The 52350-nt window shown below is 43.5% G+C and overlaps 1 long non-coding RNA gene across 1 annotated transcript; it reads left to right on the top strand.

Moving 5' to 3' along the window:
* The first annotated feature begins 34296 nt into the window (after window positions 1-34296).
* On the top strand, window positions 34297-43435 carry LOC103102817 (uncharacterized). Its single transcript, XR_470311.3, has 3 exons — window positions 34297-34509; window positions 36666-36780; window positions 42093-43435. It is a non-coding gene; the product is annotated as an uncharacterized LOC103102817 (long non-coding RNA).
* Window positions 43436-52350: the final 8915 nt, after the last annotated feature.

Genomic DNA, 52350 nt, shown 5'->3' with positions numbered 1-52350 from the left:
TAAGATGAACCAAAGATTCTAATACAAGAAAGAAAATCTGACTTTAGAAGTATCACTGAGACTTGGCAGGAAGGAACTAATAACTCAAATTTGGCTCAGAAAAGGGAGAACTAATCCAAAAGGAATATGAAGCAATTAGGTGGTGAGGGGGTAAAAGCCCTGGGCTTGAGAGTCAAGAAGACATGATTTCAGATCTTTCCTCAAATACTAGACAAGTCAATCTCTTTTAGCCTCAGTTTCCTCAGCTGTAAAATCCGATCACGGATCATGAGAGTTACATGTATTCATGATGAAAAATGCCATCCACAGCCATAGAAGATTCTGTCAGAGTCTGGATGCAGATGGAAGCAGACTATTTTTCACTCTATTTTTTTATTTTTTTTTATTAAAAGATTTTATATTTTTTCTTGTATATGTGATATATGTCATCTTTCATGGTATGGGGAACATGGAAATATGTACTGCATGGCAACACTGATATCAACTCTATCAGATTATTTACCACCTTGGGGAGGAGGGAAGGGAGAGACGGGGAGAATTGGGATTGCAGAATGTCAGAAAACAATCGTTAACAATTGTTTCTACTGCAACTGAAAAAAATTAAACTTAGTGAAAAAGTAAATTTTGAAAAAAGATGCTCTATATAAGGCATTAGCTACTAAAAGGAATAGAATATATAAAGGGATGGGGTGGCATTGTATACCAAGAACACACATACACACTCACACACACACACACACACAAATTTAGGTGACTAAAGTTTCCATACACTTTGATTCAGAAAACCCACTGCTAGGCATCTACCACAAGAGAGTTGAAGGCTCAAATATACATCAAAATATTCATGGTGGCACTTTTATAGTAATAATGACTGAGGGACAAAAATCAATGCCCCTTGCCCAGAGGCCAATTGTGGCATGTGAATATACTGGAACGGAACTGTGCCATAAGAAATTCTGAATGTGAAAAGTTCAGAGAAGTGTGGGAAAATTATATGAACTGGTAAAGGGCAAAGTAAGGACCAGGAAAACAATATACACAGTAACTAAAACAATGTAAACATAAAGAACAAAAAAGGAAATTGGAATCTGCCTAATGGACTTCTTGCCCTTCACTGCTGAGGCAAGAAGCATGAATGTTGACATGACATGACAGTTGATGTGTTCATTTTGCTGAATGCCTTTTTTCACTTTTTTCCTTCCTTCCTTCTTTCTTTCCTTGATAGATGGACAAATGGAAGATGGATGAATGGATGGAAGGATAGATAGATAGATAGGTGGATAGATAGACATATAGACATATAGATAGATAGATAGATAGATAGATAGATAGATAGATAGATAGATAGATAGATAGATAGATAGATAGATAGATGGAGGGATAGATAGATAGATAGATGGATAGATGGATAGATAGATAGATAGATAGATAGATAGATAGATAGATAGATAGAGATGGATGGATAGATAGATAGATAGATAGATAGATAGATAGATAGATAGAGATGGATGGATAGATAGATAGACAGATAGACAGATAGATAGACAGATGGATAGATAGATAGATAGATAGATAGATAGATAGATAGATAGATAGATAGACAGACAGATAGACAGACAGATAGACAGATATATAGAGAAATGAAATGAAAGAGACCAAAGGTTTTTTGCATCATCAGAAGCTATAGTCTTACTATGTCAGAAATACTTTTTTCAAAAAGAGAGTCAAAAGGCATTATGCTGACCACTGAATAGCATTCAAAAGAACAAATTTTATTATACTTTGACCAGAAGGTGACTGGTTACTGTTTCTGAATGAGCTGTCTATGTAGTCTGAGCTCATTAGAGGAAAAATCAAAGTAAATACCCAATTAGAAGACAGAATTAAATGAGATCATACAGGGAAAGGCAATTCCAATCTGTCCTTTTTAAACAATGATAATACTGAAAATGGGAAATGGACAAAAGAGAAGTCACCAATAAAGACTATCACCATTTCCTATGGAAGTTTAACCAATGTAAACCAATCAATACTATAAAAATACCCAAGGAGTCTAGAAACTGTCTTACACAGCAAAAGTTGGGTTTCTTTGTCAAATGGAGAGAGATGGCAACCAAGTGCAATACCCAGTTAGGCTATAAACTTGTCTATAAAGCCTTATGGAGTAGGAGAGTGGAAAATTATCAAAAACAAATTTGCAGGAAAAGACCCAATTAAATCGGATCATCTTGAAAGCATTTAAGGATGAAGGTGGAGGAAGGACAACAAGCAGGTAGAAAATAGAAACAATCTGTCAAGATTATTATAACAAACTATTCTCTCCCCCAGTGACAGCAGAACCATCCTATTTGGACTCTTCACAACTCTGTCCCTAGTGGACTGCATGAGGGAGTTGAGATGACACTAATGAAAACAAAGATAAAAAGTCAGCCAGTCAACAAGCTTTGGTTAATAAGCACTTACTCTGTGCCAGGCGCTATCCCAAGGTCTGAGACTAACAAAGAAAAGCAAGAACAGTCATTGCTCTCTAGGACAAGAGACATGTAAGTGATTTGGTAAATGCAAGAAATAGGCAAGAGGGGGCAGCTGGGTAGCTCAGTGGATTGAGAGCCACGCCTAGAGATGGGAGGTCCTGGGTTCAAATCCGGCCTCAGCCACTTCCTAGCTGTGTGACCCAGGGCAAGTCACATGACCCCTATTGCCTAGCCCTTATCACTCTTCTGCCTTGGAACCAATACATAGTATTGATTCTAAGGTGGATGGAAGGTTCATCCAGAGGCATGTGGGTGGTTCAGTGAATAGAGTCCCAGGACTGAAGATGGGAAGTGATGAGTTCAAATCTGGCCTCATATACTTCCTAGCTGTATGACCCTGAATAAGTCACTTAACTCCAACTACCTAGCCCTTGCCACTCTTCTGCCTTAAAACCAATACTTAGCAGCAATGCTAGGATAGATGGAAAGGGTTTAAAAACAAAAAAGAGTGGATGGAAGGTCATCTGAGAGGGGAAGGCACTAGTAATTGGGGTGACCAGAGAAGACCTTCTGCAGAAGGGGAGATTTGAGCTGGGTCTTGAAGGAAGCCACAGAAACCAAGAAGCCTAAGTGAGGGGAGCAGAGCTTTCCAGGCATGGGCAACAGCCAAAGGAACAGCCAGACCAGACTGGATCAGCGAGGCTAGACTAGACTCCTGGAGGAGATGTGCCGAAGAGGCAAGCTTTTTGAGGCTCCCAAGAGACTGTGTCAAACTCTCTTAAAGAGGAGAGTAGAGCAAAGGCTTGAGAAAGCAATCAAAGGCTATCGTTAGCAGAAAAAGGGCGATCAAGAAAACGTCAGCGAGTCACGACCTCGAGGTCCACCTTTCCATCTCTGTAAAAAATTCTTGTGAGAATGGCCCACGCATATAGCAAGGTATCCCTGATGAAAGTCTGGGAAAGGAACAGGCAGGCTTTAAACAATACCCAATAATAAATCACATCTTTTCTTGTTATCCAGTTGTTCTTTCAGTCACTCTTCATGACCCCATTGAGGGTTTTCTTGTTTGCCATTTCCTTCTTTATTTTATTTTATTATTTATATATTTATTTATATTTTATATATTTCTATATTATATAATTATGTGTAATAATTTATATATGATTTATATATTTCATATATTTATATATTTTCTAGATCAAGAACGGAGGCAGACAGGGTTAAGTGACTTGTCCAGGTTCACATAGCTAATAAGTGTCTGAGGCCAGATTTGAACTCAGGAAGAAAAGCTTTTTTTAATACAATTTTCTGACGTTTTCTCTCTCCCTCCTTTCTACCCTTCTTCCCTCCCCAAGATGGTAGGTCACATGGTATAGGCTGTACCTGAGTTATCATGCAATACATGAAGACCAATATCATTTATTTAAGAGGAACCGACTCTAGGCCTGGCACGCTATCCACTGCACCATCTAAAGCCACATCTTTACACGTAAATCTTTCTTGTCAGGAAAGTGCCGAGAATGCCAGATCCCTCCGTGTTTGTTGTTTGTTAACTGCAAAGAGGCTTTTGACTCCATCGGACCAAGGCCATCTTCAAGTTCTCATCCAACAAAGCCACAAAGATGTACGCATACAACTAGAAACCTAAAAGTTACCACAACCGAGCTTATAGACCCACCAACGACAAGTGTATCGAGCCAGGCAATCTTTAGAAGGCAATAGCAGCTGGGGGACCAGGAAAGGCTTCCTGTAAGAGGACATGTTTGAACTGCATCTTGAAAGAAACCAAGGATTCCAACAGGCAGAGGTAAGGAGGAGAACATCCCAGGTGTGAGGGACGGCCAGGACAAAGTCATGGAGGTGGGAGACAGAACAATGTCTCCGAGGTAGGCTAGTCGGGTCAAACTGTAGAGTGCATGGAGGGAAAGTTAGGGGAGAGAAGACCAGAAATAATGGAAGGGTCCGGTCTTAAATGCCAAACAGAAGAGTTTCTATTTTATATGAGAGGTAGTAGAGAGCCATTGGGCAGCTAGGTGGCACAGGGGATAGAGCACCAGGACTGAAGTCAGGAAAATTCATCTTCCTGAGTTCAAAGCTAGTTGTGTGACCCTGGACAGGTCACTTCACCCTGTTGGCCTCAGTTTCCTCACCTGTCAAATGAGTTGGAGAAGGAAATGGCAAACCACTCCAGTATTTTTGCCAAGAAAACCCCAAATGAGGTCATGAAGAATCGGACATGACTGACCAACAGCAGTAATGGAAGGCCATTGGACTTTACTGAGGCAGTGGGTGATGTGGTCAGACCTGTGCTTCAGGAAAGTCACTGGTGGCTGTACAGAGAATGGTTTGGAGAACTCAAAGCAAGGAAAACAATTAGAGGGCCATGGCAATAGTTCAAACAAGAGATGATGAGGATCTGATCTAGGATGATGGCTATGTGAGTGGAGAAGGGGGAATGTGTGAAGATGAAGCTAAGAATGACAAGAATATGTGGGGTGAGAGGGTGGAGTCAAGGAGGACCCCAAGGTTGCAAACCCTGGTGGCTGGAAGGATAGGGGTACCCTTGAGAGAAATGGGGAGATTTGGAAGAGGAGTGGATTTGGGGGAAAAGATAATATCTGTTTTGGACATATTAAATTTGAGATGCCCAGGAGATACCGAGTTTGAAATGTCCAAAAGAAGTCAATCAATAAACATCTATTAAACACCTACTGTGTGCCAGGCTCTGTGCTAAGTGCTGGAGATACAAAGAAAGGTAAAAAAAAACAAAAAAAACATTTTTAATTAAATTAAAAAAGAGAGAAAAGCAAAAGACAGTCCCTGCCCTCAAGGACCTCACAGTCTAATGGGAGAACTTTATGTGTATAAAACAAACTCCATATAGGATAAGTAGAAATGAACCAAGGGAAGACACTAGAAATAAGGGAGGTTGGAGGAGAGGGGGCACAGTTAGGTGGCTCTAGACCTGGAGACACGAGGTCCAGAGTTCAAAAAAATCTGACTTCAGACTCTTTTCCCTGACCCTTGCTCTGTGCTTTAGGAAAATAAATCTAGCAGCTGAATGGAGGATGGACCGGAGCGGGGAGACTTGGGGCAGGCCAGCCAACTAGCAGACGATTGTAGTAGTCCAGGAATGAGGCGATGCGGACCTGTACCAGGGTGGTGGAAGTATCAGAGGAGAGAAGGGTGCATACTTAAGAGATATTTCAAAGGTGAAATCAATAAATGAACTGTGACAACAGTTGAATATGGGGAGTGAGAGTGGATGGCACCTAGGTTGAGAGCCTGGAGGACTTGAGTGTAGAGGTGCCCTCATCAGTGAAGGGAAAGTTTAGGAGAGAGGGGCTTTGTGGGGGAAGATTCTGAGTTTGGCTTTGGACATGTCCAGTTTAAGACGTCTACTGGGAACACTGAATAGTTTCCCTGGTGGATTTTTGGAGGAGGGAAGAATTTGTGACCAAATAAGAAACAGAGTATTATAATATGTAAAATGAATAATTGTGATTCTATTACATTAAAACACTTTTGTAGGAACAAAACTAATGAAGCCACCTAGAAGGGAAACAACAAACTGGGGAAAAAAATTTTTTTTTCAATTAGCATACTGGAGGCTTTTAATGGAAAGAAAAGAAGATTTAGTACTAAAGCCCTTTTCCATCCTTCCCTTCCCCAACCCCCTTCCTCCAGTCCACTTTGTTAGAGTATGTGTTTTTGTTTTTTATAGTTTTTGATTTTTTTTTATTACAATACTCACTTTATTTTCCTCCCTCCCCTTTACCCACCCTTCTGGCAGTCGATGCACAATTTCATTGGGTATTACTTGTGTCCTTGATCAGAACCTATTTCCATGTTGTTGTTGCAGTAGGATGTTCATTTAGAGTCTACATCCTCAACCATATCCCTTCGATCCATGTATTCAGGCAGTTGTTTTTCTTCTGTGTTTCTACTCCCACAGTGTTTCCTCTAAATGTGGATAGTGTTCTTTCTCATAGATCCCTCTGGGTTGTCCTGGATCACTGCATTGCCACTAATGGAGAAGTCCATTACATTTGATTGTACCACAGTGTATCAGTCTCTGTGTACAATGTTTTCCTGGTTCTGTTCCTTTCATTCTGAGTCACTTCCTAGAGGTTGTTCCAGTTCCCATGGAATTCCTCCACTTTATTATTCTATTGAGCACAATAGTATTCCATCACCAACATATGCCACAATTTGTTCAGCCATTCCCCAATTGAAGGGCATTGGGGGAAAATTTTATAACAAATTTCTCTGATAAAGATCTCATTTCTCAAATTTGTAGAGAATTAAGTCAAATTTATAAGAATATAAGCCATTCCTCTATTGAAAAATGGTCAAAAGAAATGAGCAAGCAGTTTTCAGCTGACGTAATCCAAGCCATCAATAATCATAAGAAAAATGATCTAGATTACTCATGATTAGAGAAATGCAAATTAAAACAACCCTGAGGTAATACATCACATCTATCAGACTGGCCAATATGGCAGTAAAGAAAAGTGGCAAATGTTGGAGAGGATGTAACAAAATTAGTACACTAATACATTGTTGGTGGAGTTATGAATTGATCCAACCATTCTGGAAGGTAATTTAGAACAATGTCAAAAGGGCTATAAAACTATGCATATTCTTTGATCTGGTAATACCACTACTAGGTCTTTATCCCAAAGTGATAATAAAAAAGGGAAAGGCAAAAAATTGGAAATTGAGGGAATGCCCATCATTTGGGGAATGACAGAACACATTGGTGGTACACATTGGTAATGGAATACTGTTGAGCTATAAGAAATGATAAGCAGGATGATTTCAGAAAAAAACTGGAAAGATCTTTATGAACTGATGCAGAGTGAAATAAGCAGAACTGGGAGAACTTTGTAAGCAATAACAGCAATGTTAGACAATGATTATCTGTGAAAACTTGGCTACTCTCAGAAATGCAATGATCTGGGACAGTTCTGAAAGACATGATGGGGAATGCTACTTTCAGAGAGAGAACTATTGGGGTCATCTTTCACATTAGATATTTGTAGGTTTTTTGGAGGGATTCTGGTTATGTATGAGTCTGCTCTTACAACAATGACCAATATAGAAGTATATTTCACATGATCATAAAAATAAAATTAAAAAAAAAAGATGTCTATTGGTTATCCAGGTTGATGTGTTTAATAGGCAGTTGGAGATGTAAAACAGGGGGTCAGTGGAGAAGTTATGACTGGATAATTAGATCTGAGAACCATCAGCATAGTGATGTGGGAGTAAAGCTGAGGAGGGAAACTAAGGATGGATATGTAGATCTGGAAACCATCAACATAGAGATGATAATTGAACCCAAGGGAACTGATTAGATCACTTAGTGAGATGGTAGGGAGAAAAAAAGAAGGCCTGGGTCAGAGCCTTGGAGGAACCCCATGATTAGTGGAAGAAATTTATCAAAAAATATTGAGGGAGCAGCTAGATGACTCAGTGGATAGAGTGCAGGACTTGGTAGCAGGAAGACCTGATTTCAACTCCAACCTCAACACCTTATTAGCTGTCTAAGTTGCTTAACCCTGTTTGCCTAAAAAGGGGGGAAACTACTGAGGAGTCGTCAGAAAGGGAGGAGGAGACAGAGAGAGAAACAGAGACAAAGACAGACAGACAGACAGACAGACAGACAGAGACAGAGAGAGACAGAGAGACAGAGAGAGAGACAGAGAGAGAGGAGAGAGAAACAGAGACAGAGAGAGAGAGAGACAGAGAGAGAGAGACAGACAGAGAGATGATGATGATGATGATGATGATGATGATGATAGCTAGTGGATATGCTGGACTCCAGTGCAGGTTTATTTTTTTTAAGGATGATGAAGACTTGGACATGTCTGTAGGCAGCAAGGATGGAACAGATGTAGGCTGAAGATTACAGAGAAAATGGGGGTGAAAGAGGGGCAATTCTTCTGGAGAAGAGATAGCAATGAGACCACGGATCCAATGGCACTCCAATAGATCAGAGGGATGTGATAGATATAGCTTATATGCTTTGATTTCAACACTGCATTTGTGCTGGGCTCAAGAATAAGATGGGGCTGGGGGCTAGATAATGGCATAGTTTAGCTGCCTTTGGAAAATGGCCAAACCCAAAGAATTGTCCCTAATAGGTCCTTGTCAACTTAGTCTCGAGCACAATTTCTTGGGAATCAATCTTTGGCATGTTTTTCAAGAATAAATTTTTATGGATGATGTTTATTTTCCAATGGTGTACACTCTCCTGTTCCTTCCAGAGCGCCATCCTTTGGAACAAAGAAGAAAAAAGAGGGAAAAGCAGTTCCACAAAACTAACCAATGTATTAAAACCATCTAGTGTTATTTCTAATATTCTATACCCCCAGTCTCTCACCCGAGGCACAATGGTTACAGCCCCAGGCCTGGAGTCAGGAAGGCTGCTCTTCCTAAGTTCGAATCTGACCTCAGACACTTACTGGCTATGTGCTCTTGAGAAAATTACTTATCCCTGTTTGCCTCAGTGTCCTCATCTTTAAAATGAGATGGAGAAGGAAATGGCGCACTACACCAGTATCTTTGCCAAGAAAACTCCAAATGGGATCCCAAAGAAACTGATGCACTGAAAAACGACTAGCCAACAATCTCCTAGGTCTAGAAAGAAGCATGAGAGATACCCCATGTACGGCATCTCTTTTTTGGAGTCAAGCTTAGTCATTGTAATGTCATGTTCAGCTTTGATCATTTTGTTGTTCATATGACTTCCCATTCTTCTTTGTATTCATCATACTTGTTTCTTACCACACAATAATACTCCATTACATTCATGTCCAACAAATTGTTTAGCCATTTCCCCAACTGACAGGCATCTCCTTTGTTTCTTTTTCTTTGATATTACAAAGAGTAAGACTATAAATATTTTGGTGAATATGGAGCCTTTCCTTTTTGTCATTGACCTTGGAGTATATGCCTTGTAGTGAATATCTGGGACAAACAATGTGAACATTCCAATCAATTCCTCTGCATAATTCTAGATTACTTCATAAAATGGTTGAACCATTCGTAGCTCCACCAACAGTACATTAATTTGTCTCTGTTCCTGCAACCCCTCCAACATTGACTATTTCTGTCTTTTGCCATCTTTGCTGGGAAATTTTTTGATTTGCAATTTGCTAATTATGTGTCCTTTGGAACAGAGGTGTCAAACTCAGATGGAAGGCCAACAAAACTCCTTAGTTGGGGGTGGGAGGAGGGTCAGCTACTCAGTAGAGAACCAGGCATAGAGAAGGTCCTGGGTTCAAATCTAACCGTAGATACTTCCTAGCTGTGTGACCTTTGGCAAGTTATTTGATCCTCATTGCCTAGCCCTTACCACTCTTCTGCCTTGGAACCAATACACAGTAATGATTCTAAGATGGAAGGTAAAGGTTTAACAAATAATAGCAACTTTCTAGTGGGGCCAGAACCAGATCAGATGAAACTGGAAGGTGTTTAATAAAATAAGTAAAATATATTACAACACAGTTAATGTCTATTTGTGGTTTTCAAAGTCAAATGGAAGAGGGAGAGCGTGGATCCACTTCTACCTGAATTTGATACCACTGTTTTAGAACACTCTTTCATATTGTTATTGATGGTTTGTAGTTCTTTTGAGAACTATTTGTTCATATCCCTTATCCTCTGACCACTTATCTTTTTAATGGCTTTTTTCCTAGATGAAGATTCACTCCTCCCTCTTATCTCCTTCCCTTATTCCTACTGAGAAAGCAAGAAAAACAAATCATCTGCTACAAATGTGTGTAAACAAAGCAAAAAAAAATTCTCATATTGGTTGTATAAAAAAAAAAAGATTATGTCTCAATCTGCATCCTATGCCTGAACTTAAAAGAAACTGCTCAAGGACTTTTTGGAAGAAGTAGAATATTAGCTGGGCCCAGATACTTACTAGCTGTATGACCTTGGACAAGTCACTTAATCCTCTTTGCCTCAGTTTCCTCATCTGTAAAATGGAAGGAGAGGAATTATTTGAGGTCAAGGATTGATAATTGAGAACCAAAGAGAATTTCCAATCCTCTTAAAGCTATCCTACTTATCCTGTGGGACAAAGAAGGAACCCAAATCTGGAGGAACAGCCCAACCCACCAAATAATTCTGATTTTGCTCATGCCATCTGACTGACAATTCTTACTTTCTGTGTCAAATCAACAAGCATTTATTAAATGCTTACTATGTACAGGACACTGGGATACAGAGAAAGACAAAAACCATTCCTGACCTCGAAGAGCTCCCAATCCAGTGGAGGAGGTGAAATACTAACAATTACGTGCAAGCAATATATGTATGAGCAAAGTTGGGGGATCATCACAGAGGGAAGGTGCCAGCATCGAGGAGAAGTGGGACAGGCTTTTTGAAGAAGGTGAGATATTAGCTAAGACAGGAAAGAAGCCAGAGGGGAGAGACGAAGAGGGGGAGAAGTCCAAACATGGGGGACAGCTGGTGAAAATGCGTGGAATTAGGAAATGGAGTGTTTCATAAAATGAGGTCACTGGATCAGAGAGTATGTGGAGGGAACTGAAGTGCAGGAAGACTGGAAAGGGAGGAAGTAGGCTGGGTTATTATAACATAGGATTTTCCACTTAATCCCAGAGGTTACAGGGAGCCACCAGAGTTAACTGCAATAATCAGGGTCATGGAGGTAGCAGAGAAGAGGGTGTAGACATGGACTAGTGCAAAACAGAAATAACAGAATTTGGCGATAGATTGACTATAAGGCATTAAAGATAGTAATGACTGAAGATGACAACTAGGTCTCAAGCCTGGGTGACTTGGCGGTGCTCTCCATGGCACCCAGGAAGTAGGATGTGGGCATGGGTGGGTGGGTGGGTGGGTATGAATCATGAGTCCAGTTTTGGACATTTGATTTAAAACATCTTTGGGTTCAAGATGTCCAACAGGCAATTGGAGATACAAGACTGAAAGTCAGTATCAGGAGAGAGGTTAGGGCTGGATAACCAGATCTGAGAATTATCTGCATAGAGGTGATGATTGGATTGATGAAATCAGCAAGTAAAGCAGTGGCAGGTAAGAAGAAAAGAGGGTTCAAGAGAGCCTTAGGAAATAGCCATGGTTAGTGGCCTTGATTGGGATGAAGATCTGTAGCTCTTTTTGTCTGTCAAAGAGGTCTGCAACCTTTGGGGTCCCCATGGGGGGATGTAGGGCAGAGGAGGAGGGAGCAGAGATAGAAGAGGGGGGGGAAGTGAGGGAGATGGGGTGAAAGCCAAGCTTCCCTGGGGGACCACCATCACGCCATTACCTCATCTCTTATCTTGTACTGGTAACAGGGATAATAATAGCTCACATAGGTTTGTCCATTGAAATTGATTTGGCAGTGGGGATAATAATAACTGGCGTAGGGATATATGTATGGGGAGGAGGGTTGGCAGAGGCAGTTAATGAATAGAGAGCCAAGCCTGGAGTCAGGAAAACTCATCTTCCTGAGTTCAAATCTGGCCTCAGACACTTCCTAGCTGAGTGACCCTGGGCAAGTCACTTAACCCCATTTGCCTCAGTTTCCTCAGCAGGAAAAAAGAGCTGGAAAAGGAAATGGAAAATTATTCCAGGATCCAAATGGGGTCACAAGTCAGATGTGACTGAAAAACGACTGAAAAAACAAAATATGTATGTGTGTGTCTGTATATGTTGTCTTCTAAGGTTTACAAAGTGATTTACAAACACCATCTCATTTGGTCTCATGACAATTTTAAACATTAATAATAATGATGATAATAGCTAACCTTTATCTATCACTTTAAGATTTGCAAAGCACTTTACATATGTTATTTCATTTATCCTCACAACCACCAGGTGTTGTTATTATCCCTGTTTTACAGATGAGGAACTTGAGGCTGAGGAGATAAGTGACTTGCCCAGGATCACACAGTAGCTGAGTAGCTGAGGCAGGATTTAAACTCAAGTTGGAACCATCTAGCTGCCACTATGCTCACCATGTGCCAGGCACTGGGCTGAGAGGTAGGGATACAAAAATTAAAATGAAATCATTTCTGCCTCCAAGGAGCTAACAACATCCTAGCAATCTTGTGGTGTAAGGATGGTCACTCTGATTGGGGAGAGATCCCTCTCGCTGTACTGTCCCTTTGAGGCAGCTAGATGACACTGTAAAAAGATAGCCCTGGTCCTAGAGTCAGGAAGATCTGAATTCAAATCCAGTCTCATGCACTTACTACTAGCTGTGCTGCCCTGGGCAAGTAACTACACCTCCATCTGCCTCACTTGCCTCAACTATAAAAAGAGGGGGGGGGTGGATAATAGCACCTACCTCTAGGGGTTATTAAGAAGATCAAATAAGAAAATATTTGTAAAGTCTGGCATATAGTAGGCACTTAATAAATGCTTATTCCTCTTCCCAGTCCCCTATCTCACTCCCTTCTTCCCCTCAAGCCAAGCCTAGCTAGAAAATGTATTTTGGGACTGCTAGGTGGATCAGCCAGGCTTGAAAAAAGAGGGTCCTGGGTTCTGATTTGGCCTCAGATAGTCCTAGCTGTGTGACCTTGGACAAGGAAGGCACTTAACCCCAACTGCCTAACCTTTATAGCTCTTCTGCCTTGGAAAAGATACTTAGTATTGCTTCTAAGAAAGAAGGTAAGAGTTTTGAGAAAGAAAGAAAGGAAGGAAGGAAGGAAGGAAGGAAGGAAGGAAGGAAGGAAGGAAGGAAGGAAGGAAGGAAGGAAGGAAGGAAGGAAGAAAGAAAGAAAGAAAGAAAGAAAGAAAGAAAGAAAGAAAGAAAGAAAGAAAGAAAGAAAGAAAGAAAGAAAGAAAGAAAGAAAGAAAGAAAGAAAGAAAGAAAGAAAGAAAGAAAGAAAGAAAGAAAGAAAGAAAGAAAGAAAGAAAGAAAGAAAGAAAGAAAGAAAGAAAGAAAGGAGGGAAGGAGGGAAGGAGGGAAGGAGGGAAGGAGGGAAGGAAGGAAGGAAGGAAGGAAGGAAGGAAGGAAGGAAGGAAGGAAGGAAGGAAGGAAGGAAGGAAGGAAGGAAGGAAGGAAGGAAATGACTTTCCAGAGAGAGATGTGGAGTTGAGGAGCAAAGTAGAGTCCCAACTAGGGACTGCAGGAATGAGAGGGAAGGAAGGAGGGAGGGAGGAAGGGAAGGGCAGGGAGAAGAATGGAGAGCATATAATTGGTTTGCCTTACTGTGTGGCGATTTTACCTAGTTGAGGACTACAATACTCTTATCATCTTCTCTCCTAAAAACTCCCTCCTCCTGCATTTTTTCCCTCTAAGCTATATTGTCTCTTCCTCTTTCTCTTTTTTCCTCTCTTCTTCCTCCTTCCTTCCTCTTCCTTCCTCACCATGGTTCCATTGTTTTCTCCCTTTTCCCCTCTAAATGTTTTCTCTCTCATCTTGCTTTTTCTCCATTTCTTTCTCCTTTGTCTTTCTGTCTCTGTCTCTCTTTGTCTCTGCACCTCTCATTTCCTCATTACTCTGCATCTCCATCCTCATTACTCCTTAGCTTTCTCCTTGTTATTTTCTATTTCCAACTCGTTCTATATCACTGTTTTTCCATCTCTTTGTTGCTTCCCTCTAATTTTGTCTCTCCATCTCCCTTTGTTTCCCCATCTGTCTCTGTCTCTCTATCACTGTTTGTCTCTCTGCCTCCCTCTCCCTCTCTCTGCTTCCCTCTCCCTCTCTCCTCTCTCCCTCCCTCCCTCCCTCTCTCTGTGCCTCCCTCTCCAAATCTCTTTCCCTTATCTTTTTTTCTATCTTCCTTCCCCTCCCTAACCATTTGGAGTTGTTCCCACACTTCATCTCTCTTCCCTATATTTCTCCATTTTTCTTTCTCTCCTTCATTTCTATTTCCTTCTCTGTCTTCCTTTCCCCATCTCTCATCCTCATCTCTTTCTCTGGCTCTTTTCTCCCAAATCTTTCCCATGTCTCTCTCCCCAACTTGCTGTCTCCACTGTCTCCTCCATCCTTGTTTCCCCATCTCTTTGTCTCCCCTAAGACTCTCCCCATCTCGTTTTGTCTTCCTTCCCACTTCCTTCTCAGTTTTCTCTCCTGTCTCTCATTCTGATCTCTCTCAGATCCCCCCGTTTCTCTCCCTCCCCATCTCTCATTGCCTCTTTCTCCTTTTCTCTTTTTATTCCTCTCTCCATTTTCCCTCTTCATTTCTCCTCCATCTCTCCTTTCCCCATCTCTTTTCTCCTCTCTATCTCTCCCCATTTCCCTTCATCCATCTCTTTCACTCAGTCGTCTCTCTGTCCTTCTCATCTCCACCCCATGTTTCTCCCCTCTATTTCTCTCCCCACCTTCTTGTCTTTTCCTCCGTCTCCCGCCCCATCTCTCTCCCTCCATCTCCCTCATGCCCTTCCTCCCCCACATCTCCCCCTGCTCACTGTCACTAGGTCTCTTCCCTGTCTCCGCCTTTCTTCCCCACACAGTGACACACCAGTTGGGCGGCCTGGTTGCTGAGTGTTTTCTCCAGGCGCAGTTTCTGTGTTTTCACTTGTGAAATATTTCTGTCAGAACCAGTTAATGTACAAATTAGCCGCGGTGGCCTCCCTTACAGCTCTGGGCTCGCTAATTTGACAGGGGCGGTGTGTCTGGGTAGCAAACTCTTGACAGGCAAATAGCCGGTTGGTCATCGGCTCTCACCAGCCGGCCGCGGGTTAGAAGCACTGGAGGCTGCCGAGGGGCTGCAGGGGCACTCTCCGGTCTTCTAGTCCAGCCAGGACAATTAAGGAACCTGCCCTGAGGGTGGGGGTAGGGAGAAAATTCTAGGCGCCAGGGACTCTGGGGGGATGGGCAAATTTGCCATCTCCAGGTCAGCAAGGACTGACCTTTGAGAGACTCTCGCCTGGAGTGTCACGTCCCCCTCCCCACTCGAACACACATTTCCCCTGCCTCGCTGGCCCTCCCAGGATGAGGACAGAAGGGAATGGGTGACTGACGGGGATCATCCAAGAGCATCACAGAAAGGAGACAGCCATGGAAGGGACAGGGAGGCAGAGAGAGCCCCAACACAGTCCTTAGCATGGCTAAGCCAAACAGCCATTTGACTAATGGCCTGATAGAGACGGCGTCGACTTTTACAGGGAGGGAAACTGAGGCCCAAAGGAAGCTAGATAGCTGTCTGCTTATGCCCTTTTTGCTTTGTTCCCCAAAGATACTACCGAGTCCTTGCTTTGGTTGGACTTGGGGAGGAGGCCTGGGACAGAGAGGACAGTGTGGAAGGTTAAGGAGAAAGCTTGGGGGAATGAGAGGAGGAAAAATTTGTGGGGATGAGGAGTTTGGGAGGCTTGACAGGAGGTCATGCCTGGGAGAATCTGGGGGTCAGAAATAAGGAGATGGTCTAATGAGAGGGAAAGTGTCGGGGTTCTGAGGGGAGGGGGAATTGGGGAAGTCTGAGGAGGTATGAAGGGAAGGAGTTTAGAGAGTCTGGAGAGAGGAGCAGGTGGGAGGCCTGATGGGAGGCTGAATTTTAGGGCAAGTGAGGGGAGGGGAAGTTTGCCGGGGAGTTTGGGAGGTCTGAAGGGAGGGTGGATTTGGTGAGGGCTAAGGCTAAGTTGAGGAGTATGCAGGGGGCAGCAGCGATGCACCCTCCCCTCCCAACTGCCCCCCCCCCCCCCATGAGAAGGGCCTTGGAGCTGGGCGGGCCTGCCACTCAGGCAGGGAAAATCATCTGTGACAGGCCCAGGAAGGCTGGGCCCCGGGGGCCGCAAAACGACAAGTGAGTTTCCTCTTCCCGAACATATGGTCCCCGTCAGCTGGGAGCAAAGCAGCGATTGCTGCCTAGGCTGATTCACCACCCTCCCCTCCCCACCCCACCCCTGCCTGAGCCCCAGAAATGGGGGCCAGGAGGGAAGCCTGGTGCTGATGGGAGGGTCTTTCTAGATTCCACTCCCTACTTTGGGGCTCGGAGCCCCCCCATCTCAGATATCGCCAGTCAAGGAGGCAGGAGGACTCCATGGAGCTGGACCTCGAAAATTGTGACTGTGAGTCTGTGTGCTCACATCCTCCTCCCCAACCCCTCCTGTGAGCCCAAGAGCCTCTGCACCAAGGCACACGCGTGTCCTCGCAAGCACATACACCCAATGCAATACCCTGACCCTCTCCCATCCATCCGGCCAGCATCACACCTTCCTTCTACTAATTTGGTAACTGATCCCTCCTAATGGTTCACCTAATATGTGTCCATATGAGAGGCCATTTCAGTAGTGTGCCAAGAGTTTACCGTGCAAGGTTAGCAAACCGCTTTACATGGATGATTTCTTTTGAGTCTTACAACAATTCTGGGAAGAAAGTATTAGAGGTAATTATTGTTGTCATTCAGTCACTGCGATGCTCTCTGTCTCTTTGTGAATCCATTTGGGGTTTTCTGGGCAGAGATGCTGGAGCACTTTGCCATTTCCTTCTCCAGCTCATTTTATGGATGAGAAAACTGAGGCAAACAGGGTGAAATGACTTGCCCAGAGACATATAGGTAGTAAGTGTCTGGAGTAGGATTTGAACTCAGGAAGTGGAGTTTCTGAGTCCTGGCTCAGCACTCTATCCAGTGCCGCCCCCCTTAGACTGAGAATTATCATACTGATAAGGAAAATGATAACAGAGCTAGGAAGTATCAGAGGTGGGCCTCAAGTCCCGGACCTCTGACTCCTAGCTCCCAAACTATTCGCCATAGCCAGTTTAGTGATTGCCAGTGGTTTAATGTGTGTATTGATGGCTATAATAGTGACTTAGGATATGCTCACTTGGTTCCTTGATGGATCTGTATTGTCACTGGTTTGAGTTCTCACACCTTCTCTGCCGTTTCATCCAGAGCATACTGTAATGTGGGCAACGTGTATGTTTCGTCTATATTGTTTGTCCAGTGTGGATGGACTATAACTGCTGTGGACTTCACTAAGAGCTACATTCCATTCCAGGGCAATACGATGACAATAATGCCTTTGCAAACAGGAGCATTTGGAGAAGCCCACCATCAACTAGAGACCCATCTTTGGTTTGGAGTCTGGACAGGACATCTACCACTATACTGGTAGATGCTTTAGGTGAGCAGGTGTTCCACCTTACCTGATATCACTTATTAGCGGTTTGCTAAACACACATCTCTAGTTGCATCCCTCACGGGGACATATAATTTTAAAATATACATAGGAGTCATCTTAACTAAGGATAGCCTTCAAGACTACATATTGTTCCTTTAAGTCAAATGCTTTTTTAAAAAAATCAAAATATTAACAGCAGAATCTGGTACTTTGTATTTTCAATCACTTTTGTGACTATAAAGATTACAGTCTGCTGTAGAAAATCATCTGCAAAAGTCTTCTTGTTCTCTTTTTTTTTTAAATCCCCTTAATGAGGATGAATAGGGTAAATATATTATGCTGGGGGGTACTAAGGATAGTGAAGCATTATCAATATTGAACCTGTATACACCAAGAGTTATAGCATTTTAAAGGGAAAACTAAATAAGATACAGATGGAAATAGATAACAAAATAATAATAGTGGCAGACTTTAATTTTCTCCTCTCAGAGCTAGATAAATATAACAAAAAATAAATAAGAAATAAATTAAGGAGTTAAATAGAACTTTAGATACATTAAATATGATAGATATATGGAGAATACCCATACATCTGCAAAAGGTTAGTAGAAGATCTAAGCCTGAGGATACATGTAATCCAAACATAGTCTCTGGTGGGACAAAAATAATTTAGAGAGTATAAATATTCTGCAAAAGTCTTATTTTAACATTCATCATACTATAGAGGTAATCCTGCATTCCTGAGGGATTGTGGCATTGGAACAAATGTTCCACTGGGTATGTCCAACTTGGGAAAACTTGGTTTTGGAAAGAGTATGGTCCTAATGACAGATTATGCCTGCTGCCTAAGGACTAATCTAGCTAAATATGGCTCTAGTGATGTATGTTAATTAGAACCAGACAGGTTAAGTTGATCAAATTAAATGCTGATAACATGGAGAAACAGGCCTAATATTACATACTAGAGCAGCTGTAAATTGTGTTTTAGAAACAAGATGGAAATGTATATTAAGAGTTATAAAGCTTTTCATGCTTATTGACCTAGGGATACCATTAATAGGATTAGGCTCTAAGGGCATCATTGAGGGTAAAAAGCTGTGTATATATGAAAATATTCATGGAATCTTTGCTTATAATGACAAAGTAAGTGAAAAACAATACAAATGTTATGACTAGGTGAAATCACTGAATAGATTGTGACATTTGAATATAATGGATTGTATTATGTTATTAGAAATTAACAAATATTGGAAGTATAAAGAAAATAAGGGATGTATATGAAGAGAAGAAAAGACCAAGAATAATATATACTATGATTACATTTTAAAAAATAATAGTGGCAAAATCAAGCAAAAAAAGCATCAAATTAAAACAAATCCAAAGTAAACTCAAAGGCAGAGGATGCTTATAATAGCATATACATGTAATTTATGTATTTTAAACAAATTGTAAACAATGCAGAGTTTGTGGTTTTGCACATAATTTTGTATGCCTTTGTTCAAATGTTTGGTGGTGGTGGCAGTTACTAAGTATACAATTTTTTTAACTGAAAAAATAAATAAAATAGAGTTCAGAGGCTTTTTTTAAAAATGTCCTTAGTGGGTATGCAGGCCATGCTAATGGAGAGTTTATGCTTCTTATTTAATGCTTCTGAAAATTGATAATCTCATTAATGTGGTGGATATTCTATCCAATTTTGTAGGCAACAACCTTCTTATTCTGATTCTTGTTAATACTCTCCCATACACCATCTACACATGCTCCACCCAGATAAAAACGAACATTTTGAGGCAATGGAAATGAGGCATACAGGTCAGTTGTTGATTATGTCTTCCAAATTACTTTTTTTTACTCAAAAAAGTTCCATCTATAATTGTTTACATTTTTAAACTCTTCTTTGAAATTATCTTGATAATCAATAGCTCTCCATGCCAAATGTAGAGATATGGCAGCCATTATCAATAATGGTTTAGAATATAAGCTAATTTGAAAAACATCACAGGTAGGATGCCAAGATTGGTAAATATTCCCATATAAAACTGCAAAAAGCACTGCAGGGGAAAATGACCAGGGCAGAGGGCTTAGTGGAAGATCAGAGTAAACCAGATTGTCTTGGAAGTAGTTGTAGATGGAACCAGAAGGAAAATAAATAGCTGTGAAATGGAATAGATATGCCAGCAATTTTATAAGTGATATATTTATTCTCCTTAGCAAAGATAGCAGATCCATCTCCTTTGGATTCCACCATCTCAAAGCCTGATTATGTGAGGAAGGTGCAATTGAACAAATGACTAAAGGGATTCAGAAATAAAATCTTGATTAAAAAAAAAACCCTTACCTTCTATCTTAAAATTAATATTGTATATTAGTTCCAAGGCAGGAGAGTGGTAAGGGCTAGGCAATGGGGGTTAAGTGACTTGCCTGTGGTCACAGAGCTAGGATGAAATCTTGATTTATCATGGACTAATTCACCTAAAAGTATCTGGGAGTCTTGTGGCTTGAAGCAGAAACATTTGTTGGAAAATATGTTTTAGGTTTAGGGGGGGAAATATTCTTTGATCTGGATCCTCTACTACTTTCTACTTACATGATGTAGGGGGATGATATTTTCTTTGTGGGTATCATACTTATAGAGGACCTGCCTGCCTTTATAAAATGAGGGGACTGGATGGTCTAAGATCTTCCCCAGCCCTAAACTCTATGAAATTACAGTCCCTTAAGAAAATGAAATCAGAAGGTCCCAGCTTTGGGACAAGAATTCATTATTTGACAAAAACTGCTGGGAAAAATAAAAAACATTTTGGAAGAAATTAGGTATAGACCAACATCTCACACCATATACCAAAATAATATCAAAATGGGTACAGGATGACACCATAAGCAAATCAGGGGAGCATAGAATAGTTTATCTATCAGATAAATGGAAAAAAGAAGAATTTATGACCGAACAAGAGAGAGAGCACTAGAGGATGTAAAATAGGTCATTTTGATTACATTAAATTAAAAAGGTTTTGCAAAAACAAAATCAGTACAGTCAAGATGAAGAGGAAAGCAGGGAACTGGGAGAAAAAAATTATAGCAAGTTTCTCTGTGGAAGGCCTCATTTCTCAAATATATGGAGAACTGAGTCAAATGTATAAGAATATAAGTTATTCCCCAGTTGATAAATGGTCAAAAGATATGAATAGGGGGGCAGCTGGATAGCTCAGTGGATTGAGAGCCAGGCCTAGCGATGGGAGGTCCTAGGTTCAAATCTGGCCTCAGATACTTCCCAGCTGTATGACCCTGGGCAAGTCACTTGATTCCCATTGCCTACCCCTACCACTCTTCTGCCTTGGAACCAATACACAGTATTGATTCCAAGATGGAAGGTAAGGGTTTAAAAAAAAAAGATATGAATAGGCAGTTTTCAGATGAAGAAATAAAAGCTATCTATGATCATATTAAAAATGCTCTAAATCACTATTGATCAGAGAAATTCAAATTAAAACAATGCTGAGGTGCCACTTCACACCTATAGAAGTAGCTAATATGACACACAAAAAAACGAGTTACAAATGTTGGAGGGGATGTGGGAAAATTGGGACATTAATGCATTATTAATGGAGTTGTGATCTGATCCAACTGTTCTGGAGACCAATTTGGAACTATGCCCAAAGGGCCATAAAACTGTATTCTCTTTGACCCCAAAATACCACTACTAGGTCTATATCCCAAAGAGTTCAAAGAAAAAGGAAAAGGACCCATATGTGAAAAAAATTATTTCTAGTAGCTTTTTTTGTGTTACAAAGATTAGAAACTGATGGGTGTCCAACAATTGAGAAAAGGCTGAACAAGTTGTGGTATATGATTGTGATGGAATACTAAATGCTGGGCAATATGCTTTCAGAAAAATCTGGGAAGACTTATGTGAACTGATGCATAGTGAAGTGAGCAGAACTAGAAGAATATTGTACATAGTAATAGCAACATTATATACTGATCAATTGTGAATGATGTAGCTATTCCCAGAAATACAAAGATCCAAGAAAATTCTGAACTTCTAGAGGAAGAATTTATGGAATCTGAACATAAATCAAAGCATTCTATTTTTTACTTTATTTTTTTCTCATTTTGTCTGTGCCCCCCCCCGAACATGACTAATGTGAAAATATGATTTACATGACTACAAACTCCCTGTCTTTTCAATAAGGAGGGAAGAGAGGAAGAAAGAGAAATTGGAACTAAAAAATTTTATATGTAATAAGAAAAAAAAACCCAAATCTTTTTTTAAAAGAAGACAGTGAAATTAGAGTGGCCAGACTTGATTAAATCTGTATGGAATAAGGACAAACTTGATGCTGCATAATTTTGCATGTGATAATTGGTTTATCAGTGTAGCCTAGAACTCCAGATTCTGGATTTGAGCAGACCAGGTCCAATCTTGGTGACCATTCCAAAAATCACTCTTTTGATTAATTTGTCCCTGCATAAAGTTTACCCTGAGAAAATCTCCAAATATAATTCAAATATAGATCGTGCTTGTGTCTATGTGAGTGAAAGGGTCCCCAGGTTCTGTACAAGTATTTAAGCTAATAATGCATATTGGGTATGGGAAAGTTTTTATTCTACTCCATAGAAAATGTAGACTATCCAAAGAACTCACAAGAAAATGCAGATAATTAAAGGACTCACAGTGGTCCCCAAATAATGTAATTTGGTTCCCTTTCCTGGGAGTCCCACTTATCCTCAGGATCCTCCAGACTCTTAAAGTCATGGTGGAATTTGTAAAACTGGGGTTTGCTAGCAGGGCAGCTCCCTGGAATTCTGGCAAGTCCTTCTTTCAACCTGAAGGTTTGTACTCCCTTTAGAAGAAAAACACACTTGGAATTGCCAGAGAAGCAACCCCCTTGACATCAAACCAGAATGTCCAAATAACTCATAGTAATAGCAGCAAGCAAGTCTTTTCATCTTTCATAATGTGGTTTGCTGATACTCCAGCTTTAGGAATCTCATACATAATCCTTTGTTCCTTCCAACAAGCTGGCTTGGTCAAAGACCCCCCCTTCTCTCTCAAGTAGGCTGGATCCTACAGAGTTGCTATGCCCAGGAAATCCCCCTTCTATTCTCTTCAGGAGGCTGAGGTTCAGTAACTACCACCACTTGGTTACATGGTTCGCTTCTTCATAGCTACCATCTCTCAGGCTGGAAGATTACATAACCAGCTCTCCAAGGCTGATGCAAGGAAATTAGGGCAAGAACATATACAATCCCCATGTTCCTCTGATCCAAAGCAACCCAGGTAGGTGGAATAATTACTCTGGGGTCTAGGTCTACTCTTAGCTCTGTTGTTTTTTGTAAGATCTCACAAATAAGCAAAAATGAACAAAATGGCCAACTCTCCGTAGCACCTTTTCTGACGTTACTATCCCAAAGTTCTACTCATTTTCTTGTGTTGACTCCATGGATGGTAGTTAGTAACTTAAGAGTTCAAGAGGTATCCTATGTTTCTAAATGCCTAAAACTGTAGTTCATGAGCCTCCATTGGTGCACTTCCCCTTAATAGTTGGCCAAGAGACATAAATTGGAGAAGGAAATGGCAAACTGCTTCAGTATCTTTGCAAAGAAAATCTCAAATGGGGTCACAGAGTCAGACATGACTGAAATGACACAACACTGCCAACAACACGAAAAACATAATTAGCTCAAAACAAAGACATCTACTAAGACAGTATAAAATATTATTATTAATTTTGTTCTCTCCATAAACCTGGGGGTACATTCTTCCACAGACAGTGCCTATGAGAAGAATATAGCAAGGCATACACGTAGGGAAAATGTTTGACTAAGGCAATTCCTGCTTTTAGTACTGCAGGAACCCAATATCCTTTCTCCTCTATGGAGTCCTCACCTGCTCCCCACCTTGAGGACAGCATCTTTGTTAAGTGGGTTGTGCAATTTGGTTCTTTAGGTCTGCTCCTCTCCATAGCTGCCAGAGGTGAGTTCTCTCTTGAAGCCCAAGTCAGCTCTTTTCTATGCTGCCAGAGATCTCTCTCCTGGGAGCTGCTCCCTACCTTGAATGTTGACTCTGGGGCTATTTCTACCTGGAGAGTACACATCTCTGCTTCCTGCCTCCAACTCCTTGACTCTCCAAACTGTTCCTAGTGGGATGTGGTAAACAGACCTAATGCTAGATATCATGGTCAATAGGGATGGTGGTCATAGAACAGGAAAAAAATTCTTCCCCATTATGCTTTTTTCTGGGAAGGATGCAAAAGTCACATTTCACAAAGCTGCTTCTGATCTCAAATATTTTTGAACCCTCAAACTGTTTAACTTTCTCTGGGGTTTGTCAGGCTTAGTTGTTTTGTTTTGTTTTTTTAATGTCTCTAGAGGCAGATCCAAACTTCACCCGGCCAATGGCCATCTGACCTTGAACTTCTTAATGGGATGACAAGACCTAGTTATGTCTTTATACTTCTTTAGCACATTATTATCTGTTACTTGCACCTTACTTTCTGTAATTACATCAGCTAGCTGGAAGTGAAGAACCAAATCCATCTCTTTTTTTATAGGCCCAACATAAAGACATGGCTTTTCCAACAATAATGTAAGTTAACTAATTTATATTTTTTGTTTTTGTTTTTTTAAGATTTACCTTCTGACATAGTGGAATTCCTGGCTATGGGAAGGGTGGGAAAGAATATGATTCTTGTAGCCAAGGAATAATGTTCTAAATTGACTAAATAATTTAAAAATTAAAAACAAATAAAATAAAATAACTAAATTACAAAAAAAAAAAAAAGATTTACCTTCTGTCTTAGAATCAATACTAGGTATTGGTTCCAAGCCAGAAATGTGGTAAGGGCTAGGCAATAGGAGTTAAGTGAATTGCCCAGGTCCACACAGCTAAGAAGGGCCTGAGGTCAGAATCACTCTAGGTCTGTCTCTGTACCACCTAGCTGACCCCAGCTAATTCATTTCTAGTAGAGATGAATACAAACTGGGAAAATGGGTTTGTCCACCTCCTTCAATCTCAAATAATGATCAATATCCCATAAATTCAGAACTTCTCTAATCAACCTACCATTTAATAATTACACCTTACAACCGACCTCCCATACTTTCATCCATCCAAAATAATACTGACCTGTTTGCTGTCCCATGGATAAGATTTTCTCTGGTTGCCCCCCATACCTACAATGTTCTCCTTTCTCATCTCTGCCTCCTAGCTGCTTTGGTTTCTTTCAAGTTCCAATTAATATCTGACCTATCACAATCTTTTCCACAAATTTTTCCCAATTCCTCTTAACTCCAGCATCTTTCTCCTGTTGATTCTTTGTTGTTTATCCTGTTGGTAGCTTGTTTGTACATATTTGTTCACTTGTTGTCTCCCCAATTAGATTGTAAGCTCCTTAAAAGCAGGGACAATCTTTGTATCTTGAGTGCTTGGCTAAAAAATATCTGAGGTCATATTTGAACCAGGGTCTTCTTGATTCTAAACCTGGCTCTCTATCCACCATGCCACCTAACTGCACCCCACCCATTTGTATAGCTCTTAATTGATCTTCATGAAGTCATGAAGGGAGATATTATTATACCCATTTCACAGATAAGGAAACTGGCACTCAGTGAGAACACAACACTGCATTGGCCAATAAGTGAATACTGATGTTGGAAATTTTGTCTAGGCCCCCAAAGTCCCAGACCAAGGCTCGCTCTTTCTTCCTTCCTTCCTTCCTTCCTTCCTTCCTTCCTTCCTTCCTTCCTTCCTTCCTTCCTTCCTTCCTTCCTTCCTTCCTTCCTTCCTTCCTTCCTTCCTTTCTCTCTTCCTTTTTTCTTTCTTTTTCTCTCTTCCTCTTTCTTTTTTCTTTTTAATTCTTTCTTCCTTTCTCTTTCTTTTTTCTTTCTTTCTTAAAAAAAAACTTATCTGCTGTCTTAGAATCAAAACCAAATATCAGTTCCAAGGCAAAAGAACAGCAAGGGCTAGGCAATTAAGGTTAAGTGACTTGCCCAGCTAGGAAGTATCTACCTAGCTTCCCCTCAAGGCTTTTTCTAAAGCTGGAAGGAACCCTTTCTAGGTCATCTAGTCTAAATTCTTCATTTTACAGATAAGGAAAATACAGACTAGGAAGATTAAGTGACTTGTTCAACAGGTAAAAAATATCACACCCAGGATTTGAACTCGTCTTCCAATCACATACTCTTTCCACTGCACCATTATGTCATGAGAGATGGGCATGTTACTGTTTCTGTCCACACAACCAGCTCTTTCTTCTTGTTCCTCTGAGCCAGAGCTGTAACTAGGACTTCTTCAACTTGTCAAAAATAGTAGCAAAGGGTGATAGTTGTGCAGAATACAGTCTGATTTTGGATAGAGTTACTCTAGGAAAGTGGGTAACATGTTCTCAGACAGAGCCTGAGATCCTGGGAATGGCAATCCAAGGACCTGTGAAGAGCCTGCATGGCACAGGCTGTTAGAAGACCACAAGACATGGAGCCTCTGGAAGCACCAACTCACCCCAGATATTGGTACCCTGAAGCAAAGTCCTGGTTGCTCTGCCCTGGTTTTGGCTCTGTGCTGGGTTGTTACATGGGAATACTGGTACAGATAATACAAAGCAATGAATATTTCCAAAATGCCTAAACTGCAAACTATTTCTCCCTGGCTTTGAGATGGCACTAAATGATTTTCTGGTGGCAGGTTTTCCCTCAGTGTATTGTTTAGAACTGAAATTGAATGAATAAAGAGTCACTGAGGCACAGAGTTGGTGGTGAGGGGAGGTAGACGGAGATGAAAGACTTTGACGCAGACAAAAAGCCCTGAGTGGTGGATGGAGAAAAGAGTTTGAGTGTGTTTGCCCGTGGTAAAGGGATGGGTGTGCTTACCCACATGGGTAGCAAAGGTCCATCTTTCCCCATCAGTGATCTACGAGTGACGGAGGGCTTGACTGTACACCTTTCCACGAGTATAGGTTGCTCCCCTGATGTGTATTATCTGAGTTCTTCCCCAGCATCGTAGAGAGAAATGCTGTGTCCAGGCCCTGAGGGAGACTCCCAGGCAAAGCAAACTGGGGCCCTGGCCTGGCTAGGAATACTGATGAGATGTGACAGGCCTCCCCCCACCACTATGCTCTACCCCCACCCTTTTCCACCATTCTTCTCTGGCCCTCTCAGAGCCTCTCTACTTCTCTCTGCCATCTCCTTGGTCTCTCTCCTTCAAACCTCTGTTTTCTTGACCTCTAATAAATCATTGTATGACCTGATATGCAAATCACCTCAGTTTCCCATCTGAGAAATAAAGGGGTTGGACTAAGTAATGTCTAGGTCTCCTCAAGATCTAACATCCTATGAGTCTGGCACAATTAATCCCTTTCTTCTTCCCCCTTCTGCCCTTAGCTCTCACATCCTGGACATTAATGGAAGTGACATTGGTCAGTTGGGGGCACAGTGGGTGGAAAGGGTTAATTGCTGAGATGAGCAGTGATTAACTTCCCCATATCCTGGGAAGGGGATGGGGAAGGATAAGAGAAGGGGGTGTTGGGAGGAGAGACTATTGAGGAACTTTAGAATCTAAAACATTCCAATAATAATCAGCCACTAAGTCCATCTCTGCCCACAACTGTCCCTTCCACCACCACTTCATTCAGGGACATGCATTCATGTATTCATTCAACAAAATACTTATTAAGAACCTGTTAGGTCAGGGTCACCCTGACAATCTCTGGATATCAACTCCCCTGCTGGGACTTGACATAGTTGGAGGCATAGAGAGTAGGAGGGAGGTGAGGAGGATAACATATTTCCCTTGGGTCCAGAGCCTAGTTTTCATTGAATAATGGAATGTCAGAAATGGAAGAGAGCTTTGGAACAAAGAATGTTAGAACATAAGATATCAGGACTGGAATAACTGATAGTTAAAAAACCATCAAACAAAACCTAGAATGTTAAAACTGGAAGAGACCTTAGATACCATCAAACCCAGCCCTCTCCGAACCCCTCATTTTACAGATAAAGAAACTGAGGCTAAGGGAAGGAAAATACTTGCCCAAAATCTCAAAAAAGTCAGTAGCCAATCCACAACTCAAACTTGAATCTCCTGTCCCCTCTTTCCATCCATGAAAAATGCTTTCATGAGCAAAGATGACACTCCTGAGGTCAATGATTTCTCCAGCAGTGGGGATGAACTTCACTGTCATCCACATTCTCTTGTTCAGTCCCACAGTTGTACATGCTTGTGAGATGACTGATGTAACCCATTTTAGGGTTAGTCAGTGGGGCTCAGTCCAGGTCTTCCACAGGAATCAAGCCCAAGTCTTGAGAGTCCTGTGCTATAACCCTTAAGCTAGGTCTTGCAGGAAGATAAGGGCTTCAACAGGTAGACATAGAGAAGGTGCCAGGGTAGCTAGATGGCTCAGTGGATCGAGTGCCAGACCTGGAGTTGAGAGGTCTTGGTTTCAAATCTGACCTTAGACACTTCCTAGCTTGTGGCCCTGGGCAAGTCACTTAACCCCACTTTCCCTTCTTCTGCCTTGGAAGTGATACTTGGTACTGATTCTAAGACAGGAGGTAAGGAGTTTAAGGGGAGGGGGTTATTTCAGGCATAGGGTCAGACGGGGGCAGGACAAGATCAGGGAACAAATTATGATCCTGTTTGACTAGAACATGGAGTTCATGAAGAGGAAGGATTTGAATCGAGACTGGGAAGGTAGATAAGATCCAAATCATGCAAAGTCTTGCATGCCAGGCCAAAGAGTTTGGACTAGGCAACAGGGAGCAAGGAATATATATATATATATATATATATATATATATATATATATATAAAATGCAAAGGAGTCAGAAGAGAAGAGGCTGAAGGCTCTGGAGGTCTTGAGGAGACTATTACAAGAATCCATTCGAGGGGCCCCAATTTAGGGTGCTTGTAGCAGAAGTGGGAAGGAGGAAATGAAGGTTGGAGATAATTGGTGGAAGGAAGAATCCCAGGAGTGAGGACAATAAGATATCTAACAATTACTTAGTTCAACTTCCTCATTTTATAGATGAGATGAGGACACGGGGGCTCAAGGCAACAACATTTGAATGAATATAACAGATTCTCTTCCTCCTTGGGAGATTTTCACAGAGCAGGGAGTAGAGAGGGGATGAACATAGGCATTACTGATGTCATGATTTTAATGCTGGGGAGCTCTCCCAGCAGGATGCCACAGAAAGAATGCTGGGCTGGAAGGCAAGAGACTTGAATTCTAATCTTAGCCATGTTATTAACCTGTTGTGTGATCCGGGTCAATCCACTTCTAGTCTCTGGACCTCAGTTTCCCGCTCTGTAAAATGAGTTCAATCAGAGGATGTCTTCCGTTCCTTCCAGGTTTAATATTCTGTGAGTTTACACATCTGAATCCAGCAGTCACGATCACCCTTGGCTAGCTTTCTTTCCTCTGGCACAGAGACAACAGGAGTGGGCATCCCTGAGGCTCCTCCACTCTTCTATGCTGCCCAAGTGCCTGACCGGTAGAGTTGGTGGGCTACCCTCTTTGGCTTCTTCGCAAGCTTTGACCAGGAATAGACCCTGAGCTACCAGACATGCACCCTGAGGCAAAGACCCCTCCCAGGTCATGGGACTGTGGTCACCTGGAAAAGGAAGGGGCCAGGGATGCCAGAGGGGCTTCTGGCTGAGCACCGGGAGCACTTCAGAGCAGGTGCCATCCCTCAGGCTGAGGAGCGGCGACAGGTGGGGAGCTGCAGTTGTCTCTATTGGCCCTATCCTCCATGCCACACTGGGGTACCTAAGAGAGGAGGGAGCCTGCCACCCCCGCCTTCACCATAGGCTGGGCTTCCCCACTACCACCACTCTCACCAGTAGTAGCAGCAGCAGCAGGCTGAGGTTGGCAAAGTGAGAAGAAATGGAACATGCCCCAGGGCACAGATGTCTGCCAGCTGTGTGACCTCCAGATTCGCCAGGGGGCTGAGAGAGAGAGAGGTGGAGAAGTGCTTGTGCAGAGGCGTGTAAGAGAAAAAGGAGGTCTATGTGTGTGGTCCCTGCATGTGCCCCTGCGTGTGCTGCTTCATGTGAACCTACTCTGGGTGACTGTTGTACAGACGCCTCTCCTCCGTGCATGTGGGTGAATTGTTTTTTACCTCCCCTTTGGGTATACTGATACTCTGTCTTTTGGGGAGATCATACATGTAGACATGTCTTTGTTGATGATGTATGTGTCTCAACATGTCTGGCTTTCCTTGTGTGTGATTTTTATTGGTACAAAAAAACAACTTAAGAATGTGTGTGATTATTTGGTATGTCTGTAAGTTGGTATATATGCCAGTGGATACGGACGCCATAGATGAATGTGGGAGAATGACAGCAAGTGTGTTTATCTGTAGGTGTCTGAGCAGAGGCAAAGAAGCCAGAAGGGGACTGACTGGAGGAATGAAGCCAGGGCCACTCCTCGCTCCTCCTGAAGACTGAGGCTTTTTCTTCGGGCCTTGACGTTTGGAGGGTACACTTCTTGGCAATGGTGTTTCCTAAAAAGAGCCACTTTCCCTGAATTCATCTAGGCCTGGGTAGCAAAGGCAGTGACTGGCCCTTGGTTGCCATGCTTTCCCTCCATCAGCTCTCATGGGAATAAGGGCTCGACCACCCCTTCTTCCAGGAGGATTGTACCTAAGGTCAGACTGTTCTGTTTTACCCCCATTCCCATCCGTACCCTCACCTAATGCTTTTGTCACACTTGAAAAATCTCCTCTGGATGTGTATGTGTGTGTGTGTGTGTGTGTGTGTGTGTGTGTGTGTGTGTGAGAGAGAGAGAGAGAGAGAGAGAGAGAGAGAGAGAGAGAGAGAGAGAGAGAGAAATAGAGACAGAGAAAGAGACAGAGAGAGAGGGAATGAGAGAGAGAGAAATGGAGAGAAACAGAGAGAGAGAAAGAGAGAGAGAAATGGAGAGAAAGAGAGAGAAATGGAGAGGGAGGGAGAGAAAGAGAGAGAGAGAGAAAGACAGAGACAGAGACAGAGACAGAGACAGAGAGAGAGAAAGACAGAGACAGAGACAGAGAGAGACAGAGAGAAAGAAAGGAGAGAAAGACAGTGAGAGAGAGAGAGAGAGAGGAGAGGAAAGGACAGGAGAGGACAGGACAGGAGAGGACAGGACAAGACAGGACAGGAGAGGACAGGAGAGGAGAGGACAGGACAGGAGAGGAGAGAACAGGACAGGAGAGGAGAGGACAGGAGAGGACAGGACAGGAGAGGAGAGGACAGGAGAGGAGAGGACAGGAGAGGACAAGAGAGGAGAGGAGAGGACAGGACAGGACAGGACAGGACAGGACAGGACAGGACAGGACAGGAGAGGACAGGACAGGAGAGGACAGGACAGGAGAGGACAGGACAGGAGAGGACAGGACAGGAGAGAGGAGACAGAGAGACAGAGAGAGGAGAGAGACAGAGAAACTACTGTATAAATTTAGGTGTAATTTTAGATAAATAGCTCAGACTAGACTCTTTAGGTCAAGGGCCAGGTAAATCTAGATGGTTTAAATCAAATCAATACATATATACTTGGAAACGCATCAGATAAAAAGAAAACAAGCAATAAACAAATAAAAAAAGATATTCTCTCTGTTCTGTACCAGATCCAGTGTATTAGGAACCTCGAGAAGGAATGGGCTGCCTCAGAAGATAGAAAGCTCCCATTATTGGAGGTCTTCCAGGAGAGGCCAGATGGTACTTGGGGATATTGTAGAGGAGATTCCTGTTAAAGTCCAGATTGGAATAGGTGACCTTTGAGGTCCCTTCAAACACTAAAGTTCTGTGATTCCAGTAATTGTGCCTATTACTTCCTTTTCTGAATACCATATAAAAAGCCCACCTAAACAACTGGAGAGATATTAATGTTCATGGATAGGCCGGGTCAGTATAATAAAAATGACAATATTATCTAAGTTAATTTACTTATTCAGTGCCACACTAATCAGAGTCCCAAAGAAAAACTTTATAGATGTTGAAAAATAATAACAAAATTCATCTGGAGAAACAAAAAGTCAAAAGTCTCAAAGAAATAATGAAGAAAAGTGGGGCCTAGCAGTCCCATAATGCATTATTTTTTTAAACCCTTACCTTCCATCTTGGGTATTGATTCCAAGGCAGAAGAGTGGTAAGGGGTAGGCAAGGGGGGTCAAGTGACTTGCCCAGGGTCACACAGCTAGGAAGTGTCTGAGGCCAATAGTTCATTATTGCAAAGCTTTTCCTATTGAATCACTTCCATTCTAACTTAAACTGTAAATGAATGAGAATGAAGAGTGAAGAAGGGGGCCTAGCAGTCCCAAATCTCAAATTGTACCACAATATAATAATCATCAAAATGATCAGGTATTGGTTAAAAATGTAGAAAATTTGTTCAGTGGAGCCTATTAGTTATAAAACATAGGCAAATAAACATATATAGTAGCAATGTTTGATAAATTCAAAACCTGAGCTACTAGACAATTTCACTATTCATAAAAACTGCTAGGAAAATGGAAAGCAACTTGGCAGAAATTAGGTTTATCTCACACCATATTCCAAGATAAGTTCAAAATGGATATGTGACCTAGGCATAAAAGATCACATCATAAACAAATTAAAGGAGGAAGACAGGTAATGCCCTTTACAGTGACAAATAGGGGAATAGTTCATGACCAAACATGATCCCTAACAAGGATAGACAGAAAGATAAAATGAGAAGTTTTGATTACTTGAAATTGAAACGAGTCTGCAAAACCAAAATTAATACAGTTCAAATTAGAAAGGAAATAATTAAATGGAAAAATCTTTGCAATCAGTTTTTATGAAAAAGAGCTAATATCCAAGATATCTGAGGAATTAATTCAAATTTACAAAAAAAAAAGACTCATTCTTCAAGAGAAAAATGGCTAAAGCATATAAATAGGCAATCATCAATGAATCCAAGTTATCCATAGCCATATGAAAAAAGTATTAAGTTCACTATAATAAAACAAATTTCAAATAAAGAGAGCTCTGAGTTTCTATTTCATATACAACAGATTGGCAAAAATAAAAAAGGAAAATGACAATTGTTGGAGGAGCTGTGGAGAACAGGCCCAGTGATGAGCTTTTGTTGGAGCTCTGAATTGATCCAGCCACTATGATCAGCAATGTGGGACTATGACCCAAAAGTCACTCTGATGCCATTATTAGGCATATACCCTAAAGGAATCAAAGAAAGGACCCTTATGTATGAAAATGTTAATAAAAGCACTTTTGTGGCACCAAAAAAACCTGGAAATTAATAGGAGAGGTGTCCACCAATTGAGGAATGACTAAACAAATTGGGGTGATTTACTATAATGAAATATTAATACAATGTAAGAAATTCTGAAGGGGTCAGCTAGGTGGCTCAATGGATAGAGAGTCAGGCCCAAAGACAAGAGATCCTGGGTTCAAATGTGACTTCTGACACTTCCTAGCTGTGTGACCCTGGGCAAGTCACTTGACCCCCATAGCCTAGCCCTTACCATTCTTCTGCCTTGGAACCAATACACAGTATTGACTCTAATATGGGTTTTAAAAAAAAAGAAAAGATGAAAGGGGTGATTTCATATAAACCATGAACTGATTTAGAGTGAAGTGGTCAATACCAAAAACCAAAAACAGTAACAACTTTGAAAGAATTCCAACCAATTCATTGCCCAATCATTGCTCGGAGAGATGAAGGATGCAGGGGAAAGAGTGAGATGTACCTTTTTGGATCTGGCCAAGGGGTGAATTTCTTTTGCTTGACTACACATATTTATTGTAAGGGAGAGTTGTTGTTTTTTTTTCTTTTTTGTTGTTTTTTAATTTGGCAGCAATTTAAAAGAGACAATTAAGAATTCCCTCCCCCAAAAAAGGAGAAAAGAAAGAAAAGAGGGTCATTGAAGCATTTTTTAAAATACACAGAAGAAACCAGAAGGACATTCAAAAGAAAACTCAGACAAGAGCAGCTTTGATTCTAATGTATTGAATGTGTATGTATACACACACACATATGTTTATATACATGTGTATGTATATGAATGCAAACTGCATATGAGAGCGATTTGGGGTTTCACTTTCAGTCCTCTTTTTCTCTTCTGATCTATTTCATATCTAAAAATTTGGCCAAGTATATTTAAAAATGTTAATTTCAACATTGCCCACCCCCACCCTGAAACCCCAACCTTCGAGCTGGCAGTTCCAGAGCCTTTTCGGTTGGCCTTTCAGGAGAGGCGGCCTCTCCAGTCCCCTTCCCTAACCAGGACAGAGCAGGGGCCCAGATGGCCCAGAGGATGCCCTGCATCAAGACAGGGAAGTCAATCCAAGATCCAAAAACCCCAGAGGAACGGTGAGGAGAAGCAGGAGGGATTCGGAGCGGAGAGGAGGAAGCCTCGAGTTCCTCATTGGCTGCACCTACTCTGAGGCCTCGGGGGGCTCACTGCCCACCTGCCCCACCACCTGGGAGGAGGAGAGTTCTCCAGGCCTGGAGGCATCCACCATCGAACCTGCTATCGATGCGAAGATGGAAGGAAGCGTTGAAAAAAAATGAGTTTGGACTATCTAGGTAGCCCATAGAGAGGGCGGCACGTTTGGAGTCAAGACCTGGGTTCGTGATTCTGCCCCGAGACACTTACTTGAGCTGGGTGACCCTGGACCGAACCTGACTGCCTCCGTTTCCTCATCTGCAAAATGCGAATAATAAAAGCACTTCCCTCGAGAGTGAGGGCGAGGCTCGAGGGAGATCTTGGTCACGTGACTGTGCCTGGTCCGTAATAGCCGCTTTATACCTGTTAGCGATTACTAGTACGCTTCAGCGCGAGTCTAGGAGGGCCAGAGAGGGGATTTCAGGGCCCTGCCCAGTTTGGGCCTCAGTTTCTTCCTCTAGAAATGTCAGGACTGGACTAGAGGAGGCGTGAGCGCTGACCGGTGCTCCAGGGCGGACGTGGACCTGATTGCTTCTTTGGGTATTTTCTGGCCCAGTCCTCCCCAACCCCTCTCTTTCAGGTCAGCACCCCCCCCACCCCCACCCCACCCCCGCAACATCGCTTAGGGCCGCGGTCAGCAATGAGCCTGTAGCTGACCCGCAGTTCTCGTCCTCTGGCCTGAGGGGAGTCCCGGGCCTCGGCCCCCCTCGGACGGTCACCTCCCCACGGCTTTCCTCCCCCCTGTATGGAGGCCAGGCCCGAAGGCCTCATCTCGCTGCGAGGGGCTCTGGTCCTGGGGGTGAGAGGGGGAGGGGGCCAGGGAGGGGCGGATTCTGTCCCACGGAGAGACCTGAGCGAATCCCCCCTCCGCTCTCCGCCCACCCCACCCCCAACCACACACACACACACACACACACACACACACACACACACGGCTCCTTCTCAGACTCTGAGCTGCTGGCAAGGGGACGACTCAAGCTGTCTCCACGGCCCGGGGCCTCCTGCACGGTCAGCTGGGCTGAGCCAAGTCAGGCAGGCGGACGGGCAGGCTGGGCTCTCTGCCCAGGCAGGTCCCGGCTCCTCCCTCTACCTCCCAAGCGCCCACACCATGACCTTGGCCGGCTGAGCCCTCTCCGCACTGGCGCCCCGGGAGCCCTCCCTGCTCTCTGGCCTCCGGGGGCTTCCGGCCTCCTTTGCTGGGGCCGAGGGCCGGGAGGGGGCCGGACTCACCGAAGGTCACGCGAGCCTCTTCCCACAGTGCCCTTTACTCTCTGTGCTTACTTGGCTCTGCCTGAACCCCTTTACGTGCCCCCCAAACACACACACCCCTCCTGGTTACATAAAGTTTTTAATATCCCTTACAATTGCTTGGTAAGGTGGATAATGCAAGGGTGCTGACCCCATTTTACAGATGAGGAAAACTGAGGCCCAGCCCACTGCCATCACAATAGCAGGGCCTGATTGGTGGTACAATGTTTCCCCTTGGGCAGCTAGCAGGTATGGAGCACAGAATCAGAGGGATCCAGCATCAGGAAATCATGGAACTCTTCATGAGTTCAGATCTGGCCTCAGACCATTCCTAGTGGAGTGACCCTGAGTGCTTCACTTAACCCTGTGTGCCTCAGTTTCCCCAGCTATAAAATGAACTGGAGAAGGAAATAGCAAACCACTTCCAGTATTTCTGCCAAGAAAAAAATCCCAATTTGAGTCACAGAGAGTCAGACACAACTGGACAAAAACAAAGAAAAAATAAATAACTTCTCCAGAATCAGGAGGAACTGAGTTCAAATTCTGCCTGTCACCTACTACCTAAGGGAGTCACTTCACTTCTTTGGGGCTCAATAAAATGAAGGAGTTAGACAAAAAGGTCTCTAATTTCTAATGATTCATTTCAAATAATTAATTCTAATTTCTGCTACATCCCTCAAAGTATTCTATGAACCATGATTTTAAAGTTCTGGTTCTTTTTTTTTTCTTATCCAGTACCCCAGACCCGAGGGATGAAAAAGAGACTTGGATTGATCCCACCAATCCCCAAAGGAAGAGTCACCCCCAAACCCCTCATGAGCCCTCATAGACAAGCTGGCTTTTCTCTAAGACCCTGGGATGAGCAGGAATGTGCCACAGATTTGGATAGGAGGGAATCTGGGAAGAAAAGAGCCCAAACTGGGCAGCTTGGACCTATCCCCTCACCATGCTCTCTGTTTGGGAATCAGAACTGGAGCTGAAACCTAGCTCAGGAAATATAGCAATATCAGGAGTCCTGGGTTCTAGTCTAGGCTCTGCCACCCACCATGATCATATCATTTCCCATCATCAAGCCTCAGTTTCTTTTTCTGTAAAATTAGGTGGCTGGGGGGGTAGATCAGGGGTTCTTTCCCTTTTTTGGCTCATAGGCCCCTTGGGCAGTCTAGGGAAGCCTGTGGACCCTTCCTCAGAATCATGATTTTAAATGCACAAAAATAAATGAAATATTTAGAATGATAAAGGAAACCCATGGCACTGAAATAAAGATGTCATTTTTTTCCCATCTAAGTTCACAGATTCCCCCTCACCCAAAGCTCCCAAAGGGACCCTCAGGGGTCTGTGGACCCCAGGTTAAGAACCCAGGCCTAAATGATCTCTGAATTCCCTTTAGGCTCTGACATTCTGTGGCCTAAGGGCTCTTTTTAGCTGGAAGAGTCTCATTTAAGATTCTCAGGCCAGAGAGCACCCCAGACATTCTCTCCCTTTCAGGCTGCAGGAATGTATGCAAATCGCACATGAATCTCTACAAATGAGCAGACAGCCTCCAAGATCTGGCGCCTCTGCTTGGCCCTGGAAGAACCAAGCCAGGAAGATGTAACCAAAGGTGAGGAGAGAGGGCAGCTCTGGTCTTCCTGAGCCCAGAGCTAATGTTTCCTGAAAGCAGCCCTGGCTAATCTGAGCTTGGAGAGGCTGCAGTCCTTTGGAAAGAAGACAGGCCAGGCCTGAGGAGAGGAGGCCAAGGGCCCTGGGGAGGGGAGGTCAAAGACCATGGGGAGCAGAGGCCAAGGACCCTGGGGAGAAGATGACAAGGAACCTGGAAAGAAAAGGCAAGGACCCTGGGGAGAAGAGGACAAGGAACCTGGAAAGAAAAGGATGAGGACCCTGGGGAGAAGAGGACAAGGACCCTGGGGAGAAGAGGACAAGGACTCTGGGGAGAAGAGGACAAGGAACCTGGAAAGAAAAGGATTAGGACCCTGGGGAGAAGAGGACAAGGAACCTGGAAAGAAAAGGATTAGGACCCTGGGGAGAAGAGGACAAGGACCCTGGGGAGAAGAGGATAAGGACTCTGGGGAGAAGAGAACAAGAGCCCTGGGGAGAAGAGGACAAAGACTCTGGGGAGAAGAGGACAAGGAACCTGGAAAGAAAAGGATGAGGACCCTGGGGAGAAGAGGACAAGGACCCTGGGGAGAAGAGGACAAGGACTCTGGGGAGAAGAGGACAAGGAACCTGGAAAGAAAAGGATTAGGACCCTGGGGAGAAGAGGACAAGGACCCTGGGGAGAAGAGGATAAGGACTCTGGGGAGAAGAGAACAAGAGCCCTGGGGAGAAGAGGACAAAGACTCTGGGGAGAAGAGGAAAAGGAACCTGGAAAGAAAAGGATGAGGACCCTGGGGAGAAGAGGACAAGGACCCTGGGGAGAAGAGGACAAGGACTCTGGGGAGAAAAGAACAAGAGCCCTGTGGAGAAGAGGACAAGGACCCTGGGGAGAAGAGGACAAGGACTCTGGGGAGAAGAGAACAAGAGCCCTGGGGAGAAGAGGACAAGGACTCTGGGGAGAAGAGAACAAGAGCCCTGGGAAGAAGAGGACAAGGACTCTGGGGAGAAGAGAACAAGGAACCTGGGGAGGTCCAAGTCAAGTTGAAAAGAGAGCTCCCTTAACCCTTTCCCCACTGTGGTAGGTGGTCTAGAATTCCCCTCTCTCTAAGACCAGTCTTGTCCATTTCCATTTCTCCTTCTCTTCTACATTCACCTCTTCCGGGAAGGAAGCCTTCCAGGTTAGCTTCTTTAGTCTCTAAGTGTTCTGGCATCCCCCCTATTGCCTAGAGTAAGTAAGACAAGTACCCCAGTCCTTGTCTCCTTGTGTTCACGTGACTGCAATGTGTGTTTCTTTGTCTTATATTCATAGACAATGTTCTCTGCCTCTCATTTTCTCCACTTCTGCCTGTTTCTTTTGGGCTCTGAGTCTGGATATTTTTTCTCTCTGGCTTTACATTTATATCTCTGGTTTCCTTGTCTCTTTGCATCTGTCTTTTCACTCTCTTCTCTCTCCATCTCTTTATGTCTCTCTGTGCCTCTCTCTTGGATCCCACAGGTGTCCATCCTAGAGTGGGTGCTGTGGGAGAGTCCGTCTCTCCTTGGGTACCTTTCTCTGTCCCCCTCAGGCCCCATATGCTTGGGTTCTCAGGCTCCCTCTCAGGGCTTGGCTTGTTCTGAGCTAGGGAGGAAGGCATCCCAGAAGATGCTCTGTGGAGGGTCCTGAGGTTGGTGACCCTGGAGCTCCCTGCCCATAGTTTGTCAGTTATACTAGTTTGTCAGCTGTACTCAGTGTTGTCCATGACAGGTGTGTAACTGATGGCTCCTGATGGCTCTTCTCCCTCAACAGTCACCTACACACACACACACACACACACACACACACACACACACACACCACAGAACCGCTGCCATTGGCCCCATGGACACCATGCTGCCAGCCCAGGAGACCCAGCCCACACTGCCAGTCAACTCTGCACACCCCCCAGCAGCCTGCAGGCAGGAGCAAAAGAGAAGATGCAGTCAACTGTACTTATCGCACACACACATCCCCATACCCAGACACACTCACATACCTCGTTACACACACATGCATGTTTGTTTATGTGTATATCCCTCCCCATGGACACTCACAGATGCATGAAGCACAGAGCTAGGAGGATCACATAAAACACAGGATCCTGGCAGGGAGCTCTGAGGCCATCCAGCCCAATTCCTTCATTTTTTAAAAACCCTTTTCTTCTGCCTTAGATTCAGTACTGAGTATTGGTTCCAAGGCAGAAGAGTGGTAAGGGCTAGGTAATGAGGATCAAATGACTTGTCCAGGGTCACACAGATGGGAAGTGTCTGAGTTAAATCCTTGATTTTACCAATGAGGAAACCAAGTCCCCAAAAGTTGACTTGCCCAAGATCATAGATAAAAAACTCAGACTAGACTCTTTAGGTCAGGGGCTGGAAGGGACCTTGGAAGCCATCTGATCCAACCCTCTCCTGTGTCAGAGGTGGTATTTGAACCCCTATCCTGGAACTCCCACGCTGATGCCTTTTCCTTTTTTTTTTTAAACCTTTTCCTTCTGTCTTGGAATCAATACTAACAGAAGAGTGATAAATGTAGGCAGTTAGGCTTAAATGACTTCCCCAGGGTCACACAGCTAGGCCATTTGAACCCAGGATGTCCCATCTCTAGATCTGGCTCTCAATCCACTGAGCCACCAAGATGCCCCCTGATGCCTTTTCTATGGTGCCACAATGCTTCCTCTAGACATGCATGGCCATGAATACATACATGTTCAGAGGCATGTTTCTTCTCACCCCACAGCCCCATCACCATAAATATTCACTCATGGGAAGGGAAAAGATGTAGAAACCCTCACCTGTTGCTTGCTAAATTTTGCACACTAGTAAGAAAGGAAAGCCTTCAGCTGCAAAAGAATAAGATAGGGGGAGACAAAGTGGAGTTGGGATTGAATTCCTCAAGGTAACGCTGCCCCAACCCTGCCTCCATCCTTCTTTTCCCCTAGCCCAGAGGAGAGGCCAGGCTTTGCCTCAACATGAAGTGTCTGTAGTCTACAGGCTGAATACTCAGGGGGAAGAAGAAAGGAAGAAGCATTTATTAAGTGCCTACTATTTGCCAATCACTGTGCTACCTGTTTTATGAATATTATGTTATTTGATCCTCACCTACAACCCTGGGAGGTAGCTACAATAATTATTTCCATTTTACAGACGAAGAAACTTGGGCAGGTGGTGGCTTAGTGACTTGCGCCAGGGTCATACAGCTAGTAAATATCTGAGGCTAGGTTTGAATTCAGGTCTCCCGGACCCCATGCCTGGTCCTCTACCTTCTGTGCCACCTAGAGGCCTGTGGGGGTGGCGGAGTGGGGTGGGGAGGAAAGGAGAAGTGCTATCTGTGTGCCCTGAGGGGTGGGTGGTATATAGACACACACACTCACACACACACACACACACACACACACGGACACTTGTAATCTTGCTAACTCTCAGCCAGTGGCTCCAGGGGAAGCCCCATGGGGGCCAGTGGAGCATGGAATGGGATGACCTGGCCATGGAGGGTCCTTCCTGCAGAAACCCTGCCTGGAGAGGCCCCAGAGAGAGCACAGAGGGTCTCCTTTCCAGAACTCTGCTTCTTTATCCCCAGAAAGGGGAAATGAAGATCCCCGTCTTCCTTTGCAGGACCAACATGTGGGCAGAGGGAAGGCTGGGAAACACAGTTTGGAACTTAGAACAAGCTGAGAGCATTCACTCTCCAAAAAGAACTTTCTGGGGCAGCTAGGTAGAAAACCAGGCTTGGAGCCTGGGTTCAAATCTGGCCTCCAGCTATGTGACCCTGGGCAAGTCACTTAACCCCAAATACCTAGCCCTTACCCTCTTCTGACTTAGAACAGGTACTTATTATAGATTCTAAGGCAAAAGGTAAGCGTTTCACATATTTATATCTATAAAAAAGAATAGATACAGTCAGGGGGGAGCATGGGAGGGGAGACTGTACCCAGCTGAGAGCAGGGATTGGCTCATTCTTTGTATCCTCAGTGCCTGGTGCCTAGTAGAGAGGCTAGTGAGGCAGGGGTCAATTGATAATGACCACTCGGCCTCTCCCAGAGACACTGAGCTCTCAGAAAGGATATTCAGGAGAGAATCTTGACAAGTGGACACATGTCCCAATGAGGACAAGAAGAATGGAAAAGGGACTCCAAACTGATTTTCAGAAAGACTGGTACGAAGGAACTGGGGATGTTTAGAGTAAAGAAGAGAAGGCTCAAAAGAACCATGATTGGTGTTTTCAAATAAAGGGCTGTCACATGGGAAATGGGATTAAATTAATTCTGTGGCTCCAAATGACAAAATCAATCCCCTTTGGGAAAAGTTACAGGAAGGAGATTTGGCTTAATTACTCAGAAAAGCTTTCTAAGAATCAGAACTACACCACAATGGAATGGGCTGTCTCCAATACTAGTGACCTTCCCATCAGGAATGTTATTGGCAGTATTTCTGCTCAGGTAGGGGATTCTGAAGTCCCCACCAGCTCTGGGAATCTACAAACAATGGGATGTCTCCCTAACCTCTAGAACCCAGCAATCTCCATCATTCTTCATATTTCTCCACAATCCTTATTATTTTCTTCTCCAAATTCATCCTTCAATATTCTGCAAGTCTTTATTCATGCTTGCCTCTGTGCATGTGCATGTGCCAGTCCTTGGTTTAGTGATATTCATAGGGAGAGAGAAAAACGAGGAGACCAAGGACTCTGACCTTGAAAAACTCATCATCTTTCTAGAAATCTAGAACTCACACACAGAGAATCAAGACCAGAGGTCCTCTGTCCTAAAGGATGAATGAAGTTTTTTTTTTTTTTAACATGTAATTAGAAAATATTTATTGAAATAAATTTAAAAACTTTTCAGGATGAATGAAGGATAAAGGACACAAAGAGTCATTGTTACTGGAATTCAGAAAAAGAAAAAGATGATCTTTTCTTTTTAAAAGAAGATCTTTTTATTGTTAGGTCAATCTTTTTATTATAGGCCAAGGGTTAGAGACTGACAGATCAGAAGGATTTTGATAAATCAGGGATGTCAGTCCAGGCAGGAGGAACAGTATTAGCAAAAGTCCAGAGGTAGGAATGTGCAAGACATGATTGGGGAGACCAAAAAGAGATTATTCTGCTTGGAGAAGTTTGTGTAGAGAAGTCATATAAAATGGAAGGCCTTGAATGTCCGACTGAGTTTAAATTTAATCTTGCAGGCAGTAGGGAGCCATGGGAAAAATTGTAAGCAGCAAAGAAGAATCACTCTTAGATCCATAGAATGTCCAAGCTGGACATGGTCATAAATACCATCTAGTATAAGTCTCTTTATCTTACAGGTAAGAAACTTCATACGAGAAATTGATGTCCCAAAAGAGGAAGTGACTTGTCCAAGGTCACCCACCTTGTCAGTGATGGACAAGGATTTGTCTCATGACTCAAGTCTAATGCTATATACCCTGCTGTCACCATTCATGCCTTCAAGTCCTGCTGTGATCACCTGACTTCCTTGACCATTTGACATGTATCAGTCACTGGGCAAAAGCATGGAAAGAGCTTATAAGTGCCTGGAAGGGGTACAAGAAGCCAGACCTGAATTCTTTCTCCTCCTCCAGTACCGGTCCATATTTAGTCCTAAAGCAGAACAAATAGGCCTCATGACAGGCAATTTCATGGAGATCTATGAACAGTTGACTTTCCAAGCAGCCCCAGGGTCAGGCAGGGGACAGAAGTACAGAGCTAGAGGGGAATGGGCTTTAATAGCATCCATACAGATTGGTTTAGGAAATAAGGAAACCTCACGTTTTCAGCTGGGCTCCCTGGAGGTGATGGAATGCCCCTCTGTGTAGAAGAACAACCCAAGTGTCTCTTCTTGATCTGATACAAAGGTGACCTCTATTAGAACACAGGAAAAAATGAATTGAAAATCATCTCAAGGGGACAGCTAGGTGGCTCAGTGCATTGACAGCCAGGCTTAGAGATGAGAGGTCCCAGATTCAAATCCATCCTCAGAAGCTTGTAGCTGTGTGACCCTGAACAAGTCACTTAACTACAGCTACCTAGCCCTTGATTGCTTTTCTACCTTGGAACCAATAGTTAGTATTGATAACAAGAGAGAAGGTGAGGGTTATTGTTGTTGTTTTTAATCATCACATATTTGCCAAAAGCACAGAAGGGTAAGGGACAAGGGGGAGGCAGGTGGGATGGACTCTCTGAGGCATGACGAAAAGGAACCAGCCCCCTCTAGACCTGGTGACCACTCTAGGGGTTGAGTTCAGAGCCCCTTCACCTTAGGGGCTAGGATAATTATGGAGTGGGAACTTAGTCAAGGCTTTTCAAACGTCTTCTTCACTATAATGCAGACAGACTTGGACAAGAAGCCAGACCCAACTTGTTATCCAGTCTCTGTTCCCTGACTAAGTATGGATGTGGGCAAGTCATATCCTTCCCCACCCCACCTGACAAACCCCCACTCCTCTCTTAAGGAGTGGTAAGGATTTGGCAATTGGGGTTAATTGATTTGCCCAGGGTCACACTGCTGAGAAGTGTCCGAGTTCATATTTGGACTCAAGACCTGCCCTCTCTGGACCTGGCTCTCTAGCTCTCTAGAAGTCATGTCCTTCTATTAAAGCTGTTTCCTCTTTTGTACAATAAAATAGATTAAATAAATGATCTTGTCCAGTTCTTGCATTCTATGTTCTATGGTCCCTTCCAGCTCTAACGTTCTCATCCAAGAGACATTCTAAAGTCTATATTCTAAAGGTCCCACTCACTTCTCACATGCTCCATTCTATGTTCTGAGGTCCCTTCTAACTCTAACATTCTATGTTCTGAGACCTCTTCCCCCTATGACATATTCCATTCTATGCTCTGAGGTCCCTTCTAGCTCTAATGTTCTGTGTTCTGAGACCTCTTCCCCCTCTGACATATTCCATCCTATGTTCTAAGGTCCCTTCTAGCTCTAACATTCTGTGTTCTAAGACCTCTTCCCCCTTTGACATATTCCATTGTGTTCTGGGGCCCCTTCTAGCTCTGACATTCTGTGTTCTAAGAGCTCTTCCCCCTCTGACATATTCCATTCTGTGTTCTGAGGTCGCTTCTAGCTCTAACATTCTGTGTTCTGAGAGCTCTTCCCTCTCTGACACATTCCATTCTGTGTTCTGAGGTCCTTTCTAGCTCTAACATTCTATGTTCTGAGAGCTCTTCCCTCTCTGACATATTCCATTGTGTTGTGGGGTCCCTTCTAGAAGGCTCTAATGTTCTGTGTTCTAAGAGCTCTTCCCCCTCTGACATATTCCATTATGTGTTCTGAGGTCCCTTCTAGCTCTAATGTTCTGTGTTCTAAGAGCTCTTCCCCCTCTGACATATTCCATTCTATGCTCTGAGGTCATTTCTAGCTCTAACATTCTGTGTTCTAAGAGCTCTTCCCCCTCTGACATATTCCATTGTCTCCTGAGGTCCTTTCTAGCTCTAACATTCTGTGTTCTAAGAGCTCTTCCCCCTCTGACATATTCCATTCTGTGTTCTGAGGTCACTTCTAGCTCTAACATTCTGTGTTCTAAGAGCTCTTCCCCCTCTGACATATTCCATTCTGTGTTCTGAGGTCCCTTCTAGCTCTAACATTCTGTGTTCTGAGAGCTCTTCCCCCTCTGACATATTCCATTCTGTGTTCTGAGGTCCTTTCTAGCTCTAACATTCTGTGTTCTGAGAGCTCTTCCCTCTCTGACATATTCCATTGTGTTGTGGGGTCCCTTCTAGAAGGCTCTAATGTTCTGTGTTCTAAGAGCTCTTCCCCCTCTGACATATTCCATTCTGTGTTCTGAGGTCCTTTCTAGCTCCAATGTTCTGTGTTCTAAGAGCTCTTCCCCCTCTGACATATTCCATTCTGTGTTCTGAGGTCCCTTCTAGCTCCAATGTTCTGTGTTCTAAGAGCTCTTCCCCCTCTGACATATTCCATTCTATGCTCTGAGGTCGTTTCTAGCTCTAACATTCTGTGTTCTAAGAGCTCTTCCCCCTCTGACATATTCCATTCTGTGTTCTGAGGTCCCTTCTAGCTCTAACATTCTGTGTTCTAAGAGCTCTTCCCCCTCTGACATATTCCATTCTGTGTTCTGAGGTCCTTTCTAGCTCTAACATTCTGTGTTCTAAGAGCTCTTCCCCCTCTGACATATTCCATTCTGTGTTCTGAGGTCCCTTCTAGCTCTAACATTCTGTGTTCTAAGAGCTCTTCCCCCTCTGGCATATTCCATTGTCTTCTGAGGTCCTTTCTAGCTCTAACATTCTGTGTTCTGAGAGGTCTTCCCTCTCTGACATATTCCATTGTGTTGTGGGGTCCCTTCTAGAAGGCTCTAATGTTCTGTGTTCTAAGAGCTCTTCCCCCTCTGACATATTCCATTATGTGTTCTGAGGTCCCTTCTAGCTCTAATGTTCTGTGTTCTAAGAGCTCTTCCCCCTCTGACATATTCCATTCTATGCTCTGAGGTCGTTTCTAGCTCTAACATTCTGTGTTCTAAGAGCTCTTCCCTCTCTGACATATTCCATTGTCTCCTGAGGTCCTTTCTAGCTCTAACATTCTGTGTTCTAAGAGCTCTTCCCCCTCTGACATATTCCATTCTATGCTCTGAGGTCCCTTCTAGCTCTAATGTTCTGTGTTCTAAGACGTTTCCCCCTCTGACATATTCCATTCTGTGTTCTGAGGTCGCTTCTAGCTCTAACATTCTGTGTTCTAAGAGCTCTTCCCCCTCTGACATATTCCATTCTATGCTCTGAGGTCGTTTCTAGCTCTAACATTCTGTGTTCTAAGAGCTCTTCCCCCTCTGACATATTCCATTCTATGCTCTGAGGTCCTTTCTAGCTCTAACATTCTGTGTTCTAAGAGCTCTTCCCCCTCTGACATATTCCATTCTATGCTCTGAGGTCCTTTCTAGCTCTAACATTCTGTGTTCTAAGAGCTCTTCCCTCTCTGACATATTCCATTGTCTCCTGAGGTCCTTTCTAGCTCTAACATTCTGTGTTCTAAGAGCTCTTCCCTCTCTGACATATTCCATTGTCTCCTGAGGTCCTTTCTAGCTCTAACATTCTGTGTTCTAAGAGCTCTTCCCCCTCTGACATATTCCATTCTATGCTCTGAGGTCCCTTCTAGCTCTAATGTTCTGTGTTCTAAGACGTTTCCCCCTCTGACATATTCCATTCTGTGTTCTGAGGTCGCTTCTAGCTCTAACATTCTGTGTTCTAAGAGCTCTTCCCCCTCTGACATATTCCATTCTATGCTCTGAGGTCGTTTCTAGCTCTAACATTCTGTGTTCTAAGAGCTCTTCCCCCTCTGACATATTCCATTCTATGCTCTGAGGTCCTTTCTAGCTCTAACATTCTGTGTTCTAAGAGCTCTTCCCCCTCTGACATATTCCATTCTATGCTCTGAGGTCCTTTCTAGCTCTAACATTCTGTGTTCTAAGACGTTTCCCCCTCTGACATATTCCATTCTGTGTTCTGAGGTCGCTTCTAGCTCTGACATTCTGTGTTCTAAGAGCTCTTCCCCCTCTGACATATTCCATTCTGTGTTCTGAGGTCGCTTCTAGCTCTGACATTCTGTGTTCTAAGAGCTCTTCCCCCTCTGACATATTCTATTCTATGCTCTGAGGTCCATTCTAGCTCTAACATTCTGTGTTCTAAGAGCTCTTCCCCCTCTGACATATTCCATTCTGTGTTCTGAGGTCGCTTCTAGCTCTGACATTCTGTGTTCTAAGAGCTCTTCCCCCTCTGACATATTCTATTCTATGCTCTGAGGTCCATTCTAGCTCTAACATTCTGTGTTCTAAGAGCTCTTCCCCCTCTGACATATTCCATTCTATGCTCTGAGGTCCATTCTAGCTCTAACATTCTGTGTTCTAAGAGCTCTTCCCCCTCTGACATATTCCATTCTATGCTCTGAGGTCGTTTCTAGCTCTGACATTCTGTGTTCTAAGAGCTCTTCCCCCTCTGACATATTCCATTCTGTGTTCTGAGGTCCCTTCTAGCTCTAACATTCTGTATTCTAAGAGCTCTTCCCCCTCTGACATATTCCATTCTGTGTTCTGAGGTCCTTTCTAGCTCTAACATTCTGTGTTCTGAGAGCTCTTCCCTCTCTGACATATTCCATTCTGTGTTCTGAGGTCCCTTCTAGCTCTAACATTCTGTATTCTGAGAGCTCTTCCCCCTCTGACATATTCCATTCTGTGTTCTGAGGTCCCTTCTAGCTCTAACATTCTGTATTCTAAGAGCTCTTCCCCCTCTGACATATTCCATTCTGTGTTCTGAGGTCCTTTCTAGCTCCAATGTTCTGTGTTCTAAGAGCTCTTCCCCCTCTGACATATTCCATTCTGTGTTCTGAGGTCGCTTCTAGCTCTAACATTCTGTATTCTAAGAGCTCTTCCCCCTCTGACATATTCCATTCTGTGTTCTGAGGTCCATTCTAGCTCTAACATTCTGTATTCTAAGAGCTCTTCCCCCTCTGACATATTCCATTCTGTGTTCTGAGGTCGCTTCTAGCTCTAACATTCTGTGTTCTAAGAGCTCTTCCCCCCCTGACATATTCCATTCTATGCTCTGAGGTCCATTCTAGCTCTAACATTCTGTGTTCTAAGAGCTCTTCCCCCCCTGACATATTCCATTCTGTGTTCTGAGGTCCATTCTAGCTCTGACATTCTGTGTTCTGAGAGGTCTTCCCTCTCTGACATATTCCATTCTGTGTTCTGAGGTCCTTTCTAGCTCTAACATTCTGTGTTCTAAGAGCTCTTCCCCCCCTGACATATTCCATTCTATGCTCTGAGGTCCATTCTAGCTCTAACATTCTGTGTTCTAAGAGCTCTTCCCCCTCTGACATATTCCATTCTGTGTTCTGAGGTCCATTCTAGCTCTGACATTCTGTGTTCTGAGAGGTCTTCCCTCTCTGACATATTCCATTCTGTGTTCTGAGGTCCTTTCTAGCTCTAACATTCTGTGTTCTAAGAGCTCTTCCCCCCCTGACATATTCCATTCTATGCTCTGAGGTCCATTCTAGCTCTAACATTCTGTGTTCTAAGAGCTCTTCCCCCCCTGACATATTCCATTCTGTGTTCTGAGGTCCATTCTAGCTCTGACATTCTGTGTTCTGAGAGGTCTTCCCTCTCTGACATATTCCATTCTGTGTTCTGAGGTCCTTTCTAGCTCTAACATTCTGTGTTCTAAGAGCTCTTCCCCCCCTGACATATTCCATTCTGTGTTCTGAGGTCCTTTCTAGCTCTAACATTCTGTGTTCTGAGAGGTCTTCCCTCTCTGACATATTCCATTGTGTTGTGGGGTCCCTTCTAGAAGGCTCTAATGTTCTGTGTTCTAAGAGCTCTTCCCCCTCTGACATATTCCATTCTGTGTTCTGAGGTCGCTTCTAGCTCTGACATTCTGTGTTCTAAGAGCTCTTCCCCCTCTGACATATTCCATTCTGTGTTCTGAGGTCGCTTCTAGCTCTAACATTCTGTATTCTAAGAGCTCTTCCCCCTCTGACATATTCCATTCTGTGTTCTGAGGTCGCTTCTAGCTCTAACATTCTGTATTCTAAGAGCTCTTCCCCCCCTGACATATTCCATTCTGTGTTCTGAGGTCCTTTCTAGCTCTAACATTCTGTGTTCTGAGAGGTCTTCCCTCTCTGACATATTCCATTGTGTTGTGGGGTCCCTTCTAGAAGGCTCTAATGTTCTGTGTTCTAAGAGCTCTTCCCCCTCTGACATATTCCATTCTATGCTCTGAGGTCGCTTCTAGCTCTGACATTCTGTGTTCTAAGAGCTCTTCCCCCTCTGACATATTCCATTCTGTGTTCTGAGGTCGCTTCTAGCTCTAACATTCTGTATTCTAAGAGCTCTTCCCCCTCTGACATATTCCATTCTGTGTTCTGAGGTCCCTTCTAGCTCTAACATTCTGTGTTCTAAGAGCTCTTCCCCCTCTGACATATTCCATTCTGTGTTCTGAGGTCCTTTCTAGCTCTAACATTCTGTGTTCTAAGAGCTCTTCCCCCTCTGACATATTCCATTCTGTGTTCTGAGGTCCCTTCTAGCTCTAACATTCTGTGTTCTAAGAGCTCTTCCCCCTCTGGCATATTCCATTGTCTTCTGAGGTCCTTTCTAGCTCTAACATTCTGTGTTCTGAGAGGTCTTCCCTCTCTGACATATTCCATTGTGTTGTGGGGTCCCTTCTAGAAGGCTCTAATGTTCTGTGTTCTAAGAGCTCTTCCCCCTCTGACATATTCCATTATGTGTTCTGAGGTCCCTTCTAGCTCTAATGTTCTGTGTTCTAAGAGCTCTTCCCCCTCTGACATATTCCATTCTATGCTCTGAGGTCGTTTCTAGCTCTAACATTCTGTGTTCTAAGAGCTCTTCCCTCTCTGACATATTCCATTGTCTCCTGAGGTCCTTTCTAGCTCTAACATTCTGTGTTCTAAGAGCTCTTCCCCCTCTGACATATTCCATTCTATGCTCTGAGGTCCCTTCTAGCTCTAATGTTCTGTGTTCTAAGACGTTTCCCCCTCTGACATATTCCATTCTGTGTTCTGAGGTCGCTTCTAGCTCTAACATTCTGTGTTCTAAGAGCTCTTCCCCCTCTGACATATTCCATTCTATGCTCTGAGGTCGTTTCTAGCTCTAACATTCTGTGTTCTAAGAGCTCTTCCCCCTCTGACATATTCCATTCTATGCTCTGAGGTCCTTTCTAGCTCTAACATTCTGTGTTCTAAGAGCTCTTCCCCCTCTGACATATTCCATTCTATGCTCTGAGGTCCTTTCTAGCTCTAACATTCTGTGTTCTAAGAGCTCTTCCCTCTCTGACATATTCCATTGTCTCCTGAGGTCCTTTCTAGCTCTAACATTCTGTGTTCTAAGAGCTCTTCCCTCTCTGACATATTCCATTGTCTCCTGAGGTCCTTTCTAGCTCTAACATTCTGTGTTCTAAGAGCTCTTCCCCCTCTGACATATTCCATTCTATGCTCTGAGGTCCCTTCTAGCTCTAATGTTCTGTGTTCTAAGACGTTTCCCCCTCTGACATATTCCATTCTGTGTTCTGAGGTCGCTTCTAGCTCTAACATTCTGTGTTCTAAGAGCTCTTCCCCCTCTGACATATTCCATTCTATGCTCTGAGGTCGTTTCTAGCTCTAACATTCTGTGTTCTAAGAGCTCTTCCCCCTCTGACATATTCCATTCTATGCTCTGAGGTCCTTTCTAGCTCTAACATTCTGTGTTCTAAGAGCTCTTCCCCCTCTGACATATTCCATTCTATGCTCTGAGGTCCTTTCTAGCTCTAACATTCTGTGTTCTAAGACGTTTCCCCCTCTGACATATTCCATTCTGTGTTCTGAGGTCGCTTCTAGCTCTGACATTCTGTGTTCTAAGAGCTCTTCCCCCTCTGACATATTCCATTCTGTGTTCTGAGGTCGCTTCTAGCTCTGACATTCTGTGTTCTAAGAGCTCTTCCCCCTCTGACATATTCTATTCTATGCTCTGAGGTCCATTCTAGCTCTAACATTCTGTGTTCTAAGAGCTCTTCCCCCTCTGACATATTCCATTCTGTGTTCTGAGGTCGCTTCTAGCTCTGACATTCTGTGTTCTAAGAGCTCTTCCCCCTCTGACATATTCTATTCTATGCTCTGAGGTCCATTCTAGCTCTAACATTCTGTGTTCTAAGAGCTCTTCCCCCTCTGACATATTCCATTCTATGCTCTGAGGTCCATTCTAGCTCTAACATTCTGTGTTCTAAGAGCTCTTCCCCCTCTGACATATTCCATTCTATGCTCTGAGGTCGTTTCTAGCTCTGACATTCTGTGTTCTAAGAGCTCTTCCCCCTCTGACATATTCCATTCTGTGTTCTGAGGTCCCTTCTAGCTCTAACATTCTGTATTCTAAGAGCTCTTCCCCCTCTGACATATTCCATTCTGTGTTCTGAGGTCCTTTCTAGCTCTAACATTCTGTGTTCTGAGAGCTCTTCCCTCTCTGACATATTCCATTCTGTGTTCTGAGGTCCCTTCTAGCTCTAACATTCTGTATTCTGAGAGCTCTTCCCCCTCTGACATATTCCATTCTGTGTTCTGAGGTCCCTTCTAGCTCTAACATTCTGTATTCTAAGAGCTCTTCCCCCTCTGACATATTCCATTCTGTGTTCTGAGGTCCTTTCTAGCTCCAATGTTCTGTGTTCTAAGAGCTCTTCCCCCTCTGACATATTCCATTCTGTGTTCTGAGGTCGCTTCTAGCTCTAACATTCTGTATTCTAAGAGCTCTTCCCCCTCTGACATATTCCATTCTGTGTTCTGAGGTCCATTCTAGCTCTAACATTCTGTATTCTAAGAGCTCTTCCCCCTCTGACATATTCCATTCTGTGTTCTGAGGTCGCTTCTAGCTCTAACATTCTGTGTTCTAAGAGCTCTTCCCCCCCTGACATATTCCATTCTATGCTCTGAGGTCCATTCTAGCTCTAACATTCTGTGTTCTAAGAGCTCTTCCCCCCCTGACATATTCCATTCTGTGTTCTGAGGTCCATTCTAGCTCTGACATTCTGTGTTCTGAGAGGTCTTCCCTCTCTGACATATTCCATTCTGTGTTCTGAGGTCCTTTCTAGCTCTAACATTCTGTGTTCTAAGAGCTCTTCCCCCCCTGACATATTCCATTCTATGCTCTGAGGTCCATTCTAGCTCTAACATTCTGTGTTCTAAGAGCTCTTCCCCCTCTGACATATTCCATTCTGTGTTCTGAGGTCCATTCTAGCTCTGACATTCTGTGTTCTGAGAGGTCTTCCCTCTCTGACATATTCCATTCTGTGTTCTGAGGTCCTTTCTAGCTCTAACATTCTGTGTTCTAAGAGCTCTTCCCCCCCTGACATATTCCATTCTATGCTCTGAGGTCCATTCTAGCTCTAACATTCTGTGTTCTAAGAGCTCTTCCCCCCCTGACATATTCCATTCTGTGTTCTGAGGTCCATTCTAGCTCTGACATTCTGTGTTCTGAGAGGTCTTCCCTCTCTGACATATTCCATTCTGTGTTCTGAGGTCCTTTCTAGCTCTAACATTCTGTGTTCTAAGAGCTCTTCCCCCCCTGACATATTCCATTCTGTGTTCTGAGGTCCTTTCTAGCTCTAACATTCTGTGTTCTGAGAGGTCTTCCCTCTCTGACATATTCCATTGTGTTGTGGGGTCCCTTCTAGAAGGCTCTAATGTTCTGTGTTCTAAGAGCTCTTCCCCCTCTGACATATTCCATTCTGTGTTCTGAGGTCGCTTCTAGCTCTGACATTCTGTGTTCTAAGAGCTCTTCCCCCTCTGACATATTCCATTCTATGCTCTGAGGTCCCTTCTAGCTCTAACATTCTGTGTTCTAAGAGCTCTTCCCCCTTTGACATATTCCATTGTGTTCTGAGGTCGCTTCTAGCTCTAACATTCTGTATTCTAAGAGCTCTTCCCCCTCTGACATATTCCATTCTGTGTTCTGAGGTCGCTTCTAGCTCTAACATTCTGTATTCTAAGAGCTCTTCCCCCCCTGACATATTCCATTCTGTGTTCTGAGGTCCTTTCTAGCTCTAACATTCTGTGTTCTGAGAGGTCTTCCCTCTCTG

This window comes from Monodelphis domestica, chromosome 7, assembly GCF_027887165.1.
Source record: "Monodelphis domestica isolate mMonDom1 chromosome 7, mMonDom1.pri, whole genome shotgun sequence".
Classification (NCBI taxonomy): Eukaryota; Metazoa; Chordata; class Mammalia; order Didelphimorphia; family Didelphidae; genus Monodelphis; species Monodelphis domestica.
Note: the sequence above shows the minus strand (reverse complement) of the source record. Positions and strands in the feature narration are given on the sequence as shown.